General features: G+C 40.7%; 2 protein-coding genes across 2 annotated transcripts in view; both read left to right on the forward strand.

Moving 5' to 3' along the window:
* Positions 1-4438: 4438 nt before the first annotated feature.
* BACE2 (beta-secretase 2) lies at positions 4439-49380 on the forward strand (the record flags this gene model as incomplete). The annotated part of the gene is given in 12 exon segments (XM_080613109.1): positions 4439-4456; positions 4460-4540; positions 4546-4579; positions 4582-4907; positions 26880-26968; positions 31178-31394; positions 32999-33127; positions 34327-34461; positions 37601-37702; positions 41649-41798; positions 42991-43159; positions 49127-49380. Coding segments are annotated over 12 exon segments (1704 nt in total).
* Positions 49381-65361: 15981 nt separating this feature from the next.
* The window catches only part of FAM3B (FAM3 metabolism regulating signaling molecule B), an 8115-nt gene continuing 1387 nt past the window's right edge, over positions 65362-72089 (forward strand). Inside the window, exons 1-6 of the mRNA XM_080614237.1 lie at positions 65362-65706; positions 67093-67216; positions 67909-67967; positions 69841-69891; positions 71069-71156; positions 71880-72012. Coding sequence (XP_080470363.1) covers positions 65481-65706; positions 67093-67216; positions 67909-67967; positions 69841-69891; positions 71069-71156; positions 71880-72012 — 681 coding nt within the window. The 5' untranslated portion in view covers positions 65362-65480. The remainder of the gene's footprint in view (positions 65707-67092; positions 67217-67908; positions 67968-69840; positions 69892-71068; positions 71157-71879; positions 72013-72089) is intronic.

The following is a 72089-nucleotide window of genomic DNA, read 5'->3' on the forward strand; positions in this document are numbered from 1 at the left end:
CATCTGTTCCCTTTGGTGGCACACCACTTTGTCAGAGAAAAAGGGATGAGGTGTGACAGAGGAGAGGGTGTTTTGTATGTGGACTTGAAGACATAGAGAAAAAAGAAAACACTTGAGGGCATGAAGATTTTCATAGGAGAAAGGGCCTCGTGCTCCAATAGGAGAGAAGCTCACATCCTGTGAAATCTTGCTGGGGTGGAGGACCTTGCTCCAGGGAAGATGTAAAATAGGGAGCTCAGCACCCAACTGGGTGACAGCCTCTACCACAAAAGAAGCCTTGGGATGACTTCTGAAATCACCTCAGTCAGACTCCACCAGTGATTTTAGCAGCAACTGAGGATGATATTTGTTTTTAATGGAACTTTGACAAAAGACAGCTGGATCTTCAACATCTTGTATGTTCAACTGCAGCCAAAGGGATATATCATCACTCAGAAAACTAATTGCACAGACAGTGATCAGACACTCCTGCTCACAGATTCTCTACTGACAGTAAAGAGATGAAGGGTGCTAAACATTTGCACCTACATCCCCAACCACATATTCTCCAGCTACAAGACTGATTTTGGATGAGCTTTATACACAGTGCATATTCTCAGTCCTTAAACCAGCCCCAGAACTGCCCATGCCCACACTTTGGCACAGGAGATCACAGAATCATGTTACTAGAGCCCTGGCAGTACCACTGGAATAGCTCTCTTAGGTGCCACATCTCTCATCCCACAGGGACTTTGCCTTCAAAGACACACTGCTTTTCCAGACATGCAACAGAGCCAAATCTTATGGCATTTTCTGCCACTTGTTTACTGTTCTGTCATTTACCAGCAACATTTCACTGGATTAGGCCCAAAAATATGAAAAAGCTGATTGCAAGATGACCACAGACAGAGAAGACCGTTTGCTAGTCAGGTCCAGGAAGAGCAAAATTTCCCCTCTCCTATGGCTACTGCATTCTGCAGATTAACTGTTTGTACACTGCAGGTCCAGCTGGGTTTCTTTCATGTACAATTACCAGTGTGCAATTAGCAGTAAAAGAGCAATCAGTCTTCTCAAAACTGAAGTATTGATTATGCTGACAGTAGAAACACAGAAAGTAGACAAAGCAGCTTTGGAACAGAAGTCTTTATTTTGTGTCAATCTGCCCTTATCATTGCATAATGATAGCACAGGTCAGCGTGTCTCTTCAGATGCACCACACAAGAACTGCTTTGGTCTAAGCAGTCCCCTAACAGCTTCCTCTTTTGGAAGGAGAGGATCTCTTTTTAGCCATCCAGAGCTTCTTTGCTCAGATCAGCTCCAGCACTTCCTCTGCATCTTCAGCCGCCTTCGCCATCCCTGCTTGTTTTCTCAACAGTCCTGATTTAACATCTCCACATAGCAACTGTCTTTCTGAATTAGTTAATATACCTTGTCAATACCACAGAACAGCTGCATTTTTATGATGTGCTTTATTCTGTAAATACTAGTGGGAGATTATGTTATACAGACATACGTTAATTCACTGTCAAATGGCTCAAGATTTAAAGCACCACAATACCATAAAATTAAATTAATGCAGAGTTGGATCAAAGTCAAGATATACTTGCAGATTTATACATGGCCAAATGAGCTTTTAAAAAAAGGCCTATTTGATATTCAAAGATTTTTTTTTTTAATTATTTACTCAAAGAATAAATATTTGGAATAGAAAAACAGAAAACAAAGATTCTCCAAATATTCTAGGAAACAAGGGATACAGACACTTAAACTTGTGTCTATTTCAAGCATTTCATTTATTTTCTGTATGTGATAAATAAATAAATAAATGTGCATATTGACTTTAGTGGCATTCATTGCATACAGATGATTTCTCCTCCAAGGAACATTTTGGATACAGTTACATTCAGCTCTCTGGGAGGACTTTTTAATGTCTTCTTTCGAAAGCAGTTGTTTACACTGCTCTTTCAGGGCCCATTCCTGCCATTGTTCATAAATGCATTGGGACTACTCACCTGCACATGGCACAGTCAAAGCCTTAGCAGATACCTAGGTAAATAAAGGAGCAGACGAGGCAAGGCAGAAACCTCACTACACGCTACTGCACAAACACAAGCCTTGCTGTGATGATGCGATGGGAGCACAGAAAGGTTACGCATACACCATTTCATATGCAGCAGCTCTCTGATGTGCATTTACTGTGAGACTTATCTAGGTCTGTGGAAAACAGGGTAGGAAGAACTTTTACCAAAGAGTATGAGAATAGGCAAGTTTTCTCTTGAGCACTTGAAGGCTACACTATGTCTTCTATACTTCAAAACTATACACTTCTTTTGACAGGAATTGCTTCAGCCAGAAGTATGGTAATGTATCTTAGCAACAGTAGCAACGGGGAAGATTTACTGTACTGTAAAAGAATTAAAACAAAATGTATATAGCTGCTGACTGTTATAAATACATCCCTACCACTCTGAGGGGGTGTTCAATTATACTCCTGATTACTTTTCACATTTCCCTTCTCAAAGGGGCGGGGGCATTTCTCCAGTTTTCAGCTCACCCATGAAGAGCCCTAAGCATTTTAAATCCCCTTCAGCTTCAGCTCTGACTAGTCAGGCCTTACAGTATAAACTGTCACTGTCCCAGCTACATTAGCAAAAGCCATTACTGTTGCACTCTAGAGATAACCTCTGTGTGAGCTACTCCTGCAGGTGTTCAGCTGCCATCAGCCTAAAGCAGCATTTTCCAGCTCTGTCTACAGCAGGTGAGATTAGGCATACCAGGACTGCAATACTTCACATTCCTACTTGTCAGGCAAATAGAAGGCTTCCTGCAGTGGAGAAAGTTCACATAATTTCACCTTTTACACAGATGCGTAGTTTCCTGCAAGTGAAATAACCTCCTGAGCTCAAGCTTCATCTATGCACTCTACCAAATTTCCTAGTCAAGCCAAGCCCTTTGCAGGCTTCCCACCTTTGGCACAGAGAGGTTAAGAGCACTACAGCACTTTCCTCCTTCTGCAGGAAGCTCTGCAGTGGCAAGGACAGGGCCCTCATCCCCCTCCTGCTGTGGATGCAAAGGAGAGTGCTCAAGCACACCAGAAGCACTGAACTGATCTAAGGCAGTAGCTACAAAGTGAGAGCAACGGCTCTAGATTTTAAGTAGCAGAGAGACCGAGTACTGAAAACATCAGTGGGAAATATGAAAGCAACTTTTCTTTCAGCAGGGGCAGGTGGGCTCCTATTTTCTTTTTAAGGATTATCCTCTGCAAGCAACTCTGGCAATGGCCATGAATAACAGACTCGCCTGAGTACCTTGCCAGCAAATAGTTTGTTCAGCCTTCCTGGGAATGAACACTACAACTGTGCACCTTCTGGTGAAAGTTCATTTAATACCTGTGAAACACTTGAAAATCTTGTGGAAGATTATTCACTCTCAAGGAAGGGAGGGAGCCCTTTCCATTTACTATGGCAAGGGAGGGATCTCTGTCCATGCAGTTTAGAGCAGATTTACACACAAGGACAGAGCAGGTGGCTGCCTAGGACAGCAAATTGGCTAGGGAATACTGAAAGTACACATGACTTAGGCTGGATATTTTTCAACTTTATCTGCCACAGAGTGGCACAAAAGTGACTCTGCTTAGACTTACCCAGTGTTGCTTTTCAAGGCTTTTGGACTATCTGCTCCATCCAATGATCTGACACTATCATTACTCCAGAGGTGTGGAAACTAATCCATCCTAAGTGTTCCCGTATTTCGAAAGGCTGCACTTGACTGCTGTTATTAATTCCGTGCATGATGAAGACATTTAAAGCCTCGCAGGCTTTCTCACATGCGGACGTCTTTCATGCCTCGCTCTTACTAGTACAGCAGATGAATTTACACACACACACACGCACACGCCCGCTCCTCACACCAAACGCCACCGCTGTGAATCGCGGCTGCCATCAATCACCCGCGCTGCAGGCACACGCTGCCACGGACACCCGTGGGAGAGGCGCACTCGCGTCCCCGAGCGGCCCCGCACTTCTCCTCTTCTTACTCTTCTTTTCCCTCCTCCTCCTTCTTCTCCTTCTCCTTCCCCCTTTACCCCCCCGCCCAGCCACAGACTCAGCTCCACCGCGGTCCTGAGGAGGGTGCCTGCGGGAACGAGGAGTCGCAGCCACACCGAGAGGGGACCGAAATCCCGGCCGTCTCCCGCAGCGCAGATCCCCTCTCTCCCGCCCCGCCGCTCTCCCTTTAAGGCTTTCGGAAACTTTTCTCCCCATCGCGCCGCCACGCTCCGTTAGCGCGCCTACGGGCTAGGCTAAACCGAACCGTGAAGCTTCTCCCATAGGTACCGGTCAGGAGCAACTTTCCCGCAGGGCCGCCGGGCAGTCGGAGCGGCCGGAGTCCCGGCGGCTCCCACTGCCCAGGGCCGTATGGGAGAAACGCGAGGAGGAGCTCGGTTCCGGAGGAGGGGGAGATGAAGCAGGGGCGTGGGTAAGCCGCTCCCTCCTTCTTTCTCCTCCGCCCTCTCCCCCCGCCGCCCCGGCTGCTCCAGTCTGGCAGCCAGGCGGCCGCTGCCTCCAGCGGAGCCGCTGCAGTTGGGAAGCTCCCCCGGCCCCTGCGCTGCTGCCGGGATGGGGACGCCGCTGGCGGCTCCCGGCCTCCTCCTTCTCCTAGCCGGCACAGCGGGGCTCTGCCGCGCTTTTTTCTCCCTCCCGCTCCGCGTGTCCCGTCCGGCCGCCCCCAGCGGGTCGCTGCCCGCCCCGGTGGTGTTGCGCCCGGCAAGCAGCAGCCGGCAGCCGGATCTCCGTGGTGGCGCGGACGGCCTGGCCTTGGCTTCGGATCCTGGGGGCACCCTTAACCTTTTAGCTATGGTGGAGAATCTTCAGGGGGACTCTGGCCGCGGCTACTACCTGGAGATGCTGATCGGGACCCCACCGCAGGCGGTAAGAGCGGGCCGGGAGCTGCGGGTTTTGGGGGGGGGACTAGGAGGGGAGGCAAACTTCTCCTCGGTAGGCAGGAGTCCGGCGCCCCCCTCGGCCCAAACTCAACTTTCTTCCTTTGCTCAGTGCTGGCGCCTCCCTTTTCTCCCCACCCCGAACGACGGTGCCTATGCCCAGCGGCGGCGGCGGCAACGAATGTCCTTTGGGACGGGTGGGAGGCTCGTGTCCGGGTGCCCCCCGGGGCGGGGACCGGTGACTGCTGGGGAAATCTTGCGGGGCTGGTGCCCGGTTTCAGGCTGTGTGTGTCTGATAGCGGTTTGGTTCGAAGCGAGTTGTTCTGTCGGTCGAAATGGCTGGGGTTTGGAGTCAGAGGGTGCTTTTCTCATTCTTTCATTTTTTAAGCTGCGTTGCATTGTTATCAGGTGCTCTGAAAGATCCTCCCGGGAGAATCACTCGAAATCTTTCTGCTAAACTGAGTGATGGCCAGGCAAAACAGCCCCTTCTTTCGGGAATTCATGTGTTACTGATTAACTACACAAAGCATGCGTGTGTTTAGAATATTGTTTTCAGATATACTGTGGTTCCTTCAATCTCCCCCGTATGCTTTTACCAGCATTGCGAAGTTTTTTTGCAGTGTAGTTGCTCTTTCATCTGTGTCATGAGATCCCATGGGGAGCGGTGCTGGGCTCCTGGTGGGGATGACTAGTCAGCTGAGTGGGGATTAATTTCTTGAAAGCCCTCAAGGCTTTCCTTCAGAACTTCGTGTTTGCTTTGGGAGTTTAGGTCCTTACGTTCCCAGTGTACACAAAAAACACCCCTTGTTCTTCTTTGGCTCCTCTATATAATCAAAAGCCATTGAATGCCAAAAAGCCTAGCCAACAGAGAGTGTTCAGCCGTTGTCACATTTCTGGACTTCCATGTGCAATCTTTTTTACACCTTGAATGTAGGAGGACTGGCCACATCGTCACTGTAATTGAAAAACATGACGGTAAGGTCAATACATGTATTGAGAAAGTGTGGCATTATTTTATGATCAATAAAAGGAGTTTAAAAAGTAAAAGCTAACTGGGACTGATGTATCAAGGTGTGGCCCAATAGCCACAGAGGCCGTGAAATAATTTTTCTTCCGTGTTGTGTGCTGCATATTTGAGTAGTTCTATTAGCCTGGCATTGTGTGTGCTTCATTACTGCAGGGAGCATATTGGTTTCTGCCAGAATCAAGGTACCAGGTTTGATTGGACTAATAATCCAATTCAGGATGTCTTAAATGAAAAAATAATTTTAGGTAGAAAAAGTGACTGTCAAGCCTATAATCTCCTTATATGTCATGGGGGATTCTGAAATTGGAAGAAATGAAGAAGGAAAAATATGATAGGCTTTTAATAATGTGACTAGAGGTCTAAGAGGGAGAAATGTGCTGCCCTCAGTGCACCTGGAGACTTCACTTACGCTTAACAGCTAATATTACTTGTATTGCTTGTGATGTAAGGTTTCAGATAAGCTTGCTTTGGTGATTTTTTTCAGTCTGAAAAAAAGAAAATCTGAATCTGGTTGCAGAGCTTATACTATTTTGAACTAGTTCTGAGATCTTGCTAAGTTAATTATTTAAAAGACCGCCACTGGTGTTTAGCACATGTGAAGTTTTATTCACGAGTAGGCCCACCAAGGTTGTAAGCAAGGTTATAAATGCACTTGTGTTTCCAAAATCAGATCTTGGCGTGTAGTGACTCAGTAGAGTGCAGTTAAAATTTATTCTCTGCTTTTGATGGAGATGAAATTGTTATCTCATTCCCTGCCTGAAACTGGAAGACTTAAAGATCACAAGTGTACTTGTTGTTTTGTGCTTCACAATGAATAGTATAAAGCTGCAAAGCCACTACAGGCTAGTGCTACTTGCATCCTTCACAGTGCTAGTACTAAAAGCAAGTATCTTGATCCTGGCAAGCATTGGAATAGTCTTAAGCTCATTGGGTAAGTAGTTGCTGGAGTCAGAGTGGGCCATGATCAGGTAAAAAAGAAAGATGTCTCATATTGATTTAGATCTTCTCCCAACCTGGCTTTCCCTTATGTTAGAAGCTTCAGTGTAAAGTCACGCTTGGGCATCTTCCTTTACTCTTGCACTCCTCCAGCATGGGACTTTCCTCCAAATGAGCACCCTTCCTTACCCAGGCCTCTCCCAGGACTGCTGAACCCGCACAGAGGTTAATGCTGACATTTTGCCGAAGAGGAAGAAGGATGAAGCAATGAAGAAGAGCTGCAGAGCAGCACAGCTTCGCTTCTGTGGAGCAGAAAGGTGGACGGCAGAGCTGCTGCTCCAGATGGTGTCACAGACAGTGGATAGTTAAATGCAAAGAAGGCTGTAGTGGACAAAGACCAAATAGCAGTTATGAGAAGAGGCACAAGACTTTATGTCATGGTTGCAGTACTGCTGGTGCCTATAACTTTGAAAGTGTGTGCATGAAGCATTGAAAGCTACTGGGCTGGTATGGGGAATGCGTGTTTATGAAAGACTTCAGTGCCACTGAACTTGCTTTACTGCTCAATTGCAATTTTAGATTTTTTTTTGTTTAATTTCTGTTCTTGGAAGGAAGCTACTACGAAAGAATTTTGTTTTTCAGGTCATTTAAGGCAGACTGTTTGGCTTACGTTCCAGTTCTGATTTGTCATATAGCAGATAAATACAGCACGGAACTGAGTTTCACAATGGCAGTTCTGAAACACTTGTTCTGATGATATAAAAATAGAGCAGCTGTGTGAAGTCAAATTTATTTTATTTTCAAGAGAGGAATCTTAAATGCAGTCAATCCAGTTTTGCAAAGCGTTTGCAGCCACAGTCTGTCTGATCATTTCCAGTCTTACAATACAGTGTCCTTCTTAATCGTATCAGATCTCCAGACTAGCTACCAGGTAGGTGTCAACTGTCATTAACCCCATTAATCCTCATTCATTCACAGGCAGACCTACTTAAGAAATGTGTGAAAGGTGAAAAAGCAGGTCTATTGTATTGAAGAGTGTGATGGATTGGTCTCTTATTTCATGGATGTATTATTATGTGTCCTACTTCTGACGGATTATGTGCTTTACACGTAGGTGCGCTTCTCCAAGTCCAGATTTAACTCGGAGATGGCAAGAGCCCAATATGAATTGTGTGCACTGTTCTTGCTTCTTATTTCTTTAAATAATCTGATGGAATTCCCTTGCTCTATATTTTATTATTTAGTGTGTGGTGAGATTATAAGCACTGTGAGGAATTCAGTCAAAGATCATTCAGAGTTATTTCACTATTATCACTACAGTCCTCTTCATATTAATTTTGTTTCTTGAATGAGCTTTTGACCAACAGAATAGTCAGACTCTCAAAGCACCCCATGTTCTTCACAGTTTTCTTGAAGTCCATCTGGAGTGCATTAAATGTTTGCAAAGGAAGTACCGTTGCCTCATCTTGCCTCTTGTGCTAGTTATCATTGCATGAGGTAGCGGTAGTCCTGCCAGTCCCACTGCATTTCCAAATTCTGGTTTTATTGACACCAGGTACATGTTATTATTGCAACTTCATTGTGAAGAGAGCCTGAGCATGTGCCTTCTGAGAGCTGAGAGTCACGTACCTGTGGTCTGATTGAAACCACGATAGGATCTGATTTGTGTTCTGAATGCCATGGCTCCTTTTTGAAATTTCAGTGTCAATTTTTCATTCTATGCATGAAGAGGTATTGTCTATTGTTTTTCCTAATGGCAGTTTTGTTCTGTGCAGGGAGTGAATAAAAACCTGGCCCGTAAACTTGCTCTGAGTTTTAAGGTCAACATTTTAAGGTCTAATGACTTTCACTGTGAAACACAGACTCCAGTTCCCATGTAATTGATTGGAGGGTATATTTGCTTCAATTTCTTCTGGCTATTAAATAAAAGAAGGATAAAGAAGGATATATATTAAACACCTCAAGTGTGTCATGTACTCTTATAATTTATAGCTTGGTATTTTGAAGGTGACGAACACACATTAGTGAGTTCTGAACATGCAGCCATTCTTCCTTAACTGTTGATAACTCTTATTTCCTGAGTGTTGGAAGGAATGAAGACTATGAGGAAACATTCAACTGCTCTTATAATTTCATCACTTCACTAGTCTTGTTATATTAAGTGATAAAGGCCCAATTTCTGGAGCAGTGCTATTCCCTAAGAAGCTAAGCTCTGCTTTCTTAATTTAGCTGAAAGGGGGTTTACTGTCTTTCTAGATACAGAAGTTTTGAAAATGTGATCCTTCCAGGTTCATATACCAGAAGGCAAGCTCTAGCTCGGCTCTCTCTCTCTTTCTTTCTTTTTTCACTTTTTCTTTATTTTTTTTTTCCCTTTTAATAATTACATGGGTCTTTTGTGTTTATTTCTGTGCTCTTTATGAAAGCTGAAAGGGAGGCCTGAGGAGGCAAGACAAATGCTTTGGCATATTGGAGTATTTTGACGTGGCAGTGTCAAGATCCCTCCAGGTCTCTCTCATGGAAGTACTATTGAAATGCAAAATGCAAAATATTCCTGTTGTTACATGATGAGTTGGGTAGGTCTTGGTGGTTGTTGTCGTTGGATGCGTGCAAAATAAAAAGGACAAGGTGAAAGTCGTAAGACAGGACTAATACAGTACTGTGGTGTGTGGAGAGTAGTGGTTTTTGACCAAAGACAAAACAAACATACCAGGTTTGTGTTGACAGAAAGGTCCTTGCCTTTACAAGTCAGCATTCTGGCACCTGATTCCGTACAAAAGTAGCCCTTGCAGAAGGAACTGCATGGAGGTAGTGGAGCCTGTACTACAAAAATAATCTAAAACATGACTATTAATTACAATGCATTTCCCCTGAGTATAGCACAGTTACTGGTTTGTAGCAAGGCTTTGCCTTGCTGTGTTTATAAGTGTGATGCAGTAGCCTGCTATATCTGCGTGGGGTGAATGGAAGAGGCTTATCATGGTTGTTCCTCAGGATGTGCTCCTGTCCCAGGGTCAGGCAGATTAGAGCCCCACTAACTGCTCCTTTAAAAGTTAGTTCTCTCCTTCCACTGAAAGGGTCACTGATTGTAGCAATTGTGCATTCGGATTCTGGTGGCTTGGGGCAAAAGGTCTGTTGTGGGGGACAGGAGCGGTAGCAATAGGTGTCAGGTGCATGCTTTTCTCCACTCCTTGCATTTCACTCCCCATGAAGGCAAAAACATCAGTTAAATTTGGAAAGAGGGGAGGTAGAAGGTGAGCAAATAACTATTTTGCCTGTTAATAAGAAGTAAATTAGTTGGGATTTGGAATAGAAATGAGATGGAAATGAACAAATGGACAAAAGAAAGTCCATGTGGAATTCCTGTATGTTTGGATGCTTGGGATTATGAAGGACTGGGGTGTTTTTTTTGGATTTGTTGGTTTTTTTGTTTTGGTTGGTTGTGGTTTTTGGGTTTTTTTTTGATGGTGGTTGTTTTTGTTTCCCCTCCTCTAGCCACAGGGCTTAGAGCTCTAGGGATAGTGTCTGGCAAGACAGATTTAAAAACTACTATGCCTTGCAGGGGTCTTTATTGCCATGAAGGGCACTTGAAACTTCAAGTCTGTGATGACATGTTAGCTATTACATTGCCTCCACATTTTATTATCTGTGAAAATTTCTCAGTTATTGTAGGTGAAGTGAATCTGACCTGAAATGTTATCTGGTCATTGTCAAGTATAGCCACATTAGGTAAAAAAGAAGCTGGTAGAATGGCATACCCTTGCCCATGTGCATCTGCAGTATGAATCAGACATGTTTCTCCCTTTTCTTACTGGTTATAAAATACAGATTTAATCATAATTTGTGTAAATAAATGAAGGAACTTGTTGCTCCTATTTTTGCCCAGAATAGTTACTTCAAAGTAAGGGAGGCAGCACTCAGCTACCTCAGAAAAAGGAAGTGTTTTTTCCTGCCATTGATGGGACTATCATACATCTTGCTGCTTTTCAGCCTGGTTTTGCTATAGAGATCTGAGTTCATGAAGCAAATGCAGTACATGTTCTATAGATACCAGGCTGCTGTTAAAATAAAAGTTTTATATTTAAATTTTTATCTGTTAGTTCAGTGTCCTTCAAGGAACTTGAAATAGCCCGGGACTAAAATAGATTTTATTCGCAACTTTCTGCACATCAACTCCCTTAGTTTTAAAATAACATTAGCTCCATCTCCTCTTCTCTGCATATGCCTACGTCGCAGCCACCCATGCGATTGGATCGCAGCATTAAAGAACTGAGCTAGTGGAAACTAGCTTAACTCTGCTTGGTGACAGTCTGGTTGTGACAATGGGAACCTCCGCATGAGCGATCTACTGTGCTTTTATGGGTGGCTCCACAACACACGTAGCAAGCTCCATTACTGCTGGCAGCACCTAAAGCATGTCTGCATCAACTGCATGGTTTGGCTTTGCTACGACAGCGGCTGTGTGCTGTGCACAGCAAAGGCTGCAGCAGCCCAGAAATGACCAAGAGCCTCGCTGAGGGGCTTGGTAAACTTCTTCCCCTTGAGATGGAAGTTTGGCTGCTGAACTTGCTACTGCCCATGTGCTCGCCTTTTTGACAGGGTTCCTCCAGGCATGGCTATCCTATGGGCTTTCAGCCACGTACATCTGAGAGCAGTCGCTTAGCGAAGTCAGCTCTTGTGCCCTCAGGAAGCCTTGGGCCAGAGTCAGCGTTTGCTCCCTCTTTTGCCACAGATTGATAAAATAGTACCTTTTTTTCCCCTTTTCTCGTTTCTCCCTCAGAGTTCTTCTCTCCGTCTTCCTTTTGCCTGTCCTTCCTTCTGCTCTTGCTGTCTTTTTAGGTCTAAGAGTATTTTACTGGGAGGACATCAGGGGACAGATGTTCTAGATCTTTGTGTGTTTCGCCTTTTTTTTTTTTTTCTTGTAAGAGCCCTCAAATAGATGAAATCTGTGGGGTAGGTGGAGAGGGAATTTCAGGAAAATAAGCTAGATGGGGGGAAAACCCACCAACTTGTTCAAGTGAAAATCACAATTCATTGAATACAATTAATGTGTCATAATTACAAGGCTCTTTTGAAGGGAATCTGTTAAGACAGTAATGGCACTCTACAATCCTTTTTTTCCCTCACCACTGCTTACTAATAATTAAAAATTGTGAAAAATAAATTACTTGTAGATTTTGTCCCCTTTGCTCAGCTTGTGAGTACTAAAATTAGTTGATTTTATTTAGCTTTATGGATGGTTTATTTTTGTACCTACTTACTAGCAAAAACTGCTGTAGCTAGACTACATGTATTTCTGGAAAATGCTTGTCTCAAAGTTGTTGCTACTCTGTTTTTATTTAAAAAGAGGAAAGGTATTAATGCTGCAGTAACACTTGGTAAGCTTCTCCTCCCTAAAGACACAAATTAATCCATTCCTAGGGATCTAAAGCTGCTTGACAGCACTACTTTTTCCCATTGGCATTTTTGTTTTAAAGAACAGATGACAACTCAAGAGCTGAGAGTCACCTCTCTACTTGGGCGGGAGCATAAGCCTTCTCCTATTAAAGGCTGGCTCCTGCCATTTGACAGGGAACAAGTAATTGGATCCTTTGGCAGCTATTTTTATTTGTTTGTGTATCTGCCTCCAACAGTGGTCCATGCAAGAGCACCTTGGAGCCCGCCACTGTGCTGCGGCTTGTGTTTAGGCTCATGTCAAGGCCAAAGTTTCCTATTTTGCTGCCATAGGAAGCTTTATACCAGAGAAGATCAGCCATCTGGGGCTTCTACAGAAACGAAAGGCTTACTCTCTAAGCCACTATATGGAAGGTCAGGTCCTGTGTGTCCGCCCTTGAAAAGGTTATGGTAGTATTAAGGAAAACAAAATACATCAGGCCAGCAGGAGGTGTATTTTGAAGATTGCCTTTGGCAGCAATAGTTTTTTCATAGAAAATAATATACTAGGGTGTCTATTTCAACTGCAGGCTTCAGATTTACTTCAGAAATTGCAACTTTGAAATCTTTTGGGAAGGTTTTTTCTCTCACTTTTTTCCTATGTAATTGGAAACTTTACTTTCGAAATTCCATTGTGATACCTGTTGATACAGAAACCTTGACTGTCAGTGTTTGCAGCATAAGAAATCGACAGTTGTAGCTTCTTTTCAAGAGCACGCCATACCAATTTGGAAGGTCTTCAGGGCAATATTACCATGCTGCTTAAGCATGGCATGAAAAGACCTATGCTTTCATTTGCTGTGCTGTCTGGCAGATGTCTGATATGGGTATGAGTGAAATGTGAGGCATGTCAGTAAATGATTCCTCAGTCCCACTGGTACATTTCCATGACTAGAAAAATTTGTATTTAATTCATTCATTTATTTTTCGTCATGGTGGCTCTCCAGTTGCAAATAAGACAGAGGAGTCCAAAGGTGGTCGCGCTTTCCAAAAGTCAGATAAGTGCTGTAGCAAGATAACATCTCATGCAGTAACAGTGGTTCAGCTTATCAGTCACAGAATAATCTCCTCATTACTCCACGTACGCAAAGGCCTTCAGGGAATAACACAAACATTTTGCATGATTCAAAGTGCCAGATTTTTGCATTTAAACTGCTGAGATAAATAATGTATGGGAGGGAAGAAAGAGTTCAGAAAATTTCTCAACAGCTGTAGTTATGAATATTGGCATGTGTTACATGTTCCAGATGAAGTTAACTTTCATCTGCACTCTGGTGAGCCTTTGGGTTGACCTTTTCTTGGCAAGTGACCAAGCACTGGTGATACCACCTGTACATTTTTGTTCAGGTTTGAAAACTTTCTTCACGGCAGGTGTGCACGACAACATTTGCTGTTGCTAACAGACAAAATTCCACAATTCAGTGGCCTGAGCACCAGGAGCTCCAGTGTGTAAGTAGCAATGTGTTGCCTTCCTTGTAGCAGGCAAAATGTTGGAGCCCTGGGCTGCTGTAGAACATGAGGTACCATTATCACACAAGGGATTGTAACCACTGGCCAAAGTAGAAGATAGCTTAGTCCTGTGTACTGGTTGATATGCAGAGCAATGGGAAGTAGGAGACTAACTTCTGTGTGTTGTTGCAGTGTGTACTAGCAGACTTAGTCTCAACCTGAGAGTATGACAAAGCCGTTTAATTTCCTGCCCTACAAACTCAACCTGGTATCTGGAAATAAAGCTGTGTTCCTGCATGCCTCTGTGTTCTGCCATGTAATAAAGATTTTTATAGTGGAACTTGGTTAACAGCTGTAATGATGTATGAACCACAGGCGAAGCTAGTTCATTTCCCAGAGCTGCTGCTGCTGCATTTACTGTATTAGCCAGGGTAAAGAGAAAAGTGTGCATGTTTGAGAAGGAGAGAGAGAAATAAAGAAGTCTGGTAACAGGGGGGAGGGATGCTGCTGCTTAAATAAAAAAAGAATTTTCAAAAAAAATCATATCTTATTTACTTCAGAATCAAATCTGCCTTTTAAATTGCCCTGCCAAGTTTTTAAGTAAAAATGTTAGAATAAATACGAATAAAAATGATTGTTCTTATTTTTAATAAATCAAACACATTATTGTGACATAGCTTAACAGCTTTTGCTTACTCTCTCTATCACACGGTCTTCCTGGTATTATGGAGTGAAAAGCTGCTTTCTGTTTGTGCCTTTGAACTCATCTGTATAATTCTAAGAAACACCCATGATGACAATCAAATTCTGCTCCTTGGTAATATCCTAAATAGGTCAGGTGGAATGGGGATCAAAAGCCTTCTGTCTGTTGTATTTCCTTTATTAATTATCTGGGAAATAAAAACACTGGAGTTGCATCAACTTGTTTGTGCTGAAACCTAGGGCCACCTGTGTACATTCCTGTGGTTACTTAAGACAGCACTTGTAGTTTCTCACTACTCGTGTGGTGAGGGACGGAAGCACTAGTTCCCTCCGAACTAGGGCTGAGACATAGAGCATTCACGGAATGCGGGTCAGCAACGATTTATTGCGCAGTTAGAATTCCTTATATCTGCCGCCTAAGCACCTCCCCAGGGTCAGCTGGTTCCTGTCCCTCCTGGCAACCTCCCGTCCATGCACCAATCCCTACAAGCACAGTCCAGCGGGCAGCTGCCTGACCATATGCCTTTTCCCAGAGATATGGCACAGCTATTCTAGCAGGGAGTAGCTGGACTTTTTTGCAGCCCAGAAAGCCAACCGTATTCTGGGCTGCATCAAAAGAAGCGTGGCCAGCAGATCAGAGGAGGTGATCCTGCCCCTTTACTCTGCTCTCATGAGACCCCATGTGCAATACTGTGCCTAGATCTGAGGCACTCAACACAAGAGGGATGTGGACCTGTTGGGCCAAATCTGGTGGAGGGCCATGAAGATGATCGGAGGGCTGGAGCACCTCTCCTATGAAGACAGGCTCAGAGAGTTGGGCTCATTCAGCCTGGAGAAGAGAAGGCTCAGGGCTTATCATGATCTTCCAGAAACTAAAGGGAGCCTACAAGAATTCTGGAGAGAGACTTTTTGCAATGACATGTAGTGGCAGAACAAGGGGAAATGGTTTTAAACTGAGAGAGCGTAAATTTAGATTAGATGTTAAGAAAAGAATTCTTTACTATGATGTTGGTGAGGCATTGGCACAGAACAGTTGTAACTGCTTCATCCCTGGAAATGTGCAAGGCCAGGTTGGATGACAATCTGATCTAGTGAAAGGAGTCCCTGCCCATGGCAGGAGGGTTGGAATTATTATCCTTAAGCTCCCTTCCAACCCAAACTGTTCTATATCTGTTGGCTTTCATGTTTTGGGAAGGTTGGTCTTTCACTATTGCAGTGTATAGGCAGAGAAAACACAAGGAAAATCATGCTTATCCACTTTGGTTTTGTTACAGTGTTTTAGGGAAATGACTAGAAAATATCATGCAAACGTTCAGTGGTGTTCTTGAAGAAAATCACTAAAAACCACAGGTAGAAAGTGCAGCTAGAAGGATGTTATAATGAGCAAGGATGTTATAATGAGCGCCCCCCCCCCCCCGTGTGGTTACAGGAGTGCTGTTGGGAACAGCGTGTTCTGGGGAGGACAAATAGACCTGATGTGTCAGGAGTGTCCTGCCTTCACCTCTTCTTTGTGCAGCTCTCCAGGTTTTGAAAAACCTTTGCTAACAAACACCCATCTCCAAAACTAACATCTTGACAGAGGAGGGATAAAAGCCTGAAAAGAGTCATGTCGCTGCAAGAGCGCGTTGACGGGAAGGAGAGGGAAGAGATCAGACCTGGCATGCAGCCTTCTCAAAACTCTTGATTTTTCTCACTGCCATCCTGCAAACTTTTTACTACCTGTCTCTGAAATGCAGCCTTTTTCAAAGTTAATCACTGCCTTCAAAAGGTGCTTAAATATTGCAGGAGCAGCTTTAGCACTTGGTTTCACATCTCCAGCGCAATTTGAAATCCAGGGTCTTAAATTTAAATTTGAGATTGAAGTTCAGATCTTTGGTGTGAGGGAGACCTTTTAATGGAGGTAGAAATATAGAAACGAGACTGAATCTCTCCTGAGAAGTTTCTGCCCGCTACTGAAGGGCAAAGCTACTGTGGTGTCTTTGACAAAAGGGACAAAAAAAAAATGCTCATGAGCCTATACATGTATGAGGAAGAACATTAGGAATGGACTTCATAAGCTGAAGTTTGAAACATGGCTCATGATTAATTCTGATATTTCCTAATGGCATGGGGAACAGGGGCAGTGACTTACAGTGCAGAAGCTTGTACAGCATGAGGAAGGTTTAAAGATTAGTAAGTTCAGGTCTTCCTGAATTTCCTTAGTATAGCTTGGTTCTGTGCAAATGTGTATAAAACCCAAATAAATAACATTGCTGTCTTATAGCTGCTGCAGTTGGAGGGCTGCGGCTTTAGTTTCAAAACAAACCTTCACTTTTTTTTTATAATGTAGGGCTTCTGAAGCTAGGTATAGAACTGAAAAGGCCTTTTCTTTTTCAGACAGCAGTTTCTCTGAGTCTAATGAACAATAGATGTAAAGAAAGGGTGACCTGACAAAATAAATTGGAAGCTAATTTTGGAGAGCAAAAGCCTCAGAAGATTGAAATTCTGAACTGTATGCAGCTTCTATCTGTAATCATTCACTGGGTATAATACATTAACATAGGCTTACTGATTTCATTTCCTTAAAAAAAAAAAAAAAAAAAAAAAAAAAAAAAAAAAAACCAAAGCAAAAAGCCCTCCTTGGATATCGCATTCTGAAAGGCAGTGTATTAGCAGAAGTCCCTTTCTCCTTTTCATTTCACTGAAAGAGAAGACAACTCTAAAATAGATTGACATAAGACTATTTTTGTAGAAGTATCATGCCCTAAGTAGTACTGGTAAACATAATAGATGTTGCAGACATTTAACCTAAAACCCTTGAGGTGGATGGTTTATTGTTTTTCAGTGGGATGGTTGTCTTTTTTTTACAGAGAAAGTTTAGCTTCAGGTCAAGTGAAATAATTTAACAGTGGTTTTCTTCAGGAATGAAGCTAGACAGGCTGTGGTTAAGTGCAAGGGGACAAGTGCATAGAGGCTTGCTTGAGGGAGCTCTCTGGTGACAGCAAAACCCTTTTGACTTGGCCAGTGATACCTGTGCCCCTGTATTGTGAAATACACTTGTGCAGCCCTTCACCCACCTTGGCCATTTTCCTGTTTTCTATGGAGCTAGAAGCTGTCCCTTCCCTCAGGTCCTCCTACAGCACCCACAGCCCTGTGGACTAGTAGTCATCTGATGTGTGTGGCCATTGCTCCAAAGAGTTTAAAATCCTGACAAGCAGTGCCCAGCAGATCTGCTCTGTAGTGGCCATGCTTGGTGATTTAAGAGTGAGAGAGAGGTTTAGGTTGAGACAGTGACTGTAAAATCAGTGATGGCATTTATGAGTGTATCTCCAAGAATCAGGCTGGTGGTAGAGGTGGAATTCAGGCATTTCTTCAGTTTCTTTATAGCTGTTGAATTATTAAACAAATAGTTGTCTCTCCAATACTTTTGGCTACCATGTTCTCTGGGGACAAAGGGGTGAGCTCTGGGTGAGGTGCATACTAATTTAGATGTGGCACAACGCTTAGACATAGCCTGTCTCTAAACCAAGGCTGCATGGGCACTATGATTCCTCATGAGTCTTGCAGTTAGGCGTGAGAGTTGGTCCCAGTGGCATTCAGCTTAGTCTCACTGTCTCGTCAGCACTGTACTGTAATTAGCAGAAAATTGATGAATTTAATTCCTATACACCTACTAACAGGTGAAAACATGCTTTTAGATTTAACAAGAGCTCTGTGTGTACTTAAGTGCAAATAACCGATGTCTTGCATTCATTCTTGAATTTCATGGTGTGTTTATGGGGTTTTCTTCAATCTTCCATTTATTGAGGCACTCATTAATCTTTCAATTCAAGAACATGTTCAGTATAAATACAGAAAATGTATAGATTTTCCTCACTCAAATTTGTGAGCATTTGGGTGCCTTACTGCTCCTAGTAAGAAGTAACAGTGTACTTGATGTTAACATGCAGTGCTGGTTACACTGGGAAAGGCTGGTGAAGATACCAGTTGGCTCATATGCAAGCCCTTTTTTCTGAAAGGTGTGGCTCCCAGGGGGTCTCTGTGACAACCAAACATTTGTTAAGACTATCAGTTTTCCTCAGTTGTCTCAAGCCAGTTCAAGGCTTTCAATGGTTATTTACAGGTGAGATTTTTATAGACTTCTACACTATTGTTGTTTACCGAGCTTTTTCTAGTCCAGATTTTCCTTAAAGCCCAATACCTAGAGCAAGGCATGACTTCAGCTGTGAACTAGAGGCTTGCTTCACACACTTAGTTTTTTGTCAGCTATAGGGTCTGATATGGGAGAGGGACTTGTGTCAGGGAAAAAGAAAAAAAAAAGGAAAAAAAGGTTAATCTTTTCTGAAAGGCAATGAGATGAAATTGCTACAATTCACACAGCTCTGAGATAAGCAAGTAATAGCTCATGTTCAACAGCAAAGCATGTTCATATAGCATGAATAGGATGGATGTGTTGTATGATAAATCTAGACACACCAAATAAATTTCAGCCTGAAAAATAAGATACCACATGAGACGGCATGTGCAGAAAGAATGCTAATGTTTAAGGAACCAAAGGCATTGGCAGAAAGGAAAGTGCAGAAATGAAGAATAGGTGTTTTGGTTTGTTACCAGGATTGATTGGGTGACTATTTTTTTTTTTTGTCTTTAAACTATAATAGCCTTCCCTTATTGTCAAAATGATAATATATATAAAGCACTTCCTGTAATATTTCTCTTCAAAATGACTATTCATCAGTCCCAGAGTCAGACGCTCATATTTCAACTCACAATTTAGTTTAGCAAGTTTATCCTTCAGAGCAATCAGTCACTTCAGCATTTGTATTTTAATACAAATCTCAAACTAGAGAAGCACGCAGAGCTCTTAAGCACGGATAGATTGGCTAATCCAGATAGTGCTTTGTAATCTTCTGGCAAAGAAAGAGATTATTGCTTTTCAGAGAGAGAACAAAAAAACAGTATTCTTCTCAGTCTAATAGTGCAGATCATGAAAAGATTGAGGGCAAAAGACTCTCAGTCTTCTGCTGGGCCCACTGCAGGTGTGAGAGTGTCCAGGGATAGCTGAGTGGTTTAGGTGGCTGGGAGAGAGAGTTGAATATAAAGGTAGGATAGATATGGGGTCAAATCCCAGGTCCTGACACCAGCTGGGAATGTGCTGAGGGGAACAACAGCGAATGCCAAACGCGCTCTGGTGGGCTTGATCTGCTACTGCCCTGAAGAGCCGCCATTCGCCACTTGTTCTGCTTACTCCACAGCCAACAAACACACCACGGTTTCTATGGCAAACTTCAGCTGTTGCGAAAGCAGGAATTATCTTTGATAGACTTGACCTCCTGGTTTGGCCAAGTTTTCGTGCTGCAATGAATCACATTCCTCTGTCTCCAGTCTGACGTTGCAGTGAAACATGGGCACCGCCTGCTAACCAAACAGCATTAAAAAGTTATTAATCTCTTCTCCATTTTTCTTTCTTACAACACCTCTCTTATCTTGGTTAAACCCTTCTTATGACTACAGGAGTATTTTTTGGAGGTAGTAGCAGATAGGTATGTGTTCTCTGGTGAGGTGACCTCCCTCAGAGCACCACAGGAAATACTTCTCAGTGTAACATGTGGGCCCCTTGCTCCTCAAAGATGAAGTATGATACCATCCAAGCTGCAGAGAATCATTTGGCTCCGGGTGGGGTGTTTCTCCACCATCATGGCCATGCAGTTGTCAGCCAAAAAGGTGAGTTGTTTTCTGGATTCCTCTACTTGGCGCTGCTGAGGCCACAGCTGGAGTGCTGTGTCCAGCTCTGGGCTCCCCAGTCCAAGAGAGACATGGACATGCTCGAAAGTGCAGTGAAGGGACAAGAAGACATTTAAGGGATTGAAGCATCTCTCCTATGAGGAAAGGCTGAGAGAGTTGGGACTGATCAGCCGGCAAAAAAGAAGTCTCAGGGGGACGGGAGGATATCTCATTTATGTACATAAATACCTGAGGGTAGGGTGTAAAGAGGACAGAGCCAAGCTCTTTTCAGAGGTGCTCAGTGGCAGGACTAGAGGCAATGGGAATAAACTGAAACACAGGAGGTTCCCTCTAAACATAAGGAAAACCACTTTTTTACTGTGAGGGTGACCAAGCACTGGCACATGTTGCCCGAGGAGGTTGTGGAGTCTCTATCCTTGGAGATGCTCAAGAGCTGTCTGGGCATGGTCCTGGGCAGCTGGCTCTGGGTGGCTTTGAGTAGGGGATTTGACCAAATGACCTCCAGAGGTCCCCTCCAACCTCAACCATTCTGTGAAGTGCTGCAAAGCAGTGAGGACTTGGCTGCTCCAGTCCAGGGACTGCTTAAGAGCAATGAAATACAGGAGAGTCCTGTCACTGTGCCAGTGTTCAGGGGCAGTGTACCAGACTTTTTTCTTTTACCCTTTTTTGTCTTACCTGTTCAGCAAATTATGTATTATTCTGCAGCAGAAATGTGTTGTTGTGGGAGCTTATTCAGTTTATGTCCAAGTTTGCAGGCCTCTACATCTAGAAACACTTCCAAAGATTCCTCTAATTCATCTTTTAATTCAGTTTTATTTCTGTATCTTAAGAGAAACAGATGAAGAATCTTATATTAAAGCATAGACTTCTGAATCTGTTCATTAGAAATTAGCCTGTAAATGCTAATTCCAAGTAACACAGGAAAAAAGGCATACAGTATGTCTGTGCTTAAAAAGCCACTGTATATTGTAACATCACTAATTTGTAGAAACAAATTGCTGTAACAACCTGACTGACAATCTGTGCCAATAATAACACGTAATAACTGTGGGCAAACACAGAGTATAGTTGCTAGTATGTTTTCTTTTTCATATGATGGTTGTAAGCAATTCTTGCCAGATGGGCTGATAATGTAATTAGGAATTGTTGTGTTAAATGAGGCAGTATTTAAATTGGCAACTAATTTTCCTATCTATTAACCAGCTTGAAAAAGAAGAGCTGTTACCCAAATGATTTCTAGCGGCTAATCCCTAACATGAAATGTAGCACTTCTTTGCAGCCTTTTTAAACACTGCCTAGCAAATTATTTTCTGTAGGGCTTATTATGTGTGGGACAAAATAGGAAAGAGAGGGAGTTAAGAGATGTTACAGGGTCAGGGGTTGTTAGATGGAGTGGACTTCCCCTAAGTCAGTACATCATGATATGTGGTAACAGCTCATGAGCCAGTAATGGGATGCTTCTTATTTATAGTCTCCACATGTGGACAGGAAAAACATTTTTACTCTGTGATAGTTCACTCTGTGGCATACTCCAGCAAGCAGAGTAGGACTATGAACCCTATTTTAAGTCTGTGAATGGGAGAAATCATGAAAGCATAGCAGGACATGATTTTGAATGGCATATGAATGCTACTAGTGCACAACGGTCACTTTCTTTACAGGGGACAGAAGAGGAGGGAAAAGAAAGGGGTGCCCTTGGGTCAAGTTAAAATCCCAGAGAAGGCATGATTGCTTGTAGTTTTCATCATGAATTCTTACAGAGCTAGCTTCTTCGGTCTACTGGCTTGTGCAGTAGAAGCTATCAATTGCTTATCATTAAGATTTTGACTGAACCCCAGAGTAAACATAAGGCTGAGTGAGATTGATTATTATATTTATGTCTCTATCTGTGAAAACCTTATTCCTCCCCCCATGCTTCAGCTGAAGCAGGGCTGAAGACCCAAATACTTTTTTGCAGTCTGTTTTTTTTTCTGTCCAGTGGTGAAACTTTATTTCTTGACCTAAAAGGATCAGACCTGTTAACCTGACAAAAGCTACACTGGATTTTTTTCCATGGGCCAGTTTTTTAAAGGGGATGAAGATTATCACTAGCTCAGTGTGGGAATCGCATCAAAAGCAACAGTGTGACAGGGTTGCATGGAAGCCCTAGGATTCCAAAGCTGGAAAAGGCTCTGCATGCTAAATCATGCAGACAGGTACTTCAAACAAACGCATTATGCACTTGTAGCCATGAGTTTTGTTTTGTACATTTTTCTGAAAGTTACCAAGATCCCACAATCAAACTAAAACAAGAACAAGTAACGTATAGGAAATCTGAGTAGGAATTAGATTAGAACAGAGGCCAGGCTGTCCCTACACGGAAGATGCTAGCAACTTCTATGCAACAGCAATGGGATGATTGCTACGTTTAATCACTTTTCCTTGAAAATGTGAAGGGAGTTACTTTCTGAATGCCTGGTGGGGTAACTGCAAATTGCTGTTTACCAGGCAGTTAAATGAAGCATAGATAGTGCTGAGTGTTGATGACATCATATTGAGGTCACTTGCTGTAACAGATAGAGCAGGTGCCTGAACGACAGACAGACAAAGTTTTGCTGAACGAAAAAAAAGATGACAGATCAATAGGCTTTTTTTTTCTGGTAGCAAAATATAACAATATTCAGCCATGGAAAGCTTAAAAATATTAAAGATACCATGGTAAGTTAAATTATTGAATTAGGATAACATACATTAAGTGCTGTTGGATGTTGGCACTAAATAAAGCACTGGAAAGTTTGAGGGATTCTTGAAGTATTGACAATGTGTTTGGCTTCCAGTTGAAGTAAATCACTGCAACTGGGGGTTTTTTTCAGTGTGTCTACCCCTTTGGAGTAGAAAAAATATAAAATGCATGGCCTAAGAAGGCTCCTGCTTTCAATCTTTGTGACTTTCAGTAAACAGGTTTGGATTTGTTTCTTTTTATAAGCACAGCCTAATGGCATACAGATAGTGTCAGATTTCCTCTTTAAGTTTGTCATGGCAGAAGTGGATGTTACGATCCTGCTTATTCTATAGCAAGGGATCTTTATTAACCTCTTGTTAACAGTAACACTGTTTCCATATAGGAAATGCATCCAGCAAAATAATCTCCAGGTGTGATACTAGGTGCAGATTTTATGTCCCACGGCTGTGATAAAGGTGATGTTCAGGGGGGAAAAACGGCCTTTTGCATTTGCTGTCTGCTTTCTGCTGTATAGGTCGGAAATTGAACTTGGAAACCACAATAAAAAAGAAACCCTACAGCCTTCCTTCTGTGTCTCCAAAAGTAGAAGGAAAGTAGTTTTTCATTGTTTTTAATGCTGGGCACATGATCAGTCAGCAGTCCTTGGGCAGTTTTTTCTTTCATAGCCTCATTCAGCGGTGTTTCTCAGACCTCAGGTTTTGCAAAATCCAGCTTCATCTGACAATCGCTGGCAAAACAGGGTGATCACTAAATAATCAGCTCTCAGTGACACAGGAAGTGATTCATTTGTTATAAGCCCATGCCTGTAATAAACACAAAGAATGTTCTCCGCCTGCCTGCAAAAGCTCTGATTCACCATCTCTGGGCTTTCACGAGAAGGCAGCTGGAGAGGATGCTACCACCGCTGTTGGCTCTGCCTTGGCATCAGGGTCTTCTGTTCCTATGGCAGAAAGATAGAGACACAGAGAGGTATGACCACACTCTGCAGCCGTCACGGTGCATAGCTCGGTGAATCAAGTTGAGGTGCCATTGATTTCGGTTTTCAGCAGCTGGGGAGCAAGCATGCAGTGTATTTGTCTTCATCTTTTGGGAGAGGGCAGTGATGACCTCTGGAGATGGGGCAGGATGGAAAGCCCTAGACTATAGCTCCTTTGGTTGCTATCTTGTGACTCACCAGAGCTTGCCTTAAGTTCTCCCTACGGCACTATTAAACCTCCAGCAGACAGTATGGAACAAAACAGGCTCCAATGGTGACAGCATGAAAGTGATTCTTAGTGACATGTGAAGGCACTAAAGAAAATAACCAGGAGAGAAAGAGAACTCAGTAAGTTATACCCACCCCAAATGAGCTGCTAATCACTGGTGCTATTGTAAGGATTACAATAAATCAGTGTCTGCCCTGGCCGTCTGTATCTCATTATGCAAACATGCAGATAGAGAATGTCAGCCTCGATAGCGATCTGTCATGTGAATGCTGCTGTGTTGGAGTGGGCTGGCACTTTCATGGTTAGCCAGCTTTGTATTTTCTTTTTTTTTTTTTTTTCTGTGGGGGATATCTATTTTCTTTTGGAAATGTCGATTTGCTTCGTACTGTGGGTAGTAAATTTGCCCTTTTCTCTAGTGATTTGTGAATTCTGTGATGATAACATTGTATTTAAGGCGTGGGGGTAAAATATCTTTAATGTACGTCATATTTAGTGACTGGGGGGTTGCTTGGGGTTGTGTTTTGGTTTTTGTTTGTGGTTTTTTTCCAAGTCCTCCCCCGTGTATGGTGTCATGCATATTACTGAAGCTAGGGCAACACCTACATGTATTTATGCAGCTGATGTACAGTGCCCATTACTCAAGCATCATGAACTGCCTCAGAAAGGCTAATTAATTTAAGCCCTGCAGCACCCCTCTGAGGCAACTTTTGTTGGTCCTGATAGATGCACACATCGTAGCTGCTCTTTGTTATTTATTTTTAATATGATTTCTATCCCAGAGGGGAGGGGAAATGAATAGTTCTTACTTTATTAGGTAGCTGAAAAAATGTTAGGCTTTTGATATCATCAAAATAAAGTATGTAGCAAACTTTGGATTTTACTGCAAGCCATGCCTCAGAGGTTCTTATTTTCTTTTAAAGCCTCAGATCCTGGAGCCAGGTGAACCTGTAGATGTCCTGTTGTCTTTAAACATCTGTTTCTACCTCATGTGGTTGCAAAATAAATTTTAATGTGTTGTCTCAGCTTAATGTAAAATCTGGGATGCAGTGAAGCACTTGACTAAGGTTGTGAGTTTGTTTCTTTTTAGTCTTTAAATCTTTGCAGGATTAGAACTGGGAATACCTATGACAGTGTGCATGCAGTTCAGAAGAGAGTGCCACAGATTACTTACTAGTTGGTTTTCTGTTCATGCTTTAATTCAAGAGCTTCTCATACGGTGTTAACTAAGTAAAGCAAGAGTAACCATCTCCTTCCTCTTCCTCCATGAGCAAACCAAAAGTGTTTTTTAACATCGACTCACACTTTTTTTTGTTTATGCTTGGTCTTCAACTTACTAAAAAGAATTCAGCCTATCTTCTCCAAATGCTTGATCATCCTTTGTCCTTTCTGAGCTCAGCTCAGCTTCCTTTGTCAAAACTAAATTCATTTCCCCTATCATTCTCTCTTATCCTTCCCCCATCCACTTTCACTGCTAGATCCCTAGCTATCTCACATCTTAAGGATTGATGAAGACTAATGAAGTGGCTTGTTTGAGCTGACTTTAAACCCCAGGCAACCCAGTCCTCATGCCTTACTTCTTCTTACAAGAATATTCTTAAGTCCTTAATGTTTTTGTGGGGAACAGGTGTCCCATACTGCCTAGGGCATAATTTCACAATCGTTTTAAGCCAATCTGAGACCATACTGCCACCAAAGGAGGCAATCACCCTTTCTAGTATCTCAGTATCTGCTCCTACCATCTCTTTTCAAGTAGCTGTCTGATATAGCAGATTGCTTTTTTTATTTATTTTTTTTTTGGTAGCTGTAGGTGAAGAACCAGATTTGATTGCTTCACAGCTCCGTGGGCACAAATGCTCATGCCAAAAAGCCCTGGGAAGCATCCAGCTAAGAAAAGGGAAAAAGTGTTACCACTGCTTTTGGTATCAGCATAGACTCTGACTGACATAAATTATCATTTAATGACACTACATTTAATGTAGTTCAAGGTCTCACTGAAAGAAGTGATCCTGCGTCCAGCCACTCGCTTTTGTGCTGTTACCTTCTGCTTTAGTACAAGCTGTCATGCACCTGTGGTAAACCATCTTGGTTAGCTGAGCCAAATGGAGAAAGGAAGTGTCTTGTTTTGTCTGTGTGGTTTTGCTAGGCCAGTTTTTGGCCTAAGTTGTCACCCCACTTAACCAAAGAAGTGGCCTGCTCTAAAACTGAAAGCACTTTCAATCAATGCTTTTCACAGCGTTTATAAATCTGCCATCCTCCTGTTTAAAGGCAGTGAAGGCTGTAGTAGGTTGTTGCCACTGAGGACGAAGTGGGCATCATTCCCATGCTTTCTATTTCTGCTTATTTCTGCTCAGACTAGCATTCTGCCCCTACCTTGAAACCTTATAAACTCTAAGGCAAACAGTGCTTGAAACAGTACTCAATTCAGCCTGTGTCCCAGATGAGCCAGATTGCTGAGACACATGGGTTGGGCCAAAAAGAAATTGGAGATGGTTGTGAATTCATCTGCTGTGCAAATATGGGCTTAGTGAGTTATCCCTCTTCTAAGAACAAGACTATTTTAAAGCATTTGAGCATGATCAGCTGTTTTGAAAGGGCTGCAGCAGCCTATCTTTCCCAAAAGCGACACTTTGTATTTATTTTCAGAGCAACTTTTGTCATAATTTTAAAGCTAAAGGTAGTTTAGATAAAAACTCTAATGATTTTGCTTGTTTGTTTTTTTGTTTGTTTAGTTGAATATGAAAACCACCTTATCTTCTGTTTTGGCAGTTAAATATTCTGGTTGACACTGGGAGCAGTAATTTTGCTGTAGCAGGCGTGCCTGATCCTGATGTCACCTCCTACTTCAATACCGAGCTGTAAGTACCTGTTCTGCATGCAATGAGGGCTTAGGATTTCTCCTAGATCCTGGCTCCTCCATGTGAAGGAGGATGATGCCGCAATTTCTGGGGCTCCTGTGACATTCCGTGAGAGTGGGATGTCTGTTGCCTGAATGGGAAGATTGGCCTTGCCTGATGCAGAGTCAGGCCCCCTGTGAACAAGCCCACTGATAACCACACAACTGAGCTCTGAGTGCAGAGCTGATTAGAGCTGGAGAAAAAGGAAGAAGATAACTGGGTAAAAATAGTTTGCAAAATCATATCAATTTCAGCAAATTTCTCATCCAAATAGTCTTGGGAGGAATTGAAAGTTTAAATATACTTTCCATTTGTTAAAAAAACTGAAAAGTTAAAACACAGTAATTGTATCTGTCAGTTGATATTTCATCCAAAACAAAAATTAGTCAAAACTGGTAACTTACAAGATACAACTTGATGGTTATGGTGCTTGTTTTGCACTATATTTGCTGTGTTTAGCATGAGCTGACATTCGTCACAGCCAAGCGCAGCTTTGTCTATCTGAATCACTCTCCCTTCTTCCTTCTTTCCTTTCTGCTTTTCTTTGGTTTCTATTATTTCAGGTAAACTTCTGCAAAACACAGTTTCTATCTTTAGCTGAAGCATATGGATAAAAATACTTTAAGAACTGAGAGGCTGGAAAGTATCACCATTCTCCTTACCTCTTTGTGTATTTTAACATAAGGTTTTGCACTTTTTTCTTTCCCAATGAGATGCACAAGTAATGAAGGGAAAGCCAGTGCTGCTTTCTAGAATAACGTTACCTGCTGCCACATACTCTGGTGCTAGCGAAGATATTTCACATTTCACTCTGATATGACGCAGCACTGGAAAGTACAGAATTTTTACTAGAAAGCAGTTTCTGCACTGGTGCAGAGTTCTACATGCCCGCTATCCCCTTTCATAGGTAGTGGCTAGAGGAAACTTAATTGCAAGGAATTAAACCCACAAACATTCATTCTCCCTTTTCTCTTAAATGGTGTTATTTGTCTGGGAGGGCAAGGCCTCTCTCAAAAGAACTGTAAACTATTAGAAACAATGACGACAGCAGAGGTTGTGTGTTGAGAAAGGTTGTGAAATTGCTTGAAGGTTACAGTCTCTTATCAAGTGTTCTCAGCGTACACTGTGTTTTGAGAACTTTACTATAAAGTTAATACTGCAACCTTGAAATTTAGGCCCTGAAGAGTTAAAGGGTGCTTTGTAAAATGATTCAAACTCAAGTCATTACAGTTCAAAGCAATTGCAATAGCAATTTCTGGTTTGGGTTGGGTTGATGGAGTACTGCAGTGTGCTCAGAATAAAGTACAACCAACCATTAACATGTTTGAACCTGGCTACACCATGCTTCTCCCATTTTAAATACCTTAACTAGATTTAAATAAATGTCATCTGGGAAGGATCCTATCCCCCCAGAAATCAGTTAGATGTTTCAAAAATGTTGTTTGCAGGAAACCTCTGTAGGGTACCTAGTACAAACCCCAAATGCAGATCAGGTCAGCCACGGCAGAGTCCAGCCAAGTCCTGTAAACATTTAAGGGTGGCGAATCTGTGATCCTTCTGGGCAGAGCACTTCAGTGCTGTGCCACTCTTGTCCTTTGGAGGAAGTATTTCCTGTTATCCAATCTGAACCTCACGATGTAAGTCATGTGTTGCCCCTCGTGTTATTATCTGGCACTGCAGAGAAAGGTTTGGCTGTGTCATCTTGGTAACTGCCTTTGAAGCAACTGTAAACTGCTAAGAAAGGAGAGTTACCAGGCAGGACATGGAGAAGGGAGTAGTGTCACTACAGCATCGTAACCTAGGAGGCCTTTTTCCTTGCCTCTGGCTAAGATACCCTCTATCCTGCTGGAGGAGTTGAATTTCTTATTTTCTCATTACAGCCAAAACGGTTCATTTGGAATTTTTTTGTCCAGAGTGTTTGTTTTAAAACACTTGTCCCATGAATTAGATCAAGTCTCTACATTTGACCTCTAAAGAAGTTTCCTTCTTTCATGTCAGTGAGGTGGAAAACTATGCGCTGATTATAATCAAGAAGATGGAGTAGGAAGCGGTTTTGCGGAACAGAGTGTAATCTACTGACACAAGGATTATATGATATCCCTTCTCACGTTAGGAATTTTGCTCTTTGAAGGAAGTAACAGGCCTTCTCATCAATATGGCATTTGTGTGCTTTACAAATTAGATGAATTTCTAAGGTGGGAAAGCTGAGGCACAGAAGTTGAAGAAGTGACTTGTCCTGTCTTTCCACCCGAAAGTTCAGCAGCCGTGCTAGAAAAGGAACTCAGTGGTTCTGTGTCCTGGTCCACAGCTCAATCCACCATGCTGTTACAATTTACAGAAGAAGAGCTATGTGTTGGTGCTGTTGCTAGTCATGCAGTGTCTGTGTTTGCAGATTCTCTTTGCTTTCTTCTCCCAGCTCTCAATTTTCTCTTAGATTTCAGATGTTTCCTCTTCTGTTGCACAGCCAGACACTTTTCTACATGAAGAACCCTGTATTTCCCCTTCTTTTTCCTGCCCCTTCCTCCCTTTTTTCATGTCACTAATTATTCAGACTTCATTTTGATTTATCAAATCTACAGCCAGTATCACATTGGTGTTCTGAAGGCCCTGCCTGAGCAGAGATGTACCTTTGTCTGAGTGTCAGACAAGTGCCGAATTACACAGAAAGGTAAAACAGCATTAGAAGACCAGATAACAGGTAGTAACAGTATCTCTGGAATTTGTGCTTTTTGAAATGTAATCTGCGGGGCCTATTATTTCATGTATTTCTGGTGTCTTGGGTGTTACAAACTACTGAGCCCTGAAGACCCTTGAAGGGTTACATGTTGGGAGCATCAAAAACTGCTTAGAGTATATCCTGGCCTCTTACTACTCCCTTCCTCCCTTAGCTAAGAGGAGGATCAGTTGCATGGACTATATAGCAAATTGTGCCTCAAGATTTAGTGTCTGCTTGAATGGATGGGAGCTGTCTGCATTGCCGTCTAAAGGTTGTGCCCCATAACAGACAAAATCACACCACCTTCACTCTGGTGAGCTCAGATACAGGGGGCTCTGAAGACACTTAATGTGGCCGTTTCTGTCAGAGCAGTTGTTAGATAAAGCTGCGTTGATAAAAATGCCCACACTTGACGAACCACCTGCAGTTTCTGTTGTTTTACAGACATGTAAAGGTGGTGTTATGAAATTATTTTACACTTGCCTTTTTTTTTTTTTTTTAATTTACTTTAAAAAAAAGTTGTCAAGTTGAAAGTCTGTCCAGATGAACCGAGAATGGTCATCCGTCTCTTCAGAAAGGGAAGCTGTATGCTGAGGAATGGAACCAAACTAAATTGTGAGGGATCTAGAACACCTGTAGCTCTTGAGCAGTGATGTAGGTGGAAGATTACTGTATTTATACTACAGTATTTTTAAATTGCATATCTATCGAGGTTTTTTCCTAATGTTTTTGTTAAGCCTTCTCAACAGGATTCTTTTCCTTTCTTTGCTTCCCATACTTGCCTGCTCCTTTGCCTTCTCTGCCCTGGTCTGGAAGGAGCTCCTTCCTTTCCTGCTCCAAGTCAGTAAATCATTTGTTAATAATATCCAAGTCTACCTACTTCCTGATAGATAGGCCAAACTGCAGATGTAGAAAACCTGTGTCTTACTGCTGATACTCACAATAATATTCCAATTTATCCAAAATTGATTTTTTAATAATATTAATGAGTTATTAGTCTACAGCTATTCAGTTAGCTTGGCATTTCAATTTTAGATTTGAATTCAGAAGCTTTTAATTTCCTAGCACCACTTAATACATTCCATCTCCAATTAAAGAGTATTGCTCCTATTGTGATGGACCAGTCTGAGTCAGGGACATATTGCAGAGGATAGCATAATAATACCATGTTGCATTAGATAGCATAATACCGTAGATTAAAAAAAAAAAAAAGAAAAGGACATATTGTGAAGATTTGAGTCATCGATAGCTTCAGAATAAAAAGAGGGCCTCAAGATTTTTTTCTTTCTTCTTTTTACTGCTTGTACAATGCATTCCCCTTCTTCTGTGAGTATATGTGATTGACTTTGTAGACTTCATTTTTTTTCTCCTCTCTGGGAAAAATTGAGATTGAATATACCCTCTTGCATTGTAAATGAACAGCTTGTGCATAAGTGTATCTTTTCCTTTTAAAGGTCAAGTACATACAAATCTCAAGGAATTGATGTCACAGTTAAGTACAGTCAAGGAAGCTGGACTGGAGTACTGGGTACAGATGTCATTACTATCCCAAAAGGAATCTATGGCAGCTACACCATCAACATTGCCACCATTCTTGAATCGGAGAACTTTTTCTTACCAGGCGTTAAATGGCACGGGATTCTTGGTCTTGCCTACAATGCCTTAGCCAAGGTAAATTATCCTTTCCCCAGCTATTGTCTTTCACAATGACAATAAATAGAAATCTAGCTATTAAAATAAATCGAGCAGATGATCTGTCAGCATTAGACTCCTCCCTTCCAGCCACTCTTGTATGGATCCTTTGTGTTTGTTCCAGAAAGAATAAATTGGGAAGTGATGGTACTGCAGTCCCATGTGCGGATTTTGGCTTTTGTGGTAATGAAAGCTCCGATTTCAGGTCCTGTGGAATGAATAAGTTTTTACAAAGCTTGTAGTACCAGACTATGGGAGTAATGGCTGCTGGCATGTGTTTGAAGGGTGTATATTAGGGCTCTGATGACCTCTCTCAAGACCTGTCAATGCACTGATGAACTTACTTGGCAGAGCACTTGGCAGCTCTTTCTTAGACATTCTCCATTCACCAAGTAAAAGTTGAGATGGAAGGCATATGTATGGATAATTTCAGAACAAATATTATCTATGGTGTTTTCATGAACATAGAACCAAGCACATCCTGTTCTCAAGGAGATTGGAAATACAAGTAGAAGTTTAAAACCTAAAATTTATAGTCTTAACATTTACTGCCATGTAATCTAAAACTGAAAATGTGATTGGAATACTACGTTGTCATAGTTTTCAACCCATGCATAACTCTCTGAGAAATTCAAGAACTGAGATATACCCAGTTAGAGTAAATAATTCAATACTGTCCACCGACTATGAAATTAAAATGCTTTATTCAAGAGGTATGTAATCATGGTATTGACTTATGCCATATTGCTGTCATACACTGTCAACAGACAGGCAAAGAAGAGCTGCTTCTCAAACTCAGGTTTGGGTAAATAGTGCATTCAGGGCATTTATTTTTCACTTCTTCCAAAGACTTAAGTGTTGTTGGCTTCTGAAGCTGCTCTATGCTTTTTTGCAGTAAGAGCACTTGGCACCTCTCAAGCTAACCAGGATCTCTGCCTATCATGAGATGTACCTACGTGGAAGTCAGAATTATAATGAAACTGCAGTGCTCTAGTAACTGCAAAGGAAAGCATGACATGAAATGTAGGAAAGAACCTAGTGGCCAGTAATCAGTTGAAGTGAGTGTGCTTGGGAAAGAAGAGGAAGAAAGGGCCATTAAATTCAAAGTTCATTAGAATTAAACTATGCTTAAAACCTGAAAATCCACATTTTAAAATTCTGCCTTTTAGCTGTGGAAAGGTGTGAAGGGCAAGCTACATTTGACTGTTCTAATAACCCAAAGCCTTTTCCAAACAGAAAGCATCGGTGAGAGTTTCTGCCTGAAACTGAAACTAGCATGTGAGTTTGAAAACTGCAATTGAGAAATACTCGTGTTTCAGGGATTTCTATGATAGTGGTCAAGAGTAAAAATGTTTTTAAAAACAACAGAAACAGAAAAATGACAGATGTTGGGGTTTTAATGACTTGTTATATCTAGAATTTTCATCACCTGGTTGTCAGAAATTCAGTTTACTTGAAAAAAGTGGTCTTGTTTAAATGATTTGCTTATTTCTGCATTTGAATGATTTGCTTATTTCTGCAAAGAAACTTCTTAATTAATACTTCTGCAATTCTTTTTTGTTTTGTTTTTCAACACCTTCAAGCCTTCAAGTTCTGTGGAGACATTCTTTGATTCTCTTGTGAGGCAGGCAAAGATCCCCAACATTTTCTCCTTGCAGATGTGTGGTGCTGGATTACCTGTTTCTGGAAGTGGTACCAACGGAGGTAGTCTTGTGGGTATCTGTCAATCTGAGAGGGAAGATGTATCTTCGTTAATCTCTCTCCCTCTTTTATATGGCTATCCTACTTCCAAATTTAGTTTTTAAATGTGAAATATTTTATATTTTTTTAATGAAAAGTTAAGCTTTTAAGCAAAACTCAAGTGTCTATTTTCATTCTCCACTCTTATTTACTTTTTCAAGTTTGAGTAAACTTCTGCATTTCAGGTTAAATCTTAATAAAGAAAAACAGAAATGTTATGGTGTTCCCTCAGGGCAGATTCTGCTACCTTTTTCAAACTGAGTAGTCCCTTACTCAGCTCCTCAGTTTGTTCAGTCTTACCAAAATGCTGCAGTACTTTTTTTACATGATGTGAAAAGGGGAGAGGAATCAAGGCTCTTTTCCTTTTTTGTAGACAACATGTTAAAGCAAAAGATCTGAAGACCAGATTTTCTACTTATTGTGATTCTGGAAAGTCTTTCCATCAGTTTTAGTGGGACTGAGCATTGGCCATTATTTATCTGGAACAGAGATTTGAATGACTGTTCCCAATTTCTGCTGAAATAAGCATATCAGCACATGAGTTGATCACAAATAGTTATTTTGTAGTGAATCCATACACAGTAAATATTAAGAAACATGAGATAGATGAAGCCCAAGAAAGAACTGGCTTATGTTAGTTCAGTTCGAAGTCTGATGATCTGGTATGCTTCCAGTCAGCTTCAGTGTATTTTGATGGAAGCTAACAGGGACAGCAGTGATAGGATGGTCATATTCCATTTTGGTTGTGTGTGAGAAAAATGAAATGTTCTTGAACAGTATTAAGGTTTTTCTGATCTGATAAAGTGAATTTACGATGTGCAAGTTTAATATTCTGTCCCATTTTTATACATTGGCTAGATTAACCCACTGAAGATACTGTTTCAGTTTCAAACAGTGGAACTTTCATAATAGGATCAGTATTAACTTGTAGATGAATGCTGGTAATTTGGCCCAATGTAGGAATTCTTTTTGAAGCATGTCATGTCTAGATGTTTCATACCGCTTTATTATTGACAAACAGTTTGTCAGTGAAATCCTTACAAATGGTGCTAAGTTAAAATTTTGATGCCCTGTGTATCACAGTTAAATATTCTGCTTTTTTCGTGTGCTTACTCCAAATATAAACATCCAGGATTTTAAAGCATGGGAATTCCTTTTTCCTTTCCCTCAGGTTCTGGGTGGAATTGAACCAAGTCTGTACAAGGGAGATATTTGGTACACACCGATCAAAGAGGAGTGGTATTACCAGGTTGAAATTCTCAAACTGGAGGTTGGAGGACAGAACCTTGAACTGGACTGTAGAGAGGTATTTGCAGTTATGTGTTTCTGCCTAAGAAAAACACTTAATTGATCAGTTTTGACTTTGCAAGCAGGTGTGTGTTGCAGTCTCCTCTGAGAATTAAGGCTCCATGGTAACTTTGAAAAGAAATGAATGAGCCATGTGAAATGCAGGGTGTACATCAAGCATGCTAAAATTGCTTCAAAGAGGACTTTACAGCCATTAGTGGTATTCTCAGTAAACTAAGAACTAAGCTACAGTTGTTAAGTGAACAGTCCACTGCTGTGGTTTGGAAGGGCTCAGCCTCCTGGCTAGTTTCAGTTGTAACTGTGGTGTCTTAACACTGAAGATGGTGCATTAATTCCAGGAGACAACTACTACCATTTACGGTGTTCTGTTACACAGCAAAATAAGCCAAAAGGTTTTAAAGCAATTCTGGTCAAATAAAGAAAAGGAAAGATTTTTGGATTGACTCCTGTAGAGATGTCTAAGCACATAATTCACAGTGGCAGTGGACAGGTGTCGACCTGGGACATTTCCCAAAGGATCTCATTCTATGCCTCCCTTTTTTATTTTTGTAATCCACTTTTTATCACTTCAGCCTTGCCAGGTATTATTCCTGATGCACATGCTTTCTGTTTTCATTAGGAATAATGTTCTGCTATCTCTGGATCAATCTAATGAGACTGTGTTGTTGCAATTTTTATTCCAAAGCTGTTTCTTTCTTTTTCTTTTTTTTTTTTTTTTTTTTTTGAAGGATATGTGCATATGTGTGTGTTTTATTTGTTTCTTACTGTTGCTCATTGCTGTTCATGTTTTGATTTTAGTTCTATAATTTTCATGTCCTGTTTTCATTAAGCATCTTAATTTTATCTTGTGCTTATTCTCTTAGTCGGAAATCATTGGGACATGATAATTCTGAAGTTTTTATAGTTCATATAAATTCATGATAAAAACCTTATGTATGCATAACTATTTCCATACAAAATACAAAACTCATATTGCCATATGAAATATTAAAAATGAGTCATACTGTCTTTCAACTTTATAAGCAAAACAAGGTCTATTTAAATGCCTCTATAAAGGAAAGCAAAACCACTGGTCCTCTAACATAAATGTTTATGTTTGCTTTTCTTTCTTACCTTAAGAAAGAGACAATATGTTTTTGAAGAGGAGCCCTTGTACTAATGGTTTAATACATGCTGTTTCCAGAAAACAACTTGCTTAAAAATCTAGCGGTGTTACAAAAATTTCCTGTTATTGTTGCTCTTTTCTAAGCCGAGGTTTGCTTTCACATTGTTTGTATTAGCACAGTATGCTAATCACCGGTACAGAATGCATCATTCTTTTCTTGATCAAAGGAGGTCTTCCTGTAAAAATTTAGAGGAAGAACAGTAAATTAGAGCTAGTACAACTAAAGTTTGGCCAGTTAGGGGCCTGCAGCAGATGCATAATTCACTGTATAGGATGATGAACTATATGCCCTCTCTCCTCTTAGTTATTTTCTAGGAAATGGAACGTTTCTTTTAACCATCATCAGAGACTACTCCTTTCCTTGCCAGGGAAAAGTAGTCCGCTCGCTTCAATGCTGGGAATCTGTCCAGTATTACGCTGTAGATGTGGCCTTGAGCTTTGCAGACCAGGGCTGAGAGAAGTGCTGAGCTGCCAGCAGTGCAGGCTGCACAGAGTGCCCTGTTAAGCATTAACCAGGAAGACTAAGAAGGCAAGTTGCTGCCTGCTGCAAGTATGCTGAACACAGCATGAAAATCCAGGTGCTTAGTCCCCAGCTGAGCAATCGTGCTGCTCCAGGCATTTTGCATGGGTTTATGTTAGTGGTGACCCTCTTGGCTGGGCCTTCTACCTACTTTTTTTCCAGGGGTGGCTTTCCAGGACAGCGGCAATTGCATATTTGTGGTACAAATCTGTTAAGCTGGACTCCACAATGCCTTGATATTTCTCTCCACTCTTTAGAAGTATTTCTGTGTATTCTAAATGGTTTTCTGTTTGCTTTTCTTTCAGCTCTGCTTGGCAGCCTATAGCAGCTCTTTCAAAAAGCAAATATCTAAGTTAGTTACTTTTTTGTTTGGTGGGTTTTATTTTCATCACTGTGCTAAAGATATTCCGTATGACTTGATAACATCTAAACCAAAGTATTTTAAATTTGCTTGCTGTTTAACCTCTTCCTAAAAAGCCTATGCTGTATATTATTCTCTGTCTTCTTCTGATTATGCCATAAATATGTCACTGTTCAGTTATATCGATCCTACTGCATAAGCTGGCAACAAAAGTAGTTAATTCAAACAGCTGTCACTGCTACTTGCTTCCCCTCCTCCCCCAGTTAATCATAGTTTTTAAGGAGTTCATGAAAAAAAATATACCTTTTAAAATGTTTATTCTTTGTTTGATGTATCTGAGATGGCTGAAATATCCTCATCTGAGGGTTTGGGTTTTAATAATGAAATGTTTGCTTAGGGGTTTTAGTGCCAATTTTGAGGCAGCCAGATTGAAATTTCAAGGGATTTTTATACTTGGGTTTTTTCCTTGTTTTAGTGGTTTTCAGCAGTCAAGACAGAAAGGTCTGGCACTTGGCATTTGTACTCTTGAGCCAGTACCAAGTGTGACTTGTAGTGAGGTATAATGCTCCCTGAGTATTCTTGAATTTGATGTACCAGCTATTAAAAGTAAGTTGCTGCATTGTGTTTAAACTAGAGTGAGTCGTTTCTATTATAGCAGAGACCTTGATTCAGGGCTTAGACATACTTGTAAGCTACATCAGCATGCTTAGCATCTGTTTGTACTAACCATGAGAGTTCTTCTGCCCAAAGCATATGGGAAGTAAAGCACATTAGCTCACAGCTCTGACAGGGGCTGGGGTTTACTTCTTTTTACAGTGTTTTGGCTATTTGCACTTGCTGTGGTAACACGCGGTAATTTCCCGAGTGGTGCAGATAAACTCAGTCTTGTGTCTGGGCTGACCATATCCTGCTTTTGCTCTCAAACTTCATTTGAATTCAAGCTATCAAGTAGAGAGAGCTGTCGACAGGTATGATGTGGCTTTGGGAAGACAGCTACCAAAAAGGAACAGCTTTGTCATTGTTATGAAACAGTGGAATCTGCATTACATAGCTACAGTGTGTAACTTCTTTAATTTTTTCACCCTCCCTAGTACAATGCTGATAAAGCGATAGTAGACAGTGGAACCACGCTCCTCCGTCTGCCCCAGAAAGTCTTCAGTGCAGTTGTGCAAGCAATAGCTCGCACATCCCTGGTAAGCTAATGTCATTCAATCTGCTCAAAATGTTAAATTCCTATTAAATGATCACGTCTTTGAAAGGAGTATCATCTTTGCTATCTACCTTGTAAGTGATAGGGTTTTAACCTAAGGGGAGCAGAATCTTTCCTGATCGACTTCTGTTAATAAGTGAGGAGTGATTGATAGTCTTAGGAAACAGAAAAGACAAAGGAAGATGTGAAGATGGAAAGGGAGAAGAGAAAAGGGGGGTCCAAGTACAAAACAGATATGTGTATGGAAATGCATCAGAAATAGTGCAAAGATGAAATATTTTGTTCTAAGCATTTCAGAAACATGGACATAATACCTGTTGCTCTGATTCAAAGTATAAAGAGTGCAAAAATCAGTTCTTTCGTTCAAAATTGAGTGTTTATAAAGTGGAAGAACCTGCTATTGCAAGCAGTTTCTTTCCAAGTATAATGCCTATTGTTGTATAGAATGGATGCCATTCATTAGGATTATTCGTATCAAGAAAACTGCTTTTGACCTTCATTATTGAATTATTTATGTTTAAAGGCGTCTTTCTTTGGAAATAGGGTGGGCTTTAGAAGTAAGGCATGGAAATGGTGGATTTCTGTGAGTGTAGAGTAACCAAAGCAGCATTTTCTGGTTAATAAAACCTATTCATGAGTTTTGGTTGAATACAGTGAACAGCGCCAAGAGGGTTAAAGATGAAGAATAAATCCCAGATATTTCAGTGGGAACAATTTAAACCTTTTTGTCGTGGATTCAAAATCAGACAGCAGTACTTGTTGCAAATCACAGGAAATACAGTAACTGGACTATTGGCTGGCTGCCCAAAAGACAGAATATTTGCCAATATGCTGATAATTCAAGATTTAGATCCTTTTCCTACCTGATTGAGAGCAGAGATTTGGCATGAAGTGTTCTTCACTGCCTTCAGGTATCCAATATCTGATATAAATGTACTAGTTACCTTATGTAGCTCAACTTCCCTAGCTGGAAAGTTTTCTGTTTGCAAAGGACTTAAGTATTGACTGGAAAAATTTCAGTCAATGAGAGGGGAATTGTAAGAAGCCTACCCAGGATCTCTTGTAATGGCACCTTGTGGTAGGGCATCCTCCTATGAAGTGAATCTTCAAAGGGAGCTGGGTCTCTATAGTTTGGAGAAGAGGAGACTGAGGGGTGACCTTATTAGTGTATATAAATATATGAAGGGGGAGTGTCACGAGGATGGAGCCAGGCTCTTCTCAGTGGCAAACAATGATAGGACAAGGGGTAATGGGTACAAACTGGAACACAAGAGGTTCCACTTAAACTTGAGAAGAAACTTCTTCTCAGTGAGGGTGACGGAACACTGGAACAGGCTGCTCAGGGGGGTTGTGGAGCCTCCTTCTCTGGAGACATTCAAAACCCGCCTGGACACATTCCTGTGTAACCTTATCTAGGTGTTCCTGCTCTGGCAGGGGGATTGGACTAGATGATCTTTTGAGGTCCCTTCCAATCTCTAGCATACTGTGATACTGTGTGATACCGTGAATCACAGCGGTCCACACTCCTCTCTGGTCTTGGGCAGGACATTTGAACTAAGACCTTGCACATGACAAGTAAATAGTCAACTGATCAATAAAGTATTAGAGGGAAACCACTCACTCTGCTTGATGGTTTCTGGTCATTCTATTAAAAATGCATAAACTAGCTCTTCTCTTTTAGGGTTTCTTTTTAATCTCAAGGACCTTGCTGCTGTACCCATTTCCTTCCACACACACACAAAAACACCCCAGCTTTCACAGCTCTAAACAAAGGAGGTAATCTATTAAATAAGAAAGTAGTTACAAGATGTAAGGATCAGATTCCAGCTGTGTAGGAGAGATGTCAAGAAAATGGATATTTTCAGTAACTGTACCATAGCATCACAACTGTACTTTTAGCACTTTGTGCTTCTGTCAGGCTATGTACCACTGAAACACAAAATCATCTGCTGTAGTCAGACATACTTGTCTGACCACAGGTGAACTAGGTTAACAAGTTCCTGCTCCTAACAGCTTGTTATGAGCTTCCCAGCAAGATGTTATTGCCCCCTTAGGTATACTGGGATAACTGCATGTGAAGTGTTCCTTTATCCAACTCCACTAAAATCCAAGGCTGTGAGCTTTATGCTCTTCAGTGGTGCAGATATTTTTTTAAACCGTACTTATTTGGACTGACATCTTTTAGGGAGAAGCTGTAGATGCAGTTTGATATTGGCAGGTCTGAAAGGTGGTGGTTTAAGTAGATGGGCAGAGGTGAGCCACAGAGGGGTGGCATTTACTGCATCTCACTAAGCTGAAGTCAAAACAGTATGTCTGCTCATACAGAGTAGAAACTTAGCATGCAATATAAAGTTAATAACTTGAAGAAAGGAAGGCTCAAATAAACCTAAAAACTTTATTTTAATAATCTTTTAGGTATTATAGAGCCAAATCCCTCCAATGCATTTCTTCAGCGTACAGAAGTAAGGCAAAGAAATGCAATGTAATAAATAGTCTTCCTGGGAAATGAAAGTAGACACTTAACACAGAGCACTTTATAGGCTTGGTCTGTCCAGTGTGGGTGCTACCATGCAGTTTCTTCAGATCACAAGCTCTGCTTTTCAAGAGAATATGAAAAGAGAGAAGAACTATATTTTCAGCAGGTGTGGCCTCAGATTTATCTGTGAGGGGCAGAGCATTCTGTCCTGTGCCAAGAGATGTACTTAAGCACACATTGAGAGCTAAGGGTAAACCCAGTCTGTATGTGAGGGTAAGTCTCACTGTGTGCTTTCATGAATGTACGCTTTCTGGCCCAAAACCAAGAAGTAAGCACCTGGAAGTACTAAGAGCCTAATATTGAGCAAATATTTCATTAGCAGGTATGTGGGGTGGGGTGGATACTTGTGACCTGTTAAAGTGCCATATAACTAATGTATGAGCTGATGTTTACAAAATAATCAGTATCACAGATAAATACAAATGAGGGGAGTGGAGAGGATGGATTCTATCTTTCTTCTTTCCTAAAGGGAAGGCTTTGGCTGTGCAGCATCAGAACAAGATACTGCCTTGGATTTTCCTTCATGTGGGAATGAGAACCAGCACAAAGTAATGCACTCATATAAGGCAGGTTTTTCATCTGATCTGGCAGCAGATCAGTTTCAGGGAGCAGGAACATCAGGCAAGATGTTTGTCTTAGGCAAACAAGCTCTGTAGGGGTTTGCTTTTTTGCTTTGTTAGTGACGTATTATATAATATATTAAAAACTACTATTAATCTTATTTCAAGAGCATGTCACGTTGCATTGGCAGTGAGTGGCAGGGCAGCAAAAGACAGAGGGATGTGTTTCTTTCCACTGACTATAGCAGACCTTGATTCCTCTAGATGCCAGGAGATTCTGTCTTAGCCCTTGACTTCAAAGCCCTAAAGCTGAGTAAGAAGCTGTAGGTCTATGAGGAAGTGAGATGACTCCATTACATATTCATGGCTTTTGTATTTTGGTTTGTGTTTCTAAAAAATGTCTGCTGCTTCAAAACATTGGCGTTTGTTCAGAGCTCTTCAGAGAAGAGGTAGACGGGTAGTAAGAGGCTCTTGATGCTTTTCCTCTGTGGTACTGATTTCTCAGGGAGGTTCTACATGTCCATTGCGGAAGTGGAAGTAGTGAGACACAAATGGGGAGGGAACAAAGAGCTAAACTTACTTCCTCCTTCGAAGAGCTAAACTCTTCCTCCTTTTTCCAAATCACAATGGGTTATGACACAACTTGATTTGTGTGTTGGGTTTTTGCTTTGATCCTTAAAGAAAAAGCTGTTTGTAAGACTTGTGTGCATGCTTTAATTTCTCCATGGGTATTGAAGAAGTATCGAGCAGTGGTAGATATCATTTACAAAAATCTTATCAAAATGTCTGTAATCTGTATGCATTTTTTTTATTTATTTTTTTTTTTTAAATAGATACAAGAATTCTCTTCTGGTTTCTGGACTGGTTCACAGCTTGCATGCTGGGATAAAACTGAAAGACCCTGGTCCTTATTTCCCAAACTCTCTATATATCTAAGGGATGAAAACTCCAGTAGGTCGTTTCGGATCTCTATCCTACCACAGGTCTCAACATTCTTTGTTTATTCATTTATGCATTTATTTTTACTGTTATAAAGCACATCCTCTTAAAAAAATAGGAGCTATTTTTAGTCATAATAGAGAACTGTCTTATTGCATGCAAGGGAAATCTTTTAAAATGACATTTTAAAAATCAGATTGTAAATAGGGAAGATAAAATACTTGTCAAACCTAAAACAAAAAAGGAAAACAGTTTCTCAGTGAGTGCAGTCCATGTAGTTGGGAATGATTTTTTCAAATTGTCAGGAAAAATAGGCAAGTTCTTGTTTTGTTTTCATGAGCTTTAATCATATTAAATGTGAGTACAGAATGTGTGTGTTTTGTTTTTATCTTCTCATTTTGGAGAGCAAACTGATCTGGTTTCTGTGGCATTCATGTGATGTCTTCACCATTTTCTGTAACTTGGTTTCTTACCTTTTAACATTAAATATTCCATCCCAGCTTTTAGAAAAAAAATTGCCACTTTTATTTTTCCTTTCTGGCTTCCACTCCTGGTATAGGCTGCAATACAGGCTAGTACCCTCTAACATTGCTAATACAGTCTTTTACCTCAGGGGGATGGTCAGAAGCAGAGGGCAGAATGAACCTATTAATTAAGTGTATTTTTAACTTGAAATATAGTAAAACCTTATGATAAGCTTTTTCTGTATTGATCATGTAGCTTGGCAATCTTTCATCTTCCCTGAGGACAGAAGGGGTAAAATGTGACTTGAATTTATGAATCTAGAGCCTTGAAAGCTGACACTGAATGCTTTCTGAATCAATTCCATCCTGATAATCTTTTAAATAATAAAATTATTCTCTAATTTGAGTTCATACACCAAATTCTTTCTCAGCTATCTTTCCCTAATGGAAAATACAATAAAAAGTGGCTTTCGTGAATTTGCTGTTGACCTTCACATAAGTGACCGACTGTGTTCAAATTTAAGCGTAGAATCTGAAAGCTTTACATCTTACCTGCATGTGAGCTCTAACCAGTTTTAAATCATGTACAGAAATCTTCTTGCCCCAATTCATTCTCTATTTCCAGTGGAGTTTGAGTGCTTGAATATCAAAATCAAGAAGTCTGAACTTCTAAGTACTGTGTGGTGTTGCTTCTTACACTCTGTCATTTTTATTTTATTTTATTTTATTTTATTTTATTTTATTTTATTTTATTTTATTTTATTTTTAATAGCTTTATATTCAACCTATCCTTGGAATAGGAGAGACTTTACAGTGCTACCGATTTGGCATCTCTTCCTCCACAAATGCTCTAGTTATTGGTGCTACAGTCATGGAAGGCTTCTATGTAATATTTGACAGAGCCCAGAGGAGAGTGGGCTTTGCAGTGAGTCCGTGTGCAGGTAAGAGAAATACAGTTCAGGACTTGCTGGGTGAGGAAACACCTGCTCTCTCAGAGAAAACCTTGACACTTATCTGATGGGGAAAAACGTGATTACTCATGACGTGTGAAGGGTATAGTTTTGAGCAATCCCAAGTTACTCACATTTCAAGGGGTGGGGTGGGAAAGCTGTATTGCACACAAGTCTTTTGGCATGAAGTAGATCAGCCTCAGCTCTGGGTATCTTAGCTGCATTCTTCCTTCTGAGAGAAGATCTTTTTGAGACATCTTCCTCTGTGTGCAGTTTCCCCAACAGTTACATGAGACAAGTTCCTGTTTTTAATGCAGCTTCATTATTGTGTAGTTCCTGTTCTAATTTGTAGATAAATTAATTCTTCAACTAACTTTTGGAATGTGTAGTAAAGTACCTTACTCGCACTTTTCTTTTAGTGTAAACTGTGCCTTTTCAGCCTCTCTTTCTTTCAGTAAGAAAGAGCTAAGATGAAAATGGGACTCGGATAAAGACTTGTGTTGTGTTGGTTCTAAACAAATAGTTTTCTCAGTGTAAGTAGAAAGTCATTGATTTTTTAATTATCTGCTGAGGAAATGTGAAAAAGCTCATGTTTTTTGGATTATTTTAAAGTGCTGGTCGGTTTGCCTTTTCATGATTTCTTTTATCTCATCAAGTGTCGTTAAAAACAGAAGTTTGGAGGTTTCCTCCCATGTTGTTGAGACATTGCTTTGTCACCACAGGAACATTCAAGTGGGAGAGGAGGGAAGGGACATGAACCCATACCTAAGTTTCTGTCCTAGACAGAACTGGTGACACATGGAAAACATTGTATCATCTGAGATTTTCGTGAGGAAAGAACTACTGCTGACAGTGCTTCTCTAATCCCCAGTGTTTATGTTAGAGAGGGTAAGGGCAATAAGTGGTTGAATGCTTAATGCAACCCGCTAATTGAGGGGAAAAAGAGGAGAGATACTAGGCAGCTGAATTGTAGCTCCAGGGCATTTTAAAAGCCTTTTTTTTTTTTTTTTAATCTCTCCATTGTTAATGGGCTGAAAATTGTCATCTTTGAGCTTACTATGAAAGAAAATCTGGATATTGATGTGGACCTCTATGAGGTACCATGCAGTGATGAAAGACACGTTTCGAATGTGTCTGGAAGGAAAGTGTAACTAGACAAATACTGCAAACCAGGTTTTCCTGCCTTTCATTTTTCCTTATGCTTTCTAACTGCAATTTCAGCAAGCATATTGCTGCCTCTTGTCCCTGTCACGCTGCAACCATTAATGGAGAGGGGAGGGGGCGTTTTGACAGAACACACTGACCAACATGTAGTCAGCAGGGGACACAAGTCAGCTGATACTCGTAAGAACACTTTGACAGCACAGCTTTGTTAAGAGAAAGAACTGGTTAACCATAATAACACCTTAGTGTTAATATTGCTACATAAAAGTATAGAGTTTGGCCATTCCAAGTAGCTCTGCCAACCTTGTGTAAAGAGGAACACCTGAGCTTGCTGAGTAGAAATGAAATCTGAATTTGCATGAGCTTGGACACGTAATAATACCCAGCTGGTGCTAGAAGGCATTTCCTCCTTATTTCTTTGTCCATGTTTCATGCATATGTCTAACCTAGCATCATGGGAACTTAGCTTCTTGAGAAATCAGATGACACAAGCCACTGACTGAGACAAGATACACTGATTTGTCAGACTGCACTCATGGGGCAGATGACATTTTGCTGGATGTGCCAGTTGATTTGAATTCATTCCAACACAGCTTGTGATTTCCGTATTTAACACTGCTTTCATCAGAAAACCACAACTGAGAGTGGCTAGCAGTCACTGCAGTGTGAGGGATCAAGCTGCCTAACTGGCTTCCTGATGAGGCCAGCTATGTCCTTCATAGCAACTATATTAATGTAATTTATTTGGAGCTTTTTAGTCTGTTCGTGGACATAAATTAAATTGAATGACTGGCGGCATAAATTTTCAGAAATACTGAAATATAAAAGACCATTTGGTGTGGCTTTGCAATGACCTATGCTTTCTTGTTTACAATAGAGTGTTAACACTAATTTAAGCCCATGTTTTTACAAGATGTTAAACAGGTGTGTGATAAATATAAAAATGAGGGGAACAGGACTAAAGGCTTTAACATCATTGAACTTTCTGTTGAGACTTGACTAGACATGAAAACTGGCTTATTCTGCAATACTTGCACTGTTTTCGTTCTCCAGGATGTACCAAGAGTTAGGAGAGTTAGATTCCTGCAGGAAGCTATTCTATTGTAGCAAGAAAAGAAATTTGCTTTTTCCTAAATATGGGAAGTCCTTTAAGACTTAATTCTGCCCATTACTAATTTCAGATTGTTTCAAGCTGCCTGTTGATAATTTCAGGGATAACTTACTATTTACAGGATGACTAGAAAAGGCTTGGATCAGGTTTCTTCTTGAGACACTATGTTCAGATCAACTAGGCAGTATTGGTGAAGCGACCTAATGGTACCTTGGCATCAAGCACAATTAGACGTCTAGTATTTTTGTAGTAAGTGAGAAGATCCTAAGAGCAGCACTTAGATGGTTTTTAGGAAAGAAGTGCACCAAACACTCTAACCTTAAATGACTTCTACATTAAACTGTGATGAGACAGAATGCATCGAAATTTGTGGGTACTGAACTTGGGAGAATGGATGGCATGAATAGCAGAGCTTCAGTCCAGAAAGACCTTGGTAACCTGGAGGACTGAGCAGCAGAAACCTCAAGTTTCAGTGAACAGAAGTGCAAAGGTTCTGCGCCTCAAGGAGAAAACCAGCATTCATGGGTACAGTCTGGGAAGGGACTGGCTGAATAGCAGCCTTGCAGAAGAACAGCGAGATATTATAGTGGGCCCTAAATTGAATGCAAGCCAAGACTGAGTGCAAGTGAAACTACATAACAAAGGGCAACACCCACCAGTTAACATTCAGGAAGGCTCAAGTTGGACATGGGGAATTTCTTCTTCACCAGGGAGGTGGCACAGCACTGAAACAGGCTGTCCAGGGGGATCAGTGCGTCTCTATCCTCAGGGTTTTACCAGACCTGGCTGGATAAAGCTGCAAGTGACCTGATCTATTGATGGTGACAGTCCTGCTTGGAGTAAGAGGCTGGACTAGGTGACTTTCAGGGGCCCCTTCCAAGCCACAATTTACAGTTTTACGATAAATCTGATCTAACTTCAGGTTTGCTTCCTTTCCAAACCACCCAAGATGGTGAGTGTGTTAAAATTCTACACAAATGTCATAAACCAGCATTTTACAAGGGTGCCATTTTTGTCCTGTAATCATCAATAATGAAAATCTTATTTATTCGACATCAAGAATTTATTGTAGGTAGCTACCAGATATTCTAAAAAAATATGCCAAAATACCCTAATTCATCTAATGTGTAATAAGCTATGGGGGTGTGACTGTTAGTTTATGTTAAGGGCTTGTTTGAACAATTTAGGTAAATTTCTTCGCTTTTGATTTCCTCTCACTTTCACTGGGTGTGGAAGACAGTGAGGGAAAATTTTTGGTTTTGGAGGGAAGAAACCAGAGGCTGTGCTGCTATCAAGTATTCTCAAAATGTAATTTAAAATGTTGGCCACTATGGCAACAGTTTTGTATTGCCTTTTTTAATAGGAGTAATTGTTGCACTCAAGCCAAATAATGAGTAATTAGGGACTGTATATTTTCAAAGCTGTCTCCAACATGGAAAATTATGCTGCTTTTTTCACTTCTTCAAAACACTAAATTCCTAGGTAGTAATACCTTGCATTTCACATTAGTATTATATATTGTTTAGCTTGGTTCTGCTGCAGAACTTCATAAAGACAGATTAAATGATGCAAGGGGGTGAGATGTCCAGAAAAAACAATTACATGGTAGACAAATTGCAGTAGCGGGACTCCGAACAAAACTGATTTCTGCCACAGACCTCCTAGGTAGTCTTCTACAAGTCTGTCCACTGCTGTGCAGCTCCTTTACCATATCTGTGTAACAGCCATGTCTTGGCAAAGATATGCTGACAGTATAAGGTACAGGGACCAGTTTATTGCCATCTGATGAGCTGAGATACTACATGTTTGATATTCACCAGTGTTATTGCAGTGGTTGTGCATGCAGCCTCAGCTTTCACCCTCTCCACTCCAGCAGCTTATTGCTGCTAAAGGAGTCTTCCCACGCTTGCAGCTGGAGAAGGGGTTGGTTCAGTTGAGTGATTCTACAGAAAATTCCTCGTTTGGGCATTTTGTTTGTTTTGAAAGGTTGGTTTTCTGTCTAATCAGTGAATTGCCCTGACTGTCCTTGCAGCCAACCAGTTATTAACACTTACACAAAAGAGGCACTGAGGGACAAAACTGAGGGCAAGCAGGACTGTCTCTTTCAACAGCAGCCTGCAATTAACTTGAATTAAGTCTCTTAATTTTAATAAGACTTAAAGCTTAAAGTAATATGAGGTGTTAGGAGGCCAGAGTCTGAATACCAGCTAAAATCAGTCCCAGTAAATTGCAGATAGAGCAGCCCACCTATTCTGCGTTTGTTTCTCCACAAAAAATCGTAAAGACCACCTTCCTGCTTTTCCAAAACGCAGATTTCCCTCTTCCTTCCAAAGGGTATTTTATACTAAACTCTTTAAACATACTTTCAGGAGTCATGCCTAAGATATGTGTAAATAAGAAACACTGTTTTCAGCAGGCAGGATGACTTAGAATTTGGCAAGAATTTGTCTGTGTATAAAGCAAACAAGAAACAAAGGAAGGTTAAAACTGAGGCCTTTATAAGAAATACACAAACGTGTCTTGAAGTATCTGACCAGAGAAGTGAATTACAACTGTTTGGAAGCCTGGTTAAGACACAGACAGTACTAACTGCAGACCCCTAGTTGCCCCAAGCAAGCTAAAAGGTATCCATCCTTCCCTGGCCACACACGAGCAGATATGAAATGCTCTAAATTTTTGTTGCCCTAGGCAACTCACTTGCTCTGCCTTTACAATACAGGTAGCCCTGTCCACAACTCGGGTGAACTTTGCTGCTCTTGCCACGGTTACTGTGACAACCATGAGCAGCATAACTCTTTTTAGCAAATACTGGTTTAACAAGTAGGGGATTGTGATGGCAAGGAAACAAGTCACACAGTCTCTGATGTTACCGAGATGGATAGCTGTTCAAGAATGGAGCTGCCAAGGCACCCCTTCATGCTTCTTGCCTTAGCTTTGTCATCTCCATTTTTCGAGCTGCTTTGTTAGCTTCTCCCTCCCTGCCCAACAGCACTGCTCCTTCATGTCCCAGCTCCTCGCTCCTGACACTGACCTTTTTCTCCAGTGCTCCCCTTTTCTGGACAGCCTTCACCCAGCTCTTCTGCCTCACTTCCTCTTCCTTCTGAATTTTCACCTCCACTCACAAGAGTTATCTGTACTGCTTTCCACCCTGCACCTTGTGTTTAGGATACAGTCCTTTAAGGTATCTGTGAAGCTAATGAACCTGCGTGCTGCTCCCTAAGACCCTGGTAGATAGCAAACCCAGAAGATGTAAGAATCATCTGAGGTACTCTTCCAGTTGTTTTGAATGCTGGAAATAAACTGCCCAGGACCTGATCTACTCCAGTGTAGATGTTGTAGGATTTTTAAGCTTTGTTAAATTGACATTTCTGAAAGGTTAGTCCAGAGACAAAAGGTGATTCAGTGGCTTGGGCTTTAACTTCATCTGCAAGAGATCTGATTTAACTAACTGTTCTCTCATTGACAGTCTGGGTAGATGTGGGAGTGTCATGGCCTCCTTATGCTTCAGATTCCCATTTTATAAATATGGGCTACTAGCATTTTTATTGCAATGAGAAATATAAGAAAACATGAGGTGTATGATGATGGAGGGAGAAAGAGACAGGTATTTAGGCTAGATCTCTTGTTATTTGCTTTTAAATGGTGTCTGCAGACTTCATGTTTTCCTTTTTGTAATTTCTCAGAAGTTGATGGCTCGCCAGTATCTGAGATTGAAGGCCCTTTCACAACAGCAGATGTTGCAAGCAACTGTGTTTCGAGCGTTTCTTTCCATGAACCAGTGTTGTGGATTGCTTCCTATGCTCTGATGAGCCTGTGTGGAATTATCCTCCTTATATTGATCATCCTGCTGCTTATTCCACCACGGTGCCAGCATCGCTACACTGACAATGACGTGGTCAATGACGAATCCTCCTTAGTGCGTCATCGATGGAAATGAGAAACTTGATCGTGAAATCTGGGACTTAAACAGAATGAAAAACAAAGTACTTTGCCAAGGGGAAGAAGCCAATGCCTCTGTCCTTTCTACGTTCATTGCAAATTGCTGTTGAAATCCAGCCAAATATCCTGCATTATAACTTTTTAAACTTTATTTTCTAACACTGATTCTGAACCAAAGCACTGTTAACCACCGCTTAAGTGCTACGGTACTGGATTTGCTACTGCAGTAAAATGAGCCTTAGTGCTCTCAATAGTACCTTCTCTTTTTTTTTTTTAAAAAAAAAGGAGAGAAAAAAACCCCACACCATGCTGTTCTTCCACTGTCCATCCCTCTCACAAAAAAAGAGCTGTCAGTATTTTCTAACTAATCAAGCCCTGACTGTAGAAAAAGAGAAAAAACTTAATCTTTCTGATTAATTGCATTAAATGAATACTGCTTTATGTTTACACCAATTCATTTTGAAACTGTGCTTATGATGTGGGGGAGGGAGAAAGGCCAGACTTAAGTGGCAGAGAAAAGCAAATGAGATCAGGAAGAAATGTTGGTCTGTGGGTTTTTTTCCTCAAGATCACTGCTGCCACTTGAGAGGGTCGCCCTTCCTGAGTGTCATTACAAAATAGTTTGAGGAGGTGAAAACTGGGGAACAAACCTGTTCAGCCTTAGTGTAAAACAAGACTACCTCTCTTAATTTAGAAGGATGCTACCACTGGTAAGCCTGTGGCTTAGAACTGGTCTTGAAGCACAAGATGCTCCATACAACCAAATGCAACTCCTTGGCTTTGAAGTAGTGGATTTTATAAAAATTAACACTTCATGACTTTCCACTTTGGTGCACAAAAGAAAAGCCTCTCAGTTTCCCCCCTGATGTGGGGTTTTGTGGGGTTGGTTGGGTTTTTTAGAGTTAAGGATGACTGATACTTAGAAAAGGCTGGTCTTCATATGTATTGGACAGATGATAAAGTTAAGGTCTGTGTTCTGCCATGTCTTTTGATATATCTGAAAAAAAACATGGTAAAACTGAAAACAATAGTGGGAGAGAGCAGGAAAGAATGTATTTGACCAGACCTCCACTGTACAAGCACAATCTTAATGCCAAGGTCAGAACATGGTATTTTCTTTGCAAACAGGACAATTTTTCCTGTATCAAGTCAGTGAGCATTGCAGGACCTCCATCTCTTTCCTATAACTCTGGCATAGTGAGGTTGAAAGATAAACAATACAAGGTTGAGGAGTCCTGTGATAACTATTAGTTATCTGGTTTGGGGGCAGGGGAAAGGAATAAAAAAAAAAAAAAAATGGGAAAAAAATTCCTTTGCATTTCGATGGCAGAGCAGTTTGCATATCTGTGTGGGAAACAAGGAGACAAAAAGGAAGCTTGGCTCTGAATCTGCCAATCCCTTGCCTAGAAACTTTTCTGCCTATAGTCCCTTCAGTATGGCTTTCTGATTCACACTGCCTCTGCATCTGACTGCATGGAATAAGCAAAGACTTCTTCTTTTCAGAAATGGTGCTTTTACAGAGGTGTACATAATGTGTGTGAAAATAAAGCACTCTTGTTTTTTATTAATTAACTCATGTATTTCAGTTCATAACTGGAAGTGCCTGTGGTTTTCTTTCCTTTTTAATTCTTGTACTTTAAAATTGCTTGGCTGAATACAGTAAAATGATAGGTGTCGTGATCCAATGTCTGAAAATTATTTCTCTTGGAATTAGGAGGAACTTTTGAGTTTGCCTCCCTCCTTTGCCTCTTAGTTTTTAAAAGGAGAAAAATGATAAATTATAAGAAATGTAAGAAACTGAAGAGCTTAGGTGTTTCTCTGTATTCTATTTTCCATGTTTCTTTTTTAACGTCTTACAATTATGATTTTTAGTACACATTATAACAAAAAGAAGTTCCCTTGAGTTTTTCTTAAAGCAGTATACTTTGCTCTGAAAAGATAGGGTGGTGTTTCCAATTCTGTGATTTGGTTCCTTATCCTCCTCCTATGTTTGGTTTTACATATAACAAATAATATTAACATTGTATTCCTTCTTCTATGGTATGTTAATATAAGTAATGCTTCTGTCACCTGTTTCAAACAGAAACACAGCATGAATGTTGTGATTGGTACAGTGGTAAACAATGAGCCCTTTTTCAATTCAGAAAGTAGTAACACTTGTATGCTCTTTAAAATGTTTCTTAGCTACTTCCCTCTCCCCACCCCCTCCAATCTCCTTACCACAAAGAATACTAGGAAGGAATTTACTGGGAAAGGTTCTTGGTATACTTTTCTAATGGCAAGCAAGATTTCTCGTGAGTTGATTAACAAAGTCCTTTCAGTGTGCTAGATTTTATATAAAACCTTTCAGTTTTGCTTTTTCACTTTGAGTGACATTGGTCAAGACATTTTAATAGAAGCACTTGAGTTATAGGAGCAATAATCAAGTAGCACAAATGAAACAGTAATATATTGTTGAATTTTCAAGGCATCCCTTGTCACTAAAATTTGGCTTTTAGTAAAAATGCTGTTAGTGACATCTGCTAGCAGCACAAACTTCATCTCAGCTTGTAAATTGATACTTACACTGGCAGATATTTAGGTGAGTATTGCTTTGTTGCTCTGGCAACAAGAAGAGCAATAGAAACCCTTGAGGGTTCATTTTTAGCCTACAGCACATTAAGAAAAATAATGCTCTCAGGCATTTTTCTATGAAAGATGAAATACAGTGACAGATTACAGTGTTACCAGTGTATCTTACCGGTGATCTCTTTACCTGATCTATTTTTATTTAAAGGAGAGTGCTGGCAGGTATTTTGTGCGCCTCTTAACTAACTTCAGAAAGAAGATTAGACCACACCAAAAAAAAAAAAAAAAAAGAAAGAAAAATCAGAGCATTAAGTAAAGATGGTGCTAGAAAATATTCTCTATTTATTATGAAAGACAGAATGCTCCAAATCGCAGCACTCCATTCCTTATATATGTATCAATATTTCTTGCAGAACCAGCATTCTGCTAATGTGAATGTAATATCATGTACCATAAAAATGTCAGAGACTGTGTTTCTTAGGATGCAGCCTTTAGATAACTGATGCTACCAGCGCAATCGTTAGGTGTTTGAAGATGTGTGATTTGAGTTCAAGTAGTCAAACCTGAGTTCAGGTATGCAAATATGTTAGTTCTATCCCACTGCCTTCACAAGGTTTAGAAATATTACAATAGGCTTTTTGGCTCAATTTAAATGCTGAAGAAAAAAATTAAAAAGCCTTTTTTTTTTTTTCAGTCTCTGGAAAAGAAGTTAGGGAAAGGAGATTGTTCTGTTTTTAAGGTGAAAGAGCTGGAATTTAGGATTTGCCTGCTGAATCAATCTAAATGGAATATATCAAAGCAGCATACCATTCCAGTTCTCCGCTTTGATGCTGTGCAGGTTAACTAGTGATAATCACAGAGCCATCAGTTTTGATATTTCTTATTAATGTAGCAGTTGCTTAACAACAGTAAACTCTTTATCAACTAAAGTCAACCTGTGGGTATTCTGCCCAGTTACTTGCTGTGTGTTGGCTGCCTGTGTTTGACTGAAGGATGAGCTGTTTGTATACTAAGCTTTTCATTTAAATATGAAAAGGTTTATGAGAGTTGCTTAACACAGCAAGTTTTCCGAGAGAGTGGTCCTTAAATTTTCTGATAATCCAGTATGATTGTGCTACTGAACATTTCCTTGATTTCTGTAGAGGTTTCCAACAACTAGGTTGGTTGGTTATATCCTGATCTCAGACATGAGCCTCATATTTGTAAGTAATGGTATGAGCTGCATAATGAAGGGTGCTGGTACAATGACATATGGAGGTGAAAATAAAGGAAATTGTGGAAAGATAAATAAGTAAACTATCCTTCATTAAAAATACTAAGAGCATAACAGATTGATCATTTTAAGAAAGGTCTGTACAATTTACCAAGACATTAGTTCATGTCAAACTTGACTCTCTGAGAAGTTGTTCATTTCTCGCTGTGATGTTCTTGCTGCTGCTCAGAGAACTGAAGACAGATTGGTAATGGAATATGAGCAATTTTCTGAGCCAGTCAGATTTTCTGGTTTCTGGGGCCTAATTAGACATTAGGTCAGGCTTGCAAGTAATCCAGAGTCCTGATAATGGCTTGTCAGTAACATATCTGAAATACAGTTGTTGGCTTCAGCCAAACCCGTGAGTGACATAGATCTGTACCACAAAAGCCACTGCTATGGCTTGCACTAACTGACAGAAGGGCTGTGGTGAGCTGAAGCTGGCAGGCATTGTGAACTATGGAGATGCTAAATAATTGAGTCTTCTTCCAAATCAAGGCTGAGGCTCCTTAGTAGTGCAGAAGTGGAGAGCAGTTGCTGACAAGCTGCTGTAAGTGTAACATCAGTCAGTCACCTCGCTTCTTTGGTAAGAGGTCAATTGTCTGGATATTTTGAAAGCCAGTGAACTCTAAGGTACCTATTGCTGCTACTGGGAATTATCCACTCAGAGGTGAATGAGGGGCATGATCATCTTTAAGTAAATCATTGGCCAGTTACTAGATACCCGCTCACCAAAGTGCGTATGCCGCACCCCTAGCAATAGTCTGTTTGTCAGCAACAAAACAGGTTATTTTAAAACATGTTGGCATTGGTGACTGTGCAGTAAGATAAGAATGTTTTGTGTTTGCTTTTCCTTTTCGCTGTACCTAGGCTTTGGCTGGATCTTTGTGGTTGGGTAGTTTTTTTAAATACTGGGCATTTTATATTAGACTACGAAGGCACATGCAGAATTTCTTTTAAGCTAGCCAGAAAGTAGAACACAGACGGTAATTTTCAGCATTTAAAAGGAAGTAGCCCTCAATAAGTGTTATCTCTATTTTTTTATAATTTATGATAATCACTTAAAATCAATGTATTTTAGTATGGCTCCTGTCCTTCAGATTTACTGGCCGTAAATCTTCAGATTTCTCTGTCTTATACTCCCCACATTCCTTCCCCCCACAAAAAGAAAGGTTCCTAATAAAAGTTTCTAAAAGGTCCTGAAGACCTCTATAGCCAAAATTAGCCTTCTGACAAAAGAGATGGTTTTTTTTTTGTGACCATTCACAGACCTGTTTTAAAGTAGTTTGTAAGGCTTTAGAAAGTAACTCTAGGTTTAAAATACTTGCAGTAGTATTAGGAGGAGAACTGGAGTCAAAACTTCATCTGTGTCAGTGGTCCCTGAATTTGTCTGTGTGCAAAGAACTGCTTTGTGCATTTAACTACCTTCCCTAAACCTCTTTCACTTCCCACTTGGAAATACTTAACTGCTTGGTCACTGGTCCTATACATTCTTTGTCTCTATCTTTATGAAATATGGTGGAGAGGAGGACCGCAAGATGCTGTGAGAGCTAGTACCATTCCTTAAGCAGATGAACAGCCCTTATTTGAAGACCTTGCCATTTTTTTGTCCTACCACCAACTGTAGTGCACCCTTACTATCTGTTGGCTCTTCTTGCCAACTGAGACAACACTTTTTTTCCAGTTGAGCAACTCAGCCTGCTCTGATTTTAGAGCATTGTACTTAGGCAGAATACTTGAATAAACTGCATTGTTTGTAACCACCTTCTCATCACATCCCTCTTTGAAGAGAGACATTTTCACAGAGCCATGTCAAACCTGCAAAGGATATGTTTATTCCTGTGGTTTTAGAGAGGAGTCACATAGTTGAATGTTTAAATGGCCGTATTTGCAACATAGCTGTCCTTTGGAAAATACTATGAGGAGAAAAATGGACTCAAGAACGGCATGTTGAAATGGTACTGAAGAGAAAACTTGACAATTTCTTGACAGCACCAAGGCAAGAATTACTGAAATGTGTCATGGAAAATACTGCTTCGCTAACCAATATTCTGTGTATGCATAAACTATACAAGGTTGAGTGTTTAAATAAGATTTATCTGAAATGGGCAGTTCACATTTTTTTTATTGAAAATTTTATGCGGAAATGCAGAAATCTTTTAAGTCTTTAATACTACATCAACTGTTATTCGATAGCATTTGGGAAGTGTGGAAAGGATGAAGGAAATTTTAACCTTAAAGAAAACCTTTAAGGAAATCATTTCATCTTGTACAGGCATTTCTTCACCTGATTTTTTTTTTTTCTTTTTAATAGGCAATGTTTTTAACATTGACTGAAAAGAAAATGGAATCAAAACTTCGAAAGAAACGTGTATAGTCTTTTTAATTCAGTCTTTGGGTGATGTTAGGATGTCTATCCCACTTACTGTCAAGCCCCATTACTGAATTTTCCAAGAATTGATACTTTGTACTTTCAGGTCTTTCCATTTTCAGATAAACACTATGTAAAAATTCAAATTTTATGCTGCATAAAATAAAATATTAATTCTTTGAACCTATTCTGTATGTCTTTTTAAATCCTGTTAAGATGAACTTCAAAGCAGATAAATTATATCCATCCAAATTCTTCCTAGTACTTTATGATTTTCAATTCTAACTTCCGGCTTCAGCTCTGAAAAGAATGCAGAACTGCCTTAGATCTCATCTGAACCTTGGAGGGAGGGGAAGAGGCAGGCAAATTTAGCTCCAAGGTGATTTTTCCTGCTTATGCTCAAATGACTGAGATGTTCTTGCTTCAACTTTTCATCAGTTCGTTTCAGTATCGGACAGAGAAAACATCAACTTGAGAAGATGAAGCTTCTGGTCATCTGGAATGGATTCAAGTAGTATTTTGGACTGTTGCTGTATACTGACCTAAGCTATAAATCAAGAAGGTATATAAATGAGATGTTCCTGTCCTTAAGACAGTCAGCCACCCTGAGAGTGTTGGGTTCTTACCTGGGAGAGCTTAGAGGCGCATGGTTACTGTGCTTCGTGTTTTGTACCCCGGGAGGTGGCGCACATGGTTTGTTTTTCACACAGGAGAGTTTTGAGCCCTTTCACAGCAGTTCCTGTTATCTTGTTTGAATTCTATTAAAAGTACTTTCAATTTCTTTTTCTTTTTTTAAATATCCTACCTAAAAAGATTGTTATCTTGGGGTCTTATGGTCACTTAGCAATATCCCTCTTCCCTCCTCCTAAAAGCCTCTTTTAGAAATTCCATTCTTTTTAAATCCTGAGCTTTTGTCTTTAAAAGTAGCATGGTGTGTAACTTATGCTAATAAGCTTAGGGAATTGTTTAAGCAAGACAGATTAACGCCAACTGTTTAATAACGTGGTTTTCTTTCAAAGCTGTCTGGTTTTCCTTACTACTGTCCCAATATTCAGCAAAGACCACCTATTACTATACATCTCTGTTCACAGGGGTACTGTACAAGTATTCAGTATTTTCCTTGTGCTCCTTTTATGCTTTTGAAATTGCCATCATCTTCAGAGCACCTCAGTGCTTCAGGCTTACTGAATCCAAAACTGTAAAATTGTCTTTTCATTCACACTTGTCTTGCTCATCTTTCTCCGTTAAAACTGGCCAATCTAGATAAAACACCTTGTAAGTTTATGTACGAAGCATGAAAGAATTTATTGTAAGAATATGACTTTTTTGATACAACAGTGAAGTGAACACAAGTAACATGAAGGTTTACAATTCAAGTGTTCAATGTAATTTTTCAGGACAAGTCGCAATTCTGATGGCCACTTAAACTGTAAACATTAACTATTCTTCCATTTCTGCACCAAAACAAACTCTTATCAAAAATAAATAGCTTGGCGTGGGCTTTTTTTCCTTCTAGAGGCTTACAAGTAACATCATACCTTGACTCATAATTTGTTTTTCTAGGAAATTAAATAGCATTTCCTGAGAAATACAGGTTATTGTAAAGACTACAAGAATCTATGCTACCACCATATAAACAAATGTTAAACAAGGGATTTAAGTTAGATATCAGGAAGAAAATATTTTTTGTGAGAGTGGCTTGCTGTGAATGCTCCGTCCCTGGCACTGTTCAAGGCCAGGTTGGACAGGGCTTTGAGTGACCTGGTCTACTGGGAGGTGTCCCTGGCCATGGCAGGGGGGTTGGAACTGGATGATCTTCAGGTCCCTTCCAACCAAACCATCGTATAATTCTATCATTAGCATATTGGATTTTTATAGTTGTTAGCCAGATATAACTACTTTTTTTGTGAATGAATAAGGTATTGTGATTCTTCAGCTTTTTTCCTTTCATGCACACAGCACTGTTCTGAAGTACTATGCATAAGAATACTATTTACTTTTTGTTTGGCTTGAGGATTTTTTAATTATAAGCCTAACATTAACTTCAGCTTTCCATATTCTTACTGTATGATATATTTTTGTAGTTGTACATCTTGAACATCCTCTCGGCTGGTGTTTTATACTGATTTTTAACTGCCGATGTATTTTTACAGTCTTCTGGTTTACACATATGTTCCCTTTCATTGACTAACTTATACCCATGTCTTTCCCACAGTCCTGAAATATCAACCCACTGTGACTGCCCTTGTCTGTTGCCATCCTGGCCCCCAGGTAAAGGAATACCTAATTTTTGTCTTCCCCCTTCTCTAGAATACAGTCTGAAAGAAATCCAGCTCCCTCACTGTGTGTGTAGATTGGGCTTCAAAATTGGATTTGCTGTGTTTTTTTCTCTTTTAGAACTCCAGCATCATCTTCGGGTGACTTGAGCCCATCACAGTAGCATCAGCCTGGGGCCTTGTTGAGAAATCTTGTTTTGGCAGAATGGTTCAAGGAAGAGCTCCAGGACATAGCACAGCATGTCACCAAGCTACAAGAACTTTGGGATTGCTGATAGCAGCGACCTTGCCAATGCAGCTCCCTCTGGTAAGTCTCTACTTAATTGAGTGGTCTTGCAGATTTGTTTACATCCAGACTTGTCTGTAGACCATGTGGGATTGCACAGGTTCTGTGTTAGTAGAGACCTGAGGCCTAATGACTGCTGACAGCAGCATTTCAAGAAAACAGACAACAGAGATCCTGTAGGATTGTGCAAAGCCATATCAAGGTATCCAGCCTTTAATACATAGATTTTCCTTCCCTCTCCTCTTGGCCTTGCCTTCCTCTTCCAAAAAGTTTGGAACACTGTGAATTAAAGACAATTAGATTTGGGCCCATAATGTATAAAGCTATTGCTGCTAATGCTGAGGAAACTTTGCTGGTCATCATCTTCTATCTGGGTGAAGTGCAATTGAATATATTTTCCTTGCTCTGGATTAACAAAGCATAAGAAAAACATACAAATATGCCCTACCTTTGTATTGTTTAAAGGGCCAGCAACATCCTGGGAGCTAGACTCACTAGCTTTACAGGTTTTCTAGCTTACCAACTGAAAGTAGTCATTGCTTGCTTTTTTGCCTTTTGCTATATGATCCACTGTTGCATATCTGGGGGGAAGGTTTTAACATATCCACAGAAGAAGTATATACAAGCTGTCATAGTCTTCTAAGTATTTACTCCTGGGTATAATAGACACATTCAAGGTATACCAGAAAAAAAAAGGGAAAATAAAAAAAATGTATTGAAACATACATTTAAATCCCTATTTCTTCACATTACTGTTGATGTAATCACAATTCAAGATGCTGAGGTTCTACCTGAATTTTGGGCACAAGCACATGGTGGAGCATGGCTGTTAAGGCAGCTTAAAGAACTGCTTTCCTTATTGCCACCCCTGTTGTCAGTGTGCATGTGTATCTGTCCCAAGTCTTAGGTAAAATTAGTTAACTTAAGCGTCAGTTGCATGTTTTATGTAGGTGGTCTAGTTTTTCTGGTACCTCTTGAACTCCTTGTGACGTCTACAAGCAAAAATTTGGTACAATACTCTTTCTCTGCCTTACAAACTCTGCCTCCATTTTAAATCATTAAGTTCTTTTAATCCATCCTAGCAGCAGTAAAAATACATTGTTGGCCATTCGTGGATGGGCAGAAAACATGTAAGTTAAATAGCTACAAGGGCCGTAATGACACTTTTGCTAATTTGCTACCCAAGTGCAATAGATAAAGAAAATAACTGGAGGTATAGTGGCTCAAAGGGTAAACAAAAACTTGATCTCTTGTAATTTTACAGTGCTAGCAAATGCCAATAAATTTCTCATAATGACTGCAGCTTTGTGTTGGTAAGCCAAGAATAACACTTAAGCACTGTGTACATACATTCACCTGTTCCATTTAGTGTCTGCAAGAGTTATTTGTATCCTGGGCAGATTTACAGTGCTGCTTATCATCAAAGGGTCTCACAGCCCCACAAGCATTGAGAGTGAAGATTCACATTTTGAAAGTTTTTCTCTAAGCTTTCAAATTACAGAATGAGTGGTTACAGAGCAAGGACAGAAATGATACTTCAAAAGTGTTCTGCATCCCACATCTCTAATTAATTACTAGAGAAAAAACAGTATTGCTTTTCTTTTCCAGACACAAAACTGAAATACCTGAAGTAAAACATTTCAAAGTTCCCTGGTCCTTTGGAATCTAAATTCCCCTCAGCTAGATGCCACTGGATCCCTGGGCTTTGGCAGGCAAGCAAAGCAATTTCTGTGTTGCCTGGTTTTGTAGCAAATGCTTGAGTGTAGTTCGGTGTAGCTGTGGAAGTACTGAAAATGATGAAACCTACTACAATTTTCTTGTGGGTAAAAGCGGCTAAATTGGCAGTTATCCAACAGACACTGATTGCTAATGATGGGGTTTTCAACAGAAAGGTGTTGAGAAAGTGACAAAACTCCTAGAGGCTTAAAATTTTTATCCATGGAGGCTGTGACCCACCAATGTTCATACAATAAATTAATTTCAAAACTAAATTATCCTGATTGTAATTAATTTTCCTTGCTTTAATAAAAGTAGCAAGATTTTTCATCTGGCTACCACAAACTGTAGCATTTTGGGTTTAAGACACATTATTTTTACTTTAAAGGTTAGAAATGCACTCTTCAATGGTTTCAATCGTTTATTAGCAGATACGTCATTTTCTGATGTGCTGTCTTGCAGAATAGCAGTTCCTGCATATTTGGAAAAGTAACCCAGACCAGTGTTGTCCTTAACTTTCTCTTGCCCACTCATAACTCTTTTTCCTTTTTGTCCTGTGCTTTTCATTCCTTCAGTTTATTTGTCCCATGCTTTAGCTTTAATTATTTGCACACTCAGGTTTCATTGCATGTTGCTTTTCATTTGCAAGCTCCAGTATGTTGGAAAATAACCAGCAGTAATTACTCCCTCAGGCTTCACCTGTAATTTATAGGATACTATAATATCCCACTTGCAGAGAAGGACAAGAAACGCATCTCTACCAGGGACTGGGAACATTTATAGCTTTCATGAGTGCCCTGGGAGGAAGGCAAAAGCCCCAGTCTGGCTGCAACCCTGTATGTGCCCTCCTGCAGGCTTTTATTCATCTGTTTACTGAGCTAAACATTATTTCTGTGCATCACTAGAGGCAGAGGGAACAAAGAAGCTTAAGGGATACTACAGGTTGAGAGTTTTAATGGCAAATATTAATTCACAGCGTAGTTTAAGCAATTTTCAAAATGAAATCCCTAGCTTCCTTGTTTGTGTTTTGCCCAGCATGAAGGTCTTCAGCTCAGTTTCCTGAACATGTTTGAGTGGCTACTTCAGTCCTTGGAAGCTTTTCTTGATGTAAGTTGTAATTTCCTTGGTTCAGAGTCAGGGCTGACTGGTACTGGTGGGGCTCAGCACCCACACAGGCCTCCAAACATCTATTAACCAGAGCATGTTGGAAGCTGGAAGTTTTAAAAACAGAAAAGCAAGTCCACGATGTGGGGATCCTGATGGGCAGTGCCTTTGTCTCACATTACCTGACACAGACTAGAAAATGTGCGCTGCCAGCACCATGCTGTAGTATCATGCTCCTTTGTATCTGGCTTCAGAAGGCTGGGGAGTGGGAGTAAATCATAGAATCACAGAATGGCTTGGACTGGAAAAGATCTTAAATATCATCTACTTCCCACTCCCTGCCGTGGGCAAGGACAGCTTCCACTAGACCAGGTAGCTCAAAGCCCCATCGAACTTGGCCTTGAACACTTCCAGGGATGGGGCAGCCACAGCTTCTCTGGGCAACTTGTTCCAGTGCCTCAGTGGGGATGCTGCCCACATCCTGAGTACGAGTGGTGCCAGGTTTTTTGGTGTGTTGTGAGAAACCTGCTCAGCAATCAAAATTTCACAGATGGGAATTGTGAAGCAAAGAGCCCTTTAATAGCAGCATGCTGGGTGCATCATCCTTGGGCAGATGAGCACACCCGCTCAGCAGATATTTACAGTTTATATGCCTTTCTCGGTTTTGTTTCTCGATTATGCCTGCCCTCTTCTGAGAAATGAATTACACGTTCTGTGAACCCAAACCCTTCCCCTTTGTCAGCTTTCAGAGGGTCTCTGGTGGTCATAGGGAGGAAGGTTCCAAGTCTTCCTCATGAGTGAACTGCTAAACTTTGCTTCTGGTGCATGCGTTCAAGCCTTGCAGTTACATAAACTCCTTACCTGTATAACATATTGCATGCAGATGTGCCTATCACCGACGTGGTGATAATTATCCCGGCTCCCTTGGCTGGGGCCTACATCCTGGAACCCCATGCCCTACAGATTTTCCATTCCTATAGCTTGCTCATAACAAAACCTCCTACATTTTTCTTACAATACTCACATGGGTGATGGCAACTGAGGACTGACCAAGCTACCGCAGCGGGAAGGAAACATCCAGACAAGGGTCCATGGCACCTTGTCTGCAACAGTGACAGGGCCCACGACAAGAAAAGATGATTCAAGGGTACAGCCAAGTGAGCTGGTGCCCGTGGTAGGACTTGTGTCATCCCAGTGCTGTGGCGATGATTGGAGGAAGGAGGGGGCTGCAGTGGGACCCTGCTCTGCCATAGCGATAGCTGAAACACTAGGAAAACCCTGGCCGGGAAGGTGGCCTCCCCGACAGAGGAAATGGCCCAGAGCGGAAGGGCTCGGCCGGCGGTGCCGTGCCGTGCTGTGCTGTGCCGCTGGCGGCGCCGGGGCGGTGCGGCGCTGACAGGTGGACGTTGCCCTTCCCGCACCGTCCTAGTGGCTGCAGGTCGAGGCGGAGCAGAGGAACGAAGACGAGGAGGAAGGGCGGGTGAATGATGTGGCTGAACCGGCAATGTGAGTAGCAGCCCCGCGGGTGCGCATGTCGCCCCGCCGAGCGAGGAGGGCGCCGCTGTCGCCGCCCGGTACCCCCGCCGAGGCAGCCGGTGCCTCGCTGTCTCCTTGCGCCCTCCTCAGGTGGGTGGGTGATCTGAGCCGCTTGCCGGCTGACCGGGCCAGCCAAGCCCCCTCTGGCAGCGGGGACGGGGCGGGAAGGTTGTTCCCGACGGTGTTCCCTGAGGCCAGGATGAGCCGAGCTCTCAGTCCGGGGCGGAGGGGCTGGTGCCGGGGCTAGGTCTCGCAGCTGAGCCTCGGGCAGCGTCTGAAAGAGGACCAGCACCCGTGATGTCTTCCTTCCTGCTTCTCTTGCCTATCCGGCGCTGTATCTCTGAGTATCTCTACCTGAGTACCTCTGTGTGGCAGAAACGGAGAGAGGAAGGTTTGTGCCACCTCTCAGAGCACAGCAAGGACCTCTGTGGCACGCTGTCCCCATCCTGCTCCTCCGTGCTGTGCCAGGTAGTGGGTCGAGGAGCCACGGCCTTAAAAATCAACAAAACCACTGTCTTCTGTTCATGAATGTAGATTGGACTTTGCTTTTTATAACTCCCAACTGCTGTGGATAGCAAATCTTAAGCTCCCTTAACTATCTTACGTTTACCTGAGTTTACGGCTTAACTGCTGTTGTGTAGGGTTTTCTACATGTCCATGCAGGTACTCAAAAAAAAGAGTGTGCATGTGCAGGATATGTAACCTCAATAAAGCTAAGAGATCTGGCTGGACCCAGCAGATAGGGTCAGTGCAGCCCCTCAGTGCATTATGAACCTAAGAAAGGAAAAACAGAAGTTGATTGACAGTGAAAATGTTTTATGACAGTTTTGAGAATTAAGTGCAAACTGTGTAGAAGATTCGGTAGATGTATTCCTTAAACCTTAGAAGTCGTATTTGAGAAAAGTTTATGCAGCTTGCTGTTGAAGTAAAACATGGAATATAATAACAGAAGTTAGATAGTCTGTATTTTCTCTTCTGCTTTGGTAAAATGCTGAATTGTGGAGCCTATTTTGGCACAGAGTTGCTCCACAATTATGATGAAAAACAGTGCTAAATCACTGTAAAGATAAACTTGTTAAACAACAACAGAAAAAGCAAAATAAAACCTGACTTGTTGGTCTCATAGATCTTTACAATGAAAAAGAAAAGAAATAATCGCTGAAATCTTTAAATAGACTTGTAGTTTCCATTTAATTCTTCCCAAGTTTTGTCTTTGAAAATGATGATTTGGTCTCCTTTACAAATTGATTTTTGTGTATAAATCTGATTTTACAAATATATATATAGTATATATTTTTTATATATTTTTATATAAAATATGTATTTTATATATAAAAATATATTTATATATATAGAGAGAGAATGTGTGTTTATACACATATATATACACACTCAAAATAGAAAAGCCATGTAAGTTTCATTCTGCTCGGTTCTGGCAGCTTCCTTCTTTGTGCACGTGAACTTTGTCGGTGTTCTTGTCCACTTTCACTGTATGAATGAAATGTTGGAGTAATTTTCATTATTATTTTAGTGCAGGTTTGTACCACTACCAGTGGTAAAGTGAGACAGATTTCTCTAGACTGAGGAAATAACTGGAAAATGTGTTATCTCTCTGATGATTCATTATATTACTTTCTCAATCTTAATCCTTTGATGAAAATACAGTAAGTTTCTTAGAGTATCTTTCTTACAGTCACACAAATGCACATACTTGTGACTTCTAAATACAATGAATACAATGTCACAGAACATTTTAAGAGCTCAGATCAGTATCTTAAAAGGGTTTACTGTCCTCTTTTTTAAATTTTTTCCTGATGCAAGAAATGAGAAACTGGAATTATTTACAGAAGAACCTTCAATGTTCATAACTTCAGTGTCCAAACTTCCTTGTGGCATGAATAATCAGAAGTAGAGCCTCCAGAATCATGTGTGTGTCGGACTAGTGTATCCATTCTGCAGTAAAAGAAGCAGACTAATTTGGCAGAATTCACGGGAGAGTGGTAGGACCTGCAAAACAGGACTTGAGGAGAGCAAGTGAACAATTTGGCCTTATTCTAGAGACGGGGTAGGGCAGAAATCTTAGTAGCAGTTCCAAGAAGGAAAGGAATGTAAATTGGTTCAAGGAAGATTTAGGCTATATAATACACGATATGTTCTAGCAGATTGGCAAAGTGAATATACTGGATATTTTTGGACATTGGTTCTGTTGAACTTGATTTTCAGGCCTATGAAACTAAAAATTTTCCTTTTCCCTTAACAGATCATTATGTTCAAGGGCATATTTCTTTACAGATCAGGAAATGACATACAAACATCAGTTTCACAATTACAGTGTGGTATTTCCTTGTTTATAAATTAGGTAGTGCATTTCTTCTACATCAGGAATGCATGTTAGCATTTCTGATGATGAGGAAGAGGAGATGATACCCACTATGGAATTTATTCATATTTTTCATAGCAAAATTGTGAATCCCATTGTTTTCCTAGTGTATAGATGCACTGCTAATACAGCCCAGGGAAGCAGTGACGTAACTGAGAGAAGGTGAAACAATAACTCTAGTCACGTTTAAACGTAGTCAGAGCCCATTGTGTGAATGAAGTTATTTGGGCCTTCTTCAGTTATTTTTACCCAGCATGTCAAAAGAGTGGATGGAGGGAGTTCCTTTTGTGGTTGATGTTTTAAACCATTCCTGTAGTGTCTGCTTATCATAGAAAATCAATAATAACTGCATACTACCCATAAAGTCATGTATAGTATATGGTACTTAAATTCCAGAGTCAAAATCCCAGGAAGATTAAGTTGAACTTCATGTTTCTTTGGGGTATAGAGGGTGTGGATTGAGAAGAGCCTTGGGGGGAGGTCTCTGCTTGAAGATCAAGTTTTAGGAACAACAGGGATTGTCAGAGATGGGAATGCAACAAATAAATTGCCTCTGAAGACTGTGGTTAACATAGTGTGTCAGAAGTAAAGTAACCAGTTTCTGAAGCAATGCTGGAGAAAATACAAGAGTTTGTGTATTGCTATGAAAGCATCTTTATGTCTCTGTGGTTTTCTTACCCCCATTCCCTGGCAGGTGTTGTGAAATTAGGAAGGATTCTGGTGACTTCGTTGGCTGCTTGGTACTTGGGATACTTATTCGCTGCTCTTTTACCCCAAAAGACAATAACACCTATGGCTAATCTTCAAGACATTGGAAGGAAACCAGTGTTGAGGGGTGTGTAGTTGTATTTTTATTTTTTTTCGTTATATTATATCTGATGTTGTCTATTTACATGCTAAATGACAAACAGCTTGTTAGCTAACAAATATGTTCTACTGTAAGAATGAAGTTGGCTGTGTAAAGTACAAGTCTGAACTATTTCTAAGACAATATCTTTCAAGAAACACAGTATCAGCCTATATTTGCCAGTATGCAAATATAATTAATTGAATAGTAATGTAAGAACACCTTATTTGTTTGCTGGCATATAAGCACACAGCTATAGCTGCAGCTTTGGTTCTATCACATGCATTTTACAGTTATGATAAAGTGTTGAATCACTAACCACACTTTGTAATTAAATTCTCATTACTTTTTCTCTCAGATCTGACTGAGTGGCTTAATATGTACATTTTTCTTATTTTATGACTGTTGCCATGTGAAAAAGGCTTAAAATGAAATCATTATTAACTTCAAGGCAGTAAACCTTCAACTCTCTAGCCCTTCTTTCCTGTTATATGAAATATCACAAAATTATCACTCTGGATTCAGATCAGATCAAATTATATGGGGCATTTTTCCCTAAATAATCTTGCTTTTGGTCCAACAGCTGTTTGAAAGTCAATGATAACTTAAAGCCCCAGTAAATCTGAGATAATGTTGCCATATGTTGTGGCTTAACCCCAGCAAGCAACTAAGCCCCCAAATAGCCACTCACCCACTTCCCCCTGGTGGGATGGGGAAGAAATCCAAAGGGTAGAAATGAGAACACTCATGGGTTGAGATAAAGACAGTTTTTAACAGGTAAAGCAAAAGCTGCACATGCAGGCAAAGCAAAACAAGGAATTCATTCACCACATGCCATGGGCAGGCAGGTGTTCAGCCATCTCCAGGAGAGCAGGGCTCCATTACATGTGGCAGGTACTTGGGAAGAAAATTGCCATCACTCTGGATGGACGCCCCTTCCTTCTTCTTCTCCCAGCTTTACATGCTGAGCATGACCCCATATGATATGGGACATCCCCTGGGTCAGTTGGGGTCAGCTGTCCTGGCTGTGTGCCCTCCCAACTCCTTGTGCATCCCCAACTGTCGCTGATGATGTGGTGTGATGAGGAGAAAATGCCTTGGCTCTGTGTAAGCAACTGCTCAGCAGAGACTAAAACATCCCTGTGTTATTAACACTTTCCAGCACAAGTTCCAAACACAGCCCGTACTAGCTACTATGAAGAAAATTAATTCTACCCCAACCAAAACCAGCACACCATGATAATGGAAAACTGGCAGAACTGGGTTCTGTATATGCATGTTTGAGCTTAGCATGTCGATATTAAGTGATTCTTTCCATAAATTAATTGTTTTTGCAGCATCCAGTAACTTATTTTCTTATCTTTCTTGTTGTAGCCCCAGTCCCAAAAAGACAAAAATGTGATCACTGGTCTCCCTGCTCACCAGGGAGCTATGCCTATCGGATTCTTAGTGGTGGTGGCAAAGGAAAGCTGGCTAAAATTTGTTTTGAGGATGAGCTGTGAGTAACAGTCTAACTTTAAATCTAAGCAAATGCTGTGTAATGTAAAGAAGGGTGTTTCATTTTGATTCAGTAGCAGAAAGTAAGCTCTTACTAGGGGGCTTCAGAATATGTCTGCTAGTATTTAATTCTTCCCCTCCGTTTTGGGGGGTTTTTTTTTATTAAATACCTAGTATCAGGTTATTTTCTTTGTTCCTCTACGTAAGATGCATTCAACTGTTAGCTTCAAGTATGATTTTTAATTTTCATGATGCAGGATAGCCAATTTACAGTACCTTGAATGGTCAACACCTTCTCAGAGTCAGGTTCTTTCATGGCTTTTCAAACTAGACAGGTAGAATGACTTCAAAACCTTGCAATGACCTTTTGTGATACAGTCCACATAGAATACTGCCACAAAACCACATGTTATCTTGGGTTAGTTTTTTTTCTCCTTTATTTTTCTGGCTGCATATGTACGAAGTACTTTGTTGATCTGGCTCATTTTAGAAGATTAATTGTGCATGGTTGAAGGAAACTGATAAAATGTGCAAGATATTTATGCCGTAGCTGTTGTTTCCTACAAGGTCTTGAATTAAATAACTGAAGAAAATATAAGCATCAGTAAATGACTTAGCACTGGTAAATATAACTTTGGATCAGAGCTTCTGGACAGATGCATTATACTGATACTGTGTTTACTTCAATTCCAGGCTTATAAGTGAAAAGAAGGGTAATGTTGGAAGAGGTATAAACATTGCCATTGTGAATTGTAAGTAACAGAAAAAAATGCTAGACACAGACATACTTTTTTATGTAAACGTTTTCTGTGATCTCTGCTCAGAATAAACCCAGTTCTAGAATGCTTTTACTGCTGACAGATCTTTGCCACCTTTTCCCTTCATCCACATGATAAACCTTCCATTTAGAGTCCTATGTTCAAAAGTCTCTGCTTTCATGATTTCACACTATATGGTTAAAAGATAAGCCAGAAAGGAATCAGGAACTACTGGGTCTTCTTACTAGAAATGAGCTGATGCATTCTAAATGGAAAAGACCATCTCAGTAGCAGGAATCCAACCAGGGTCTTTGATAACAAAAATCAGTTTAACACAGTTGACATGGATTTAGAAATTTGAGAAGTGTTTCCACGTGTACCTGTGTTATTTAAATAAAGATAGCCATCTAAGCAGCAGCATAATTAGTGATGAATATTGACCAAAATGTTCTGTTACTAATTGTTTGCATGCCCAATTCATCATGCAGTAATGATGAATGTTGAGTTTCTGTCCACCGACGTTCAAATGGTATGAAGGCCTTCACATCTGAAACACTGCACAGAATAGTATTAAGCTCAGTCAAACAGTCTTAGGTGTAACCATTTTTCCTATTTAGGATTGTGATCTAGTTTAGTTTATGTAGATACAAAAACATGGAAGGACACAGTAAAATGAATTTCTTCTTTAAAATAAAAAGTAATAAAAATGTCTTCATGATTTGGTGATTCAGAGACTACATGAAACAAAATATTTTCTCCAAATCTTAAATTGATATTATTCCATATTCCTTCCAATTTAAAAACCTAAGCAAAAGAAAACTCAGAGGCCCAGTAATACACAGAAGTAGAGGTGCCTAGCTTTAGCTGAAAATCATAGAATCATAGAATAGTTAGGGCTGGAAAGGACATTAAGATCATCTAGTTCCAACCCCCCTGCCATGGGCAGAGACACCTCACACTAAACCATGACACCCAAGGCCTCATCCAGCCTGGCCTTGAACACCGCCAAGGATGGAGCATTCATAACCTCCCTGGGTAACCCATTCCAGTGCCTCACCGCCCTCTCAGTAAAGAATTTCTTCTTTATATCCAATCTAAACTTCCCCTGTTTAAGTTTGAACCCGTTACCCCTTGTCCTGTCACTACAGTCCCTAATGAAGAGTCCATCCCCAGCATCCTTATAGTTAAGCTACAGGAAGGCTGCTATGAGGTCTCCACGCAGCCTTCTCTTCGCCAGGATGAACAGCCCCAACTTTCTCAGCCTGTCTTCATACGGGAGGTGCTCCAGTCCCCTGATCATCCTCGTGGCCCTCCTCTGGACTTGTTCCAACAGTTCCATGTCCTTTTTATGTTGAGGACACCAGAACTGCACACAATACTCCAAGTGAGGTCTCACGAGAGCAGAGTAGAGGGGCAGGATCACCTCCTTCAACCTGCTGGTCACGCTCCTTTTGATGCAGCCCAGGATATGGTTGGCTTTCTGGGCTGTGAGCGCACACTGAAGCCGGCTCGTTCATTTTCTCATCAACCAACACCCCCAAGTCCTTCTCCGCAGGGCTGCTCTGAATCTCTTCTTTGCCCAACCTGTAGCCATGCCTGGGATTGCTCTGACCCAGGTGTAGGACCTTGCACTTGGCATGGTTAAACTTCATAAGGTTGGCATCAGCCCATCTCACAAGCGTGTCGAGGTCCCTCTGGATGGCATCCCTTCCCTCCAGCATATCAACTGAACCACACAGCTTGGTGTCATCGGCAAACTTGCTGAGGGCGCACTCAATCCCACTGTCCATGTCACAAGATATTGTATATGCTGATTGATTTTAATAATTTTTTCTCCTATTTACACTACTTCTTGTTTTAATTATAGATAAAACAGGAAAAGTTACATCAACAAAATTTTTTGACATGTGGGAAGGAGGTAAGGAGAAGAGTCTAACAGAACTTTAGTTAGTGTTTCAGTGTTAAGAAATGACTTATATGATTATTCTGCACTTACAAATTACTATGATTGCAGTATTGATGGGGATAAGCTAGAAACAAACAGCTGTTTTCTTCATAAAATACGCTCTGGCCAGATCTGATGACAAATTTAGCCTGATAAGCTGAATTTCTCCTGTTGGTTGAGATAACTAATTGTCTTTTTTTTAATTGTCAAGTTGCCATTTTTTAAGTGTCTCCCCCTCCATGATTTCAGTCTGGTAGGAACAGCACTTAATTGGGTACCACATTCAGATACTTCCCTCAGAAAAATTCCTTTTCTTGATGTATTTTCTTCTATTTTAGTTGTAAAATCATCATAAGGAATATGTTAGTCTGTCTCTTAACATCCTTCCATATAGCTAGAAAAATGATCTACTGTAGGACTAGCTCCTAACACATTTTCCAAACTTTGAACAATAGCAATTTCATTACCATTAGTAAGGAAAAACAGAATGCTGTGAGGCACTGGAAGATGATTCTTTGACCACTTAAGAATGCTTTTGACCTTGCATCAAAATAGAATGCACTGGGGCTAATCATGGGGCTACAATTTATGTATGATCTGTAGACACTAATATCTCCAGGGTGCCTGTTAGTTTTTTTGTATGGAAGACAAGTGTCTCGTGTATGTTTAGCAATTGCAAAACAAATAAATACCTCAGTGCTGCAAATAGGCTGCCACTTAATCAAAGTGTGTGGACAGTGGAGTGTGTAACTCAGCTCTGTAGTTAGCATGCTAGTAGGAAGCTCACAGAATAGCAGTGACTTTTCCTGGGCTATTCTGTGCTTAGCTTGCATATATAATATTGTGTGAGGTAAGCATAAGAAGCCATCTATATACTTACCCTGGACATAAATGACTTTCATAGAAGTTCAGAAGTATCTGTGTTTACTACTGGGAAGTGCAGACCAGTCCATGCTCTCCTAGCCTTCAGTGAGAGCTAGCGGCTTTCTGTTCTTTTCAGGATTAGGTCTTCTGCCTGTAAACATTAAAAAAAAAAATGCCTAATTAGGTCTCATTTTGAATAGATGAGGCTAAAAAGTGAAAGCAGGTTCAAAGTAGGCAGAATGTGCTATGTTTGTAATGTATAATCAGTTTGTAATTGATTCAACAGACCACTCAGGAGAGATGGTGGCTTTCATTAAAAATGCACCAGAAGAGTCCCTCCTTTTGATGGTGACTCATGATGATGGAAGCACCCGGTAAGTAAGCTATCCATGACAGGCTGAGGAACAGAGCCATGAATAGCTTGAAAATTACCATTGCATAATGGTGAAAAGGAATGGTAAATTTCATTCTATAGTCAGGGTTGTTCTCTCATTTCCTGCCTAAAAAGTTTTTTAATTCATGTCCATTCAGTACTCACCCATATCATGTATGCTGATGATTCCAAAGATGGATAGATAGCATTATATTTGTTTGAGCACTGTTCTTACCTCTGGGTCACAGAGGTAACCTTCTGTTAAGGTGTCCACACCTCCAATTACAATGTATCTAGTTTACATTCCTTCTGACATCTTAACCTGACTCTTCAAGTGCTTTTGAATCTTGAGGGGGTTTTTAGTTAAATTCATGATATAGTAACTGTATGGCGGAAAACTTCGTCATTCATTTGATAAACAATTGATGTCCTTGTCCTTATTTAAGAAGGCTTGAAACATCAAACAGTATTTGAGAAACATTTTTGTTTCCGCTCTGCTGTTACAAGCTGGCTGTATTACCACCAGGAATGGGAAGAGGAGAAAGAGAAAGAGCTTTGCTCTGAAAGTGTAACAGCATGGTACTAAGACAGCTCTCAGGGTTTTTTAAACTTCTCATTTTTGCTTCTGCTGACTTACTAATGTAAAGCATGATTCAGCTGGTTTCTTGTTCAGCATTTTTCACATACTGAATTTTTAACACTTGTCTCCACTACATTTTCCTAGGTTAAAAAATGACGCCAAAAAGTCAGTAGAAGAACTGGGAAGTAAAGAAATACGGAATATGAAGTTCAGGTCAAGCTGGGTTTTTATAGCTGCCAAAGGCTTCAAGCTGCCAGATGACATCCAAAAAGAAAAGGTCAGGTTTGTTTTATTTTCACTTTATATTTGTCTGTATATAAGGTATAATCTTCAGGTGCAGATTTCATGTGTTAG

Source organism: Psittacula echo, assembly GCF_963264785.1.
Source record: "Psittacula echo genome assembly, chromosome: 3".
Lineage (NCBI taxonomy): Eukaryota > Metazoa > Chordata > Aves > Psittaciformes > Psittacidae > Psittacula > Psittacula echo.